The sequence below is a fragment of the Schistosoma haematobium genome, chromosome 2 (assembly GCF_000699445.3).
Source record: "Schistosoma haematobium chromosome 2, whole genome shotgun sequence".
Taxonomy (NCBI): domain Eukaryota; kingdom Metazoa; phylum Platyhelminthes; class Trematoda; order Strigeidida; family Schistosomatidae; genus Schistosoma; species Schistosoma haematobium.
Genome location: NC_067197.1, coordinates 44104707 through 44157034, shown reverse-complemented (window position 1 = coordinate 44157034; position 52328 = coordinate 44104707). Strand labels below are relative to the sequence as shown.

Below are 52328 nucleotides of genomic sequence, written 5' to 3'. Positions count from 1 at the left end.
TTCATAAAATTATTGTTTTTATGGTAAATTGTTACCTTTAGCGCAATCCACGTCTTATTTATATGTCCATGTATTTCCACGCCTATGCACCCTGTGTGTAGTTGTGTGAGTTGGTCTTTCACTCGTCATTTCATCCACTGTCTGTCTCTGTGATACATTACCTATCGTCTGTTTCGGGGTGTAACTAGTAGCATAAAAGTTGAGGTGCTGGCCATCTATGTTCTGCTTCTTCATTTCGTTGCTTCTTTTGCCTGTTTGGAGCAACAAGATCATGACATATACGTGACTAGGGTGTCTTCAAGACACAAATCCAGGATCATTTGCTTCGAAAGACCTGTGTTTTGTAAAGCGCCTCCTCGTTTCTTTGAGTCACGTTAAAGTTATTTTCAGTACGTCTATCGAATTTTGAATCTTAAGAGACTTTGTAGGACAGCACATTTTATACTGCTACCATGCCTGTGAATTGAGACACTGTTTAAGGGCATTCGGACTCAGTCCAGTGCAGGTTTTATTATGTTCTTTACCACAATCACTATATAAGGTGTCATAGGTGGCAAAACACTAATAACTAACAAAAACACATGCAGGAATACTGAAACCTTCTTCTGAAGACGACCATACAGGAAGACGCTTATGCAAAATCAGAGAAAAACACAAATGAGAAAACCCTTTCTAAAAACACCAAAAAGCAAACAGATGTCGACCGAAAAGCTTTCAATTGAAATATGGTGAATAGCTTTTGGTGAGCGAAACGGAATTAAAGCAATGTGTACAAAGTTTTCTACTTAAAGGGACGCGCGCAGTCCGAACCTCGCAACAAACAACCGGAAAGGCCTAAACCAGTTGGTACTTTGCACGCAATTAATTTCCGCTAGGTCTTTCGAAAAGTTTCGTGGTGTAGTTCCAAGTTCAAACAGTGAGCACTATCCGTTCGCACATTGGTATTTTTCCTCGCTGAGTAAATTTGTTTGTTTTGATCGTTTATTACGTATCAAGACTACTGTTTTCACTGTAATTGAATTTATTTCAGTTAAAGTATTCGACTAAAGTATCGTTTTTACTGTTCTGTCGTTGGTACTCTTGAGTACCTCTTTTTCAACTGTATCTGTTAGTACTTTTGGTCCTAGCAATCTACAGCTCTTCACTTTTGGTCACTGATAAATTTTTTTGTTTCTGAGTGTCATCACAGTTTAAAAAAGAACCCCTCCTAAATGACCGGACAGTGTAAAAAAAGCAGTTGTCAACGTCCGGGTTGTCGTTATCCTGTTGAAAGCGGCATGCAGTGCGACGAGTGCAAAGGCTGGTACCACGAAGTTTGCACGAACTTAACGCCTGCTGCTTTCAAACGGTTCAGTAAGAAGGGTTGTGTGTGGCTTTGTCAACAGTGCTGCTCGGATGCAAACAGCTTGCTAACCGAGGCCATCTCACTGGTTGATGCTGCAAAGAAGTATTTTAGCAAGCATAGTCGGAACGCGTCAAACAGCACTCGATCTGTCGACACGCAAATCAACGTGAAGGAAACTAAGGTTAGTCCGGTGATAGATGACTCACGCCCATCAAAGAAAGAAAAGCAGTCTCCAAAGAGGCCTGCCTTAAACAAAAGCTCAAGAAAAGTAGGGTCTTCTGTTCCCCGTCTTCCAGATGGGATCCAACAGGAAACACCTAGAAGCCGCAATCGCAAGGCTCGATCGGTTTCGAACGGTAAACATAACACGACCTCTCAGGTCGTCGACAACCCCCAAAACCCAACACTAGGTTTGACGCAACTATTATTGCTTCTACCAGCACCGTTGACGAATGGGTAAAGGTTGTAAGGAAGAAAAGTATTGATATAAAAGGAAACCTGCCCCCGTAAAAGTGGTTGAAAAACCGAAAGCTGATTATAGCGACAGATCAGCTATTTTTCATAGAATTAAGGAGAGCGATAGCTCTGAACCTAAAGCTCGTTTTGAGCATGACATTGTACTGATTAGGCAGCTGCTTAATCAACTCATGCCTCAAAATATGACCGGGGTCACCTTGCTAAAGGTGTACAGACTAGGGAGTCTAACGGACTCGAAACCAAATCATTCCAGACTGCTTAAAGTAGTATTCGGCTCTTCGAACGAACGTGACCTAATTTTACAAAATGGACACAAATTAAAGGGTTCAGGAGTCTTTATCCGAAAGGACCAACCGTTGGCAGACCGTGTTAAAAGACGGGAAGCCGAGAAAGAACTACAACATAGGTTAGACGCTGGCGAAAAGGACCTGAAAATTGTAAATTTTCGGGTTGTAAGACTTCGACAGAGAATGATGCCGAAGCCACTCTGGGTGAAGCACGAAGGCACTTAAAGAGGCTTTGGATCTGTTACACCAATGCACGAAGCTTACTTAATAAGCGATCGGAACTAGGTGTACAGATTGAATCTACAAAGCCAGATATAATTGCAGTAACAGAAACCTGGCTGACACAGGCTATAGATAGTATAGAACTTGATTTCGAGGGCTTTACGTTAGTAAGGGCCGACAGAACACAAAAACGCAAAGGAGGGGGAGTAGCTCTATTCATTAGGAATGCTATCCCATTTACCATTATCGATAGTGTATCCCATGAGAGTGGGACGTGTGAATTAGTTAGTCTTCGCTTAAAATGCAAGGGACAAGAGCTGCTGATTGGTTTGGTCTATCGCAGTCCAAGCTGTGAGGCAAATGAGATCCTGTTAAGCAGTCTCAATACTTGGCCACAAAGTGGTCGATGTCTAATCCTAGGGGACTTTAATGCACCTATGGTAGACTGGGAAAATCTGCGAACTAAATCGTCGGAGAATTCTCTCGAGCAGGAACTAGTTGATGGGGTTATCACATGTGCTCTAGTGCAACATGTGAAAGAAGCGACAAGGTACGATTCGGACACTGAATCATCCTTATTAGATCTTATACTGACTCACTATGAGGATGATGTTGCGAACCTCCATCATATGCCACCCTTAGGTAAAAGTGACCACGCAGTTTTAACTTTCGACTTCCATATAACTGCCAGTCATGAGGACGCGTCAGTCCAGTCCAGACCCAACGTCTGGAAAGCAAACATACCAGACATCATGCACTCAGCATCGTTAATAGATTGGACAATAGACCCAGAGTCCTCCATTGAAACGGCCTGGGACGCATTTCGAAATTCATACTTAAAAGTTACCACACCTCACATCCCTTGGACTATACCAAAGGGGCCGAAAAACTCACCACCATGGTTCAGTAGGGAGATCCGTATCCTTCTCCGTAAGAAAAGGAAAACGTGGGATATATTTAGGATACTGGGGACTGATGAGTCAAAATCTCAGTATCGAAAGGCTCGGAACACTTGTGCCTCGACCCTCCGTATGTCTAGAAAATTGTACGAAGAAAAACTTGTTAAGGAATCCATAGAATGTCCTAAACGCTTGTATTCCTATATAAACCAAAGGACAAGGAGAAAAGGAAATATTCCTGCTCTATGGGGAGACAGTACTGCTTCATCATCAGTGGAGGACGACTTTGGTAAGGCTCAAGCGTTCTCAAACTACTTTAGCAACGTGTATACCATAGAAGCGCCCTTCTCGTCAGCGTATACAGATCCCCCATACATACACTGGATAGCGTGACCATTAAAGAACTCGATGTCTTTGGTCTGCTAAATAAGCTTGACATAGGTAAATCCACGGGGCCCGATGAATTACATCCTAGGCTACTGAAGGAATTATCTAACTTCGTTGCAAGCCCTTTAAGTACATGCTTTAACCTATCCGTTACGCAGGGTCGCTTACCGAAAGATTGGAAAAACGCCATAGTAAGTCCTGTCTTCAAAACAGGCACGAAACACAAACCTGAGAACTACCGCCCCGTTAGCCTAACTAGTGTGGTTGTTAAAATCTTAGAAAAGATTATTCGGAAGGAGCTGTTTAAGTATCTCGATAAAAACCGGATCCTCTCGGAGAAGCAGCACGGCTTCAGAATAGGTTATTCTTGTCTCACTAACTTATTAGTGGCTCGTGAAAGCTGGTGCGCTCTTAAGGACCAAAAGCTACCTGTAGACGTCGCCTTCATTGATTTCAGTAAAGCTTTTGATAAAGTTCCGCACAACCGGCTGTTATATAAGCTAAGAAAAGTCGGGATTGCAGGCAATTTATTGATGTGGGTAAAAGACTTCTTAGTTGGGCGTCAACAAAGAGTAAGGGTGAACTCACAGTTATCTAGCTGGGAAACTGTGCTTAGTGGAGTGCCCCAGGGTACAGTTTTGGGGCCAGTGCTATTCCTCTTGTATGTAAATGACCTTCCTTGTCTCCTATCATCATCGGTCTTGCTATATGCTGACGATGTCAAGATATGGAAAACGATACGATGTAAGAGTGATAGCTTAGAACTTCAAAATGACCTGAAGAGATTATCTGAATGGTCTGAAGCCTGGCAGTTACCGATAAATACTTCCAAGTGTGTTGTGATGCATATCGGTCATCAAGGTACAGATGCATACACGATGAATAACACTGAGCTACCTGTCGTCCAGACATATAATGACTTAGGAGTTATCGTTAGTCAAGACTTAAAGACTACTGAACACTGCCGTGCAATAGCCGCCAAAAGTTTTAGAACGTTATGGTCAATACGTAGAGCTTTTAGTCATGTCGACGCTAAGACGTTTTTGACTTTGTATACAGTGTTCGTTCGTCCTAAACTTGAGTACTGCATACAAGCGGCTAGCCCCTGCTTAAAAAAAGAAAGTGAGCTTCTGGAAAAGGTTTAGAGAATGGCCACTAAGCTGGTTCCCGGAATAGCGAAGCTTCCGTATGAATCTCGACTGGCCAAGCTGAACCTTTTCCCGTTGTCATATCGCAGAACTAGAGGCGACTTGATTACAGTCTACAAATTGCTTAGTGATAAATTTGCACCTAACATGCCCTCATTTTTCTTGTCTTCCAAAACAGAGAATTTACGAGGACACTCCAAAAAAGTTCACAAGCCGAGAACAAATTACTTGTCAGCTGACTATCGACTTTCCCATCGAATCATCAACGAGTGGAATTCACTACCTCAGCACGTGGTTGAGGCTCCATCCGTCGACTCTTTCAAAAGAAAGTTGGATCAACTGAGAGACCACCATTGCCAGGACTAACATAGGCCATCGAGCCTCCTGTCCTTCCCAAACTGAAACTGAAACTTAAATTTCAAACGAAACGCAAGTCCGAAAATATCTTCCGGGCCAAAAAATAATCTACATATAGCAAGCACAAAGAAATCAATCGGTTTATGCAAGATCTTGACCAAAATATTGGATATCGGGTCACAAGGCTAACGAATTCGGAATTATATGTATATATCTTCATCCTGAATACTCAGTAAACATTGATTGTTTTCTAATGGCTCAAGAAAAAGAGTCTCTTGTGGAGTCTCATTGGTCTGATTTTCAACCTCCATCAAGCTCAGCGATGATCTACAGACGGGAAGTTATTCCTCGTCAACGAGCGTTATCTGCGTTACTAATTGGCTTGGGAATTATTGTAACATTGATACTTTTACTGGTTTTATCCTACTTCATGCACATTTACTCAAGTGATCATTCACATATTAACAGTAAGTTTGGAACTAGATTCATTTTCTTGTTATTCCACTTTGATTTTTCTCTAAAATGCCGATTTGACATGATATTCTCAAGACATTCAAAAGTCAACATCCATTTATTCGGGCTTGGATTTCCTATACTGAGTTGTAAAAGGTTGAGATAACTTGCCGAAACACTATACCAAGTACTTAGAGCCATAATACTTAAGGGGAAATTCAATCTCAACACTGCTGAATATTCAAATGGTTGATAAAGACTGTTTTTTCATTCGTATTATTAAGGGTTGTGTGTAAACCCACTAAATATATAATCATGCTAAATATCGTCTGTTAAGTATTTCGTTTGTTTTAATTCTAACTTGACATTAATATCCATGTATATGTAAGTTCGATTCATATTTATAATATTATTGTTATGCATTTGACTTTCTCATAAGCTAAAGCAACAGGCGTCTTAAGTCGATGTAACAAACCTACGTTTGCTTGCTTCGTCTTGGTCTAGTAGTTCCTATCATTTTTCAATAGACTTCTATACCAACGAGCATGTTCATTTCCTAACTATTTCAGTCCGTGGAAGGTCTTTTATATTCAATAGTTTAATTACATGGGAGTAAGACATATAAATAAATACCTGTGGCTTATTTCTGTTTATTTTGTGTTTCGTTGTTAATGACGGAGTTGCGAGTGAATAACAAGCTACTGTATGATCTCTGTCAATAGTCTGAATTCATCGAAGTATTTTGTCAGTTGTTTTTATCACCTAACCTAGTAGTGGAACTACAATATATATGTCAGTAATGATTGTACCAACTGACAAATAATAGCATTTGGGAATAATTGCCGACTATTAATGTTTCCTTGATATTCCATTTTGGAATTTGCTACTGATGTATCTTACGTAGGCTTTTAATAAAAATATTTTAACAGCTTCATAATCGCGGCGTCCTAAACAGTCCTTGATAATCGCTACTTGGAAGTAAGCGTTTTTGTTAACAAAAGATATCAACTTCACTACTAAGAAAGAAAAAAACCCACTAAATATGGTATTCTGTAAAGTTTAATACTTATGGAAATACTTTACTGCCCTAAATCATTCCTGTAGTTCTGTTAATTTATAACAACTAGGTGATTTTGGGTCACAGTATTTTTCCTAAATACCCTTAGAAGTTTGCACTAAACTGGATTTGATTCTTGGTTGCTTATAATTACGTTGAAACATAAACTTGATACAACGGGGCGCATATTTACAACATGTGGTGTCAAGAAATAAAATCAAAAGCTGAAAATAATCTCAAAGAACATACCAAAGTCTCCTACAGTGAAAAGTTGAATTAGAAACTAGGATGTCTTTTCTCGCCCGACCGTTGTTGCTACCTTGACGTGGTGGTCGGGCTTGCCTATCGTGATGAAGCAACCGAGCTATACTGGCTGGAACAACCGTTCCTCAAGGTCCTACCATGTCAGACAGGTCGGTTGAAGAGCGGTAAGACTAAAAGCAACAAACCCAAGGTCCGAAGGCGAAGTCGTACTGCTGACTGTACAGAGGTGTGACAGCAGTAAGGTGTTTCCTTCAGACAACCAGCATGACAGCGATGCTGCCTTCCCACAAGGAGGGGTGGGGTTAGAAAAGGTCGACCCTAAAAATGCACACCTCACCTTACCTCACGGATTTCCGTCTCCGGGGGTAAGGCCCTTTGAAGAACGGAGCTAACACGTCAAAAACCTCTCACGAAAAGGCCGTGCGCGACCGGCCTCAGGCAGTTGTCCGCTGGGCTCTGCGGTCACGCTCTCAGGTCACTGAGACCGCCTCTAATCCAATTTCCTTTTCAGGTACCTCCAGAAGAACCCTTCCACGGTGTGGGCAACCGGGAAGTGATAACCGCCCTCATACCTCTAACAGCACCCAAGACCACTGTATTCATAATCAACCTTCCTCTTCAATTCCTATTATTCCTCCTACATCGACTTTCAACCCTAAACTTCCTCCTTCGGCTTCCTCCTCAAGTGTCACCATAGCCAACTATTCTAGTGCTCAAAACTCTGTCCCAGGTCTACTGAAACCTCGCTCCAAACTACACATTGGAGCTTTCAACGTATGCACTCTATGTCAAATCGGTCAGCAGGCTTCCTTGGCTAGAACCCTAGAGTCTCTTTCCATTGATGTATGCTGTGTCTCCGAAACACGCATACAGGATTCCAGTGTGCTCATTCACTTGACCTCACCTCGGCAAAACGGAGAGCCAACGAGATACACCCTACGTGTATCTGGTGACCCGATGGCCAGTTCTCGTGGACTGGCAGGTGTAGGCATAGCACTAAGCATGAGGGTGGAACAAGCACTGCTAGAATGGATCCCCGTCAACAGTCGTCTATGTGCTGTTCGGCTAAACGGCTCCGTAAAAACTCGGAAGGATAGGGACACACGTCGTTGCCTTTTCGTCGTTTCTGCCTACGCTCCCACTGACTGCAGCTCAGACGATGTGAAAGATGAATTTTACAGAAAGCTTTCTGAACTTCTTCAGAAAGCTAAACGCTCAGACATAGTACTCATAGGGGGTGACTTTAATGCTCAGATAGGTAGCTTAAACCAAACAGAAAGGCATTTAGGTGGATATTTTAGCATTCCGGCACAGCGAACAGATAATGGTGACCGTCTGCTGCAACTGTGCTCAGACAATCGCTTATTTTTAGCAAACACAAATTTTAAGCATAAGGAGAGACATCGTCTAACATGGCGACCCCCTACACCAAACCAACGATGGACTCAAATAGACCATATTGCCATCAGTCATCGTTGGAGAGGGTCGGTAGGAGATTGTCGCTCATCCTGGAGTACCTGCTTGGACTCCGACCACGCCCTAATACGGGCACGCATCTGCTTGCTCCTCACTGGACGCAAAAAAGCCACAGTAAAAAGACCCATTAGAACCGAACTGAGTAGCGAGGAAACCAAAAGTAGGTTCCAGGAACAACTGAGGTCACGATTAGGTAGTTCTGAAGACGAGGCTGACCCAGATGTTGCTTGGAAAGACATACAAGCAGCAGTGACATCTATTAGCGACTTAAACCACAGAGTTTCAAAGAACCAGTGGATTTCTTCAAAGTCTATCACACTGATGGATTCTCGCAAACTCGTCCCATCAGGTTCCGAACATGATAAAGAGCGACAACAAATCAGATCTAGGTTAAGAAAAAGTCTAAGAAACGACCGTGAGCAGTGGTGGGCAATGAAAGCAAAAGAGATGGAAAAGGCGGCGACTATAGGGAACACAAGACAGCTTTACAGACTAATAAAAGAAACTGGAATTAATAAGTCAAGCGTGAGATTATATCGGAAAAAGACGATACTCTCATCTGCTCCCAGTCCAGGCGTTTAGAACGATGGGCGGAACATTTCAGAGAACAGTTCAGCTGGCCTTCAGCTACTCTACAACTACCCTCCATTCCCAGACAGTGTGAATGGAACATTGAAGTAGGTCCCCCAACTCTTGCTGAAGTTCAAAAGGCTATAGTTAATCTGAAACGAGGAGGGGCAGCTGGTCCAGATGGATTGGCTCCAGAGGTCTTTAAGGATGGTGGTCCAATTTTAGCGATTAGGTTGACTAATATTTTAGCTAAAATCTGGGAGTTAGACGTTATTCCATCTAACTGGTCACAATCACTTATCGTCCCAATATATAAGAAAGGGTCAAAATCATCCTGTGACAACCACAGAGGGATTAGTTTAACTAATATAATATCTAAAATACTAGCCTCGATAATTATCAGACACCTAACTATGACTCGTGAACTGCAAACACGAGAGACTCAAGCTGGCTTTAGACCTGGTCGTGGCTGCATCGACCACATATTCACCATTCGTCAGATTCTAGAACACAGGCATACTTATCGGCGTCCGACAATGGTGGTCTTTCTCGACTTAAAAGCAGCATTTGACTCGGTAGACCGCGAGATTCTGTGGCAGTGTCTGTCATTGAAAGGCGTACCCCAGAAGTACATAAACCTTGTAAAGGCTCTTTACTCGAACACTACTAGTCGAGTGAGAGCTTATGGCGAACTGTCATCTACTTTTGCAACCTCAAGTGGTGTCCGTCAAGGCTGTCCACTTTCCCCACTTTTGTTTAACTTCATCATAGATCTACTGATGGAAATAACTTTCTCGTCGACTGAGTTCTCGGGCATTGATCTCCTACCAGGAGGTCCACTTATTGACTTAGAATACGCAGATGACATAGTCCTGTTTGGTGAAGACGCTGACAAAATGTGGAGTCTTCTGGTAGCACTAAGCAACAATGCCAGAATGTTTGGAATGCGCTTCTCTCCCTCTAAATGCAAGTTGTTGCTTCAGGACTGGTCTGCGTTAACACCTGAACTAAGGATAGGGAGTGAAGTAGTCGAACGCGTTGACAACTTCACTTATCTTGGAAGTCTGATCAGCCTTAATGGGTTGGTATCGGACGAAATCTCAGCAAGGATTCGAAAAGCTCGATTGGCTTTTGCCAACTTGCGTCACGTATGGCGAAGGCGAGATATCCGTCTATCAATAAAAGGACGAGTATACTGCGCGGTAGTCCGTTCTGTTTTAATTTACGGCAGCGAAACATGGCCATTAAGAGTAGAAGACACTCGTAAGCTATTAGTATTTGACCACAGATGCCTTAGAAATATTGCTGGTGTCTGCTGGGATCACCGGGTAAGTAATAGTGAGGTTAGACGCAGGGTATTAGGGAATGATGGTAAATCAGTTGATGAGGTTATGAATCTTCATCGACTGAGATGGTTGGGCCACGTGTTACGTATGCCTGAACACCGATTACCACGACGTGCAATGCTATCCGGTATTGGAAATGGTTGGAAAAAAGTTAGGGGCGGCCAAACCAAAACGTGGCATCAGTGCTTGAAGTCACTAACTTCTAGTCTGAGCCATGTTGGTAGATGCAGACTACTTGGTTGCGGTCCGCGTGACTATCGTAACCAATGGTTGGAGACTCTTGGTGACATGGCTCAGAATCGATCACAATGGCGTCGGTGTATACACTCCCTGTCTTCCCTTAAACTAAGAGATTAAAATCGCTTCATATCTTTCTTTCTACGAACCAATTCTTCCTTCTTGTACTATATCTCTATATGCAATCCTTCTCTTATATATTACTACCTTTGACCTAACCACTGCTATGAATCCGGTGTTCATCTTGTTGTGCTGATGCGGTATGACAACCTGGACCGATGCACATATGTGCCTGGTCCTACGTTGTAGCTGACTGACTGACTGATGTCTTTCCTCGAGTTGCGAGAACGTTGATTAAGTTACCCGTCATGTTGTCGATTTCAAAAGTATTCAGAAAATTGCATAAGTAGTCGAAAATCTTAATTTTTGTATTTCATGTAATCATTTTGCAGTGGCCCCCAAATGCCCTGGTATGGCCGAGAGTGGGATGGGCCCTCCCTCCCTCTCTCTCGAAATGCTCTCACATGGCCACGTGTATACAGCCTCTGTCAGGGAAGTCCTACTCACTGCCTTCTCGTGGCAGGGGTGTTGTTTACAAAAGTGAGAGGATGAAAAGCGAATGTCCCAAACCAATGATGTACACGGGCTCCAGTATCCTGAGTGAACAAATGGCTCATGAATCAATCGGCTACCATGAGACTGCATCTCCTTACGTTGCTCCACTGCCTTGTGGATCAGACCTTTAGGTCAAAGGCTCAGAGTGTGGCCCCCTAAGAAAACCACGTGCTTCGGTCTGGACACCCGGGCAGTATCACAGCCCTCACACAAATATGATGAACTGTCGATATTTATGGAAAATACTTGTCTTGCTTCGATTAACAATCGAACGATTCACATTATTATTATTATTATTATTATTATTATTATTATTATTATTATTTACTTCATTTATTCATTCTTTTTTATTCCCACTCTGTCTATCCTTATTTTTCGACTTATACATCAGCTCGCCTATGGTGGAAACTCGGTTCTATCTAAACGTTCTCGAGTCACTGCCTTGTTGAGAATTGTATGTTACCACCAAATACGAATACTGAAGCAGGTTTTCTGAAACCACTTGCACCATCCAAACTGGCTACCTTCAACGTTCGCACACTTATGCAGGTCGGACAACAGATAGGGCTGGCTATGTCTTTGGAAAGTCTTAATATCGACGTTTGTTGTCTATCCGATACCCGTATTCAAGGCTCTGGTGAAGTACTACAAATTCGCTCTCCATCTGTCACTTCGAAAAGCTTGTTTTACGTGCGTTTATCCGGGGACCCTGTGGCATCTTCGTCTGGTCCTGCTGGCGTTAGTATCGTACTAAACGCTAGAGCTAAGGCAGCACTAATCGATTGGATCCCCATTAACAGTCGGTTATGTGCTGTTAGATTAGAAAGTTCCACCAAAGTGAGAAGGAATCGGCGTGAGAAACGATGTCTTTTCGTCATCTCCGCCTATGCCCCGACAGATTGCAACCCGGATGCAATCAAGGATGAATTCTACCACCAGTTAACCGTTCTTCTCCAGAAAGTGCGTTCGACAGAAATTGTAGTACTAGCCAGCGACTTGAGTGCTCAGGTCGGGCGTCTAGGCACAGAAGAGAGTCGTTTAGGAGGCCGATGGAGACTTGTTGGTCGCAGGACAGATAACGGGGACCGTCTACTGCAACTATGCACGAACCGCAACCTGATTCTGGCTAGCACTAACTTTCGGCACAGTCATCGCCGATGTGCCACCTGGCGTCCTCCCTCTGCATCTCAAGCCTGGACTCAGATTGATCACATCGCGATCGGCTACCGCTGGCGTGGTTGTGTACAAGACTGCCGCTCCTTTTGGAGTACCTATCTGTACTCGGATCATGCCCTGGTCCGCGCCAATCTTACCTTACTTTTCAGTGGACAACGAAGTGACCGCCACCAAAGAATTGATGTCAGCAACTTGGTTGCAACTTCTGTTGCAAGTAAGTATCGAACCGAGCTAGCTTCTAGGCTAGCTACCATTCCACCGAAAAGTATAGATGAACTTTGGTTGCAATTGCATGACGCCATGAAAATGGTGGGTATAGTCAGTTGTGGGTTTGCGAAACGTCCCGCTTTTAAGCATTGGGTTTCTTCAGGCTCCTTACAACTCATTGAAGGCCGTCAGTCTACTCCGGGTGACCGTGAGTTTGACCACAAACGAAGGATGTTACGCAATGAAATTAAGCAAAGCTTGCGTAGGGACCGAGAAGCTTGGTGGCCGGAGTGTGCTAATGAGCTGAAAGCAGCAGCTGCATCTGGTAACTACCGAAAGCTCTTCCAACTCATCCGAGCCACTGGCAGCAAGAAGTCTGGTGTGAGCGAAACAATCTGTGAGGATGACGGGATGCCAATCACTAACATCCATCGACGTCTTGGATGATGGGTAGAATTTTTCAAAGGGCAGTTCGACTGGCCTGCTGCTCCGGCAACATCGGTCAGACTGTACTGCCCTCCATGGCCGGTGACGACTGACCCACCAAATGAGGCGGAAGTTCGCAAGTAACTCCAACTCTCAAAGCGCTACAAATCACCGGTCCCAGATGACTTACCTCCGGCCCTTTTGTCAACTTTGCTATCGACGACATTCTGGAAACAGCTCTGATGGCTGTAAGTAATGGTGGTGTGGTTCTGTTGCCTGGAGAAAGACTTCTCGACCTTGAGTATGCGGACGATATTGTCTTACTGTGCGATAATGCCCAAGGCATTCAATCCGCACTTAATCAGTTGGCAATCAGTGTCTGTTAGTATGGTATGTGCTTTGCACCTTCGAAGTGCAAAGTACTTCTACAAGACTGACAGGATTCCAATCCTGTACTCACCCTGGATGGTGAGCAGATAAAAGTAGTCGAGAAGTTCGTGTATCTGGGTAGCTGCCTAAGTGCTGATGGAGGCGTGAGTGATGAGATCAATGCACGTATAGTGAATGCCAGAGCGGCTTATGCCAATCTGGGCCACCTTTGGCGCCTTTGTGATGTTAGTCTGGCTGTAAAAGGTCGGATCTACAACGCGTCGGTGAGAGCAGTTCTGCTCTATGCTTGTGAAACCTGGTCTCTGCGAGTTGAGGACATTAGACAACCCTCTGTGTTCGATCATCGCTGTCGCCGAAGGATTGCTGACATCCAGTGGCAACACCATGTTAGTAATGCAGAGGTTCGGCATCGTGTGCTCGGGCACAGAGACGATAATGCAATTGGTGTCACCACCTTGAAACACCGACTTCGGTGGCTTGGACATGTTCTACGAGTTTCGTCCCAGAGGATTCCACGTCGTGCATTATTTGCCAACTCTAGGACTGGTTGGAAAAAGCGGAGAGGTGTTCAGTGTATAACATGGTGTCGTGTTATGAAAGAAAACTGCAAAGGGCTGACTTCTGTTGGACCTTCACGACTCCCTGGTTGGGGTCCTAGAGATGGTGCAACACAGTGGCTAGAGACGTTATCAGACATGGCTCAGAATAGAAGCCAGTGGCGATCCTGCTGTAACTTTCTTTTACTTCATAAAAAGTGAACGTAAATTCTTTGACTGGAAGAATTCTTTCTGATTGTATTTTTGTTAACTGTTTCTCCCATTATTACTATTCACTGTCGTACACTAATTTATGTTCATTGTTGCTCTTCGTTTATTATACCCTTCACTCTGTATCTCTTCACAACCTCACCGTTATTATGTGGAGCTTATGTATTTCGTACCCCCTCGTACCAATATTTGGGTGTCCAAATAAATAAAATTACGCTACACTACTCCCTGTAGACATTATCATTTGTTTCTTCTGATTGTACCTTTCCGTTCCCCCCATTATTACTATTATTATTATTACTACAGTACCTTGCGCTGATCTGTTCGTTATTGTTCTTTTTTTTACGCTCCTTACCTTCTTTTTTTTTTCTCTTCGAATTCTCATTGTTTTGTGTAGGGCATATATATTTGGTGCCCTGTTGTACCAATATTTATGTGTTCAAATAAATAAAATTTTCGCAATGGCTATGATACTCACATGCTTTCCACGTTGAACCATCTTCCAAGCTATTCACTGTTTCGCATCTCTAACAAAGTGGAACTTTGTCAGAAATACGATTTTCTTGACAAAAAATTGGCAGGACCGTTCAATACACCATCCATTCCCTTCGAATCCTAGAGCTCGCATGTAATATTATTTTATCTCGAGACTCTAGTCACTACCCTAATGTTGAGTTCAAGCTTGCCTGTCATGAAGAACTAGTCAAGCTGGATTTGTTGGAACATTTCGTGTTCTATCATGTCAGTCAGTTTAATAAGATAGTAGTCTGACCAAAAGCAATTAGTCTGAAGATTGTGGGCAAAGTCGGACAACTGAATTCTTGGGTATGTATCTGATAAATAGCTAGCACGCCCATATCCCAAACTACATGCTAGAGCATTTAGTATCCGAACCATATTTCGAATCGAGCAACAGGATTTATCAGCTAAAACTGATCTTGTGCCATAATGTATACTTTGTCTATCAAACTGAGATACAATATCTTGCAGTGGTCATTCATCAAACCCCATCCAACTAATGTGGAGATTGAGTATATCTAAAGACTTGACATCAAATTTCGTGATCGTGCTGATGTAAGTATACCCATAGATTCAAAAGACAAATAAGCTCTTTCTGAACGGAGTTCTATCCATAATAGCGTGAGCTCAGCCTCATCAAATGGTGAAGTAAAAAAAGGATATACACTTCCCCCTTTTTTGTTTCTTGCTATCTCCTCACTCACTGCACCTCTTATGGGGTAAAAGTTAGGTTTCCTGGATTTTAGAAGATCAGGTGTTCATATGTAATTGTAGCCTAAGTCTGTAGGCTAAACCAACCTATATCTTCACCACTCAACCCAAGGAACAGATAACAGCCATCATCTGTTGTATATGTATTCAGAAAACCGTTTATTCATATTAAGTACCAACTTTAAGGTCTGATAGAAGCTTGGTACTTTATGGAGAATATGTTTGAACACATGATCTAGTAAGAAGAGGAATTTTACTTTATATCAGAAATTCACAACGGGAATTCCTTGGAGAGCTCACTTCGAAAAAGCAAAGGTCAAGTATGGATATCCCGTTGACTTGATTGTTAGGAATATTCGAATATGAATTTCATCTATTTAAATGTTAGAAGTGTTGTGGTTTTCCCTAATTCACAATGTTCTGTAATTTTAATTAAAAGGTTTATGGGTTTAATACAAGGTAGTTTACGAAATCGTGAAGATCAACAAGCCACTAAACTGAAATTTCGTCTGATTCCTAACCATCCTTTTTTTAAAAACAGCTTTGTCAGTCTGTTGCATAAGTCTATAACAGTAAGAAAGGAAAGCCTGACAATCAAATACTTCTATTCCTTTTCGTGTCTATCTTGATTTCCATTCCCTAATTATTATTTCCTCATTATCTCTTCACATTTATTTAGTGCACGATTCACTAAATCCAATTTGTTTATTACCAAGATTAACTGGTAAATGTCGTTCAAAACTTCATCGTTGGGGTTGGAATCCACAAAAAACAATCTGTGAAGAATTCATCTATGGTGGTTGTGGTGCAAATGAAAATAACTTTTTAACCAAAGAAGAATGTGAAGCAGTATGTAAGATTACAGTTTACATATAAGTCATTATACCAATACATAAGCGATTATTTTATCGAAGTATTATTTCTCTATCCCTCTCTCCGTAAAATATCACTTATTGTATGATATCATATTTTATTATGTCATTTCATCTAGTTTTTGTCATTAAAATGATTGAGATCATCAAAGCTTTTCAACTATTATAATCTTCATTCATTTCAATATTATACTCATAAGTATATTTATATTGAGGCAAGTTAGGTAAATGGTATATCACTATGGTAGTTGTTCAAGGACATTGATATTCTACTAAAACGATGATATTCTCACTTGGAAACTACATATCTAATAGATTTAAATAACTTTGTGATATAATGTTTTAGTTTTTGTTACTTTTTGAATTGTCTCTTTTATCATTGTATTCTTATAATCTTGTATTTTATTCTCGTTCCTTTTTTTGTTAAACAAATAATAATGTAAAAGCCTAATTTCAGAGAAAAACTTCTTCTTATGAGAGTGAATACATTTGTGCCATGTCATCGGACAGTCAATCACTAGTTCCGATCATCGTATGGATCCTGACTGATTGATCTGCACCTTACATTAACTTATTTCAGCTGTCAATGACTCCATGGATTAATGGCACGTTCTGATTTGGGTTATTCTAGTTTTCTGATAGCCTACTCATCCACCATATATCATCGCCTCCTGAGGTATACAGTGGTTAGGCACATGTAATGCATGAAGATGATGCTGTTTCGTAAATTGATAAAATAGGAAAGTGTGGACCTGACCCAGTAGTTCGTCGCATTTTCTTCTTGACCTGAAAGGTTTAGTATGGTAGGTAGCTGGAAAGGTATGCTCCACACAAATTAAATGACAATATTATGAACAGGAAGGGAGAGAGATTGTACAATCTATAAATGAATGAAAAAGAACTGTATTTAATAACATGAAATTCAGCGAGAAATAATCAATAAAAGGGTTTTTTCGGTTGGGTTTCTCATGTCCTTATGAAAAATACGTAAGAAAATTGTAGCAGAATTACTATTGGCTTATGTTTTGAACCACATCTGATAGCGCTTCAAGTCAGAGCTGCGCGACCTCTAGGACTTTAAACAAAGAGTCCTGAAGAGATGACAGATACTAGCCTCACGCGACTTTCACATCATGACCCCTTTTGGTAGCCACTCACCTCTCCGGTTCCCACATCAAGTCCCAACGTCTTGAATGTCGTCGGCGTGCACTGATATGGTGCTCCAATGTAAGAGGTCTTCGCTCTCGGTTTTCCAGTTCCTGTTGGTTTGTGATAACATTTATTTGAGCTCAACATATTGTTTGGTAGTGTTGTTTATTATAGGGCTGCAACGGCACTCTGGGTCTCTAAAAAGAGGATTTTTTTGAGCAGTGTTGTTTATTTATCCGCACTTATTAGTATCACACGAAACCATGAAATGTCTTATTTTGTGGACAGAGCATTATGAAATGATAGTTCAGAAGTAAAGAGCATTACGTCCAGTCTTTTATATTATATACTTCACTTTTGCTACAAATTTCGTTATTTTCAACAACAAAATCATCCTATAGAATGTAATTCGAAATTACCAGTTTATGGTACTTATAAGTGCCTTCTCTTAATGGAGGAATTAATTTTCCGAATTTATTCATTAGTATCAAATAATCCACACCATACTGTCTATTTCTAAATGTTGACCAAAACACTATCAACTTAGTTTTTAAGTCAATTTTGAAATCAGTGTTTACTGTCATGACGACTGAATGATGTTGATTGACATATCTATTCGATTTAAAAAAACAATGCCCTTTTATTTTGACTAACTTTTATCGATCGCTTTATTAACGCGTCACAGTTGATAGTCATAATGTCCAAGTGCTTAACATCATTCTGGTTTTTGGTGTAATCAAATAATAGTCAGGTGCTTCCTGCTGTTACGAAGGTCAATGAACAGCTTTCAGTGGGTCTATTATAACAAACCTGAGAAAACGAATGCATTTCGACGAGTAGTCGAATGATTGGTTATGCAAATATATTTAGTAAAGATTACTTTCAGCACTGTAGATCACCATTCCATAAATAGAACTAGAGTATTCTATTTGTATAAGATTAGTGTCTACATGGATACGGATGCTTGAAGTGTTAATGGGTACTCTCAATACTGGTTTATTGACTGAAACCTCAGAATGAACTGATATCAAAAGTAAAGCCACTAGCCAGAGAAATAGATTTTTTTAAATAATATAACGTATTTATATGCAAAATCATAACATAAAAGTATTTGAAAACTTGGATAACCAAAATCGATAAGTGAGTGAATGTTGATTAAGAAGTTGTGGATAAATGCAAGACATTCATTTATAATAAGGAATAGTCCCATGAATACTTGCTGAGACAGACCTAGAGTATTCGATTTATGATAGAATTAATCAGTTTTTAATTCAAAGCTATCTTATATATTGTAGCACTGATGAGTCATAGCTAAATAATATTTAACTTGTCAATTTTCGTTTATATGAATCATTGTACTACTTTTTTCACATAACTGTTTGGAATAAAATCGACTAGGGAGAGCTCCTTAAGATTTTCCAACTAACTGCATACGACGAAAATTCATGCGAGTATGAAACCTTAAATGATTTCCACTAAACATAAATATTCCAGGTATTGCGTAATCTTCATTCTGTTTAAATCTAATATTTGACAAACAATATTAACAATGATTCTCACTAATACCATAGAAACTTACCTTTAAAAGTGAATACTGTCAGTTATTATTATTTTAGACCACATAGCAAGAGTCAAGCATGCGGATTCTAATGGCTCGAACTACTTACTTATCAGCTAACTAATAAATAACAATCTACGTAATCTAATGCAATTCTTAATGAGCAAACTACGAGAAAATCAATGCGTATACTATATTGTTGCCCCCGAATGCCCTGGTACAGCCGAGAGTAGGGAAAGTCCTCTCTCCTTCTCGAAATGCTCTCCCATGGCCGCGCGTATATAGCCTCTGCTAGGGAAGTCCTACTCACTGCCTTCTCGTGGCAGGGGTGTTGCTTACGGACTTGAGAGGACGAAGAGTGAATGTCCGGCGCTTTGACTAAGCTCGTGGATATGGAGAGTCCACCTAGGGGAGTTGGAAAACCCTGGTTCCAAATCAATGGTGCACGTGGGCTCCAGTATCCTGAGGAAACAAAGGGCGTATGAACCAATCGTTGGTCACCGGCTACCATGGGATTGCATCTCCTCACGATGCTCCATTGCCTTGTGGATCAGACCTTTAGGTTGAAGGCTCCGGGTGTGGCCCCCTAAGAAAACCACTTGCTTCGGTTTGGGCACCCGAGCAGTATCACAGCCCTCACACATATCGAATGAGATTTGTGTGGCACATATGTATTCGGTGCCCCTTTGTACCAATATCTGTGTCAGAATAAATACAGAGTAGACTTGATTAACTACTTGGAAAGTTTTAAGTAGTATAATTCGGAAATAAGATACTCAGCTTTGGTATATATTATCAGAAACCAAAATCTAGTTTCGAAGTACTAACTTTATTTTGCCATTACATTTAACGACCAGAGATCATTTTTGATGTTGAAAGTATCATTGAAGATTTATAAGTTTGTACAACCAATATGGGAGGCTTCATAAAGGCTAAACTAAAATAATCTAATGCCACAAACAAAATTTCAAAGATCTAAATGAACTAAATCATAGGATACTGATTAGTTTGAAAATATAATTCACCATAGTGGCTATCAGGACTCAGTAGCTAAGTGGATAACGCGATGACGTTTGAAGCGAACGGTATTGAGTTCGAGCCTTAGAGTGAACATCAATTCTGAGGTGCAGGTACATCTAGCTGACAAGTCCCAAACAGGGCGAAACACGCGTCCTGGATTCCGCTGCTAGCCATTATCCATCTTCGCATATCACCATAGTATCCGTTTACTCAATTTAGAAATCACATTGTGATCAAACGGCCACCCATTACTTCCAGGTTTTCCATGGTGACCTAGCTTCAATTGACTCATGATCTCAAGTATTAAAATTACCATAATATCCACAAAACCCCTTCTGATACATTAGAACTAAACCAAGATGGCGCTAAGATAACTTTATCCACCAGTGGCAATCAACAAACAGACATCAAAACCACCCCTATTAAGACGCATATTTTATATGTCCGATTTATACTAACAGACTTTGGCGATTTTTGTTTCATGATCCCACATTATTAGTAAAAGCAAACTGAAGGCCCACAGGTCATGAAACTCAGTGACACAAGTAGTCTCTAGACTACTCAGAATACAAGCGACTTGGATGTAGTTTCCTACTGTATTCTTTATAAACAGTATTATGAGATCTGTCTTGTCTGTGGTATTACTCAGTTTTCATAGCTTCACATATCGTACCCGTTTTTATAAATGTAATGACGAGTCATACACTTTTTCCTCATCCAAATGATCACAATGATGTCATTTTTTGTGTAACCCATTCCTTGGTGTTTTATTGTTTAAAATCTTCCGCATGAAAATAATAACATGACAAATTTAAATATATACAGTATAATTTCCTTTTTAAGGACATGATAATAACTGCACATGACAGTTTCATTTCACTCTGTTATATGTTCAAGAATACCTTGACGAATTAAAGCCTCACAATCGGTTCGATGCATTAAATGATGACTACCTTTTGTTAAATGTAAAATACTGCCATCCTCTGTTTCGAATTCGCCAAAATCTTGAAGACAACGGACTTCTAGAAATAATGATTTTGGTGGTGTACGATATTGTGTTAAATCTAGCATTCCACCGCCTCCACGTTCCGATCCATCAGCCTGCATGAAGTTTGCCAAACAACTACAATAGTGTTTAAACCATGCTTGTTCCGCTTCCGATAAATTATCACGGATATCTAAGTTTAAAAGATGTATTGTACATATTGATGAAGGAAATCAAGGATAATGTTTATATGTAAAGGATTTTGATTGTCCAGATCAAATGTCCACTATTCAAAACTTAGAGGTGAATAAATAGAATTATGACAAACCTACCTTGAGACTAACATGAATATTGGACGGGTCTCTTAGATAAAGTGGAAGTCCAATATTCCTAAAATGCGTCTCAACTAACCACTGTCTCGAGCAACGTAGTGTTATAGCTAGAATTAGAGTTGACTGGAGTTTGAGCCATTTCGAAAATGCAATGAGAAGACAAAGGTTATGAGGATTATGTGATATATTTGCACAATATATTTCGAACAATCTGATCACACATACTTGCTAAGACATTCTTATATGAAAACTATAAGGTCAACTAGACAGATTAATGATAAGCCGTAACAAAGAAAAATAAAGTACACAAAAACGATGTGATAACCACGCTGGATAATAAATCAGTATTACTAGGGTAGGTTAAGGGTAAGAACAAATTGTTTTTTTGGAAGACATGAAGGGGATTTCAGTTTCCGTATAGTCAAGGTTTCAATAAACCTTGGTATACGTCCTTGAAGGCTTTTGTACAAACGGTTCATATTTATCCCCTATGATTATGATGTCATCAACGTACCTTTTATACAGACACACCTTTTGAATTGAGTCTTCAGCTAGATTTTCAACACATCTCATAAATACATCAGCCAGAAACCACCTCAAAGGGCTACCCATAGCTACGCCATCGATTTGTCGAAAGTGCTCACCCTCAAAAGTGAATTTCACATTATCAGTTCACAATAATTGTGAATGTTTAAGAGTTCACAGGAAATGGCAATGGAAGGTTATTCAATGAGATATAGTCACACAAAATATCAATAGTTTTTCTAAGAGGTACATTTGTAAATAAAATGTTCACATTAAAGGAGCTCATTGTCTTTGTTTTTACATCCATATCCATTAAGTACTTAATTAATCCACATTAGTCAATCAAATAATACTTACGAAATTGATTTCGGATAGCGTTTAATACTTCTATAAACCATTTTGTAAGGTTGTGCGTACGTGACCGACATATTGATGGGACTAGATGTTAAATTGTCAAACATGAATTCTATTAATAAAGATGAGTTTAATTTATTAAGACCTATAAGTTTGGTGTACCCCAGTTTATATGGATAACTAAAAATTCATAGGTCTAATACCCACTTACGTCCAATCCTATCAATGTGCCTTCAAGGACGTATACTAAGGTTCATTGAAGCCTTTGCTATACGGAAACTGAAATCCCCTTCATGTCTTCCAAAAAAACAATTTGTTCTTACCCTTAACCTACCCTAGTAATACTGATTTATTATCCAGCGTGGTTATCACATCGTTTTTGTGTACTTTATTTTTCTTTGTTACGGCTTATCATTAATCTGTCTAGTTGACCTTATAGTTTTCATATAAGAATGTCTTAGCAAGTATGTGTGATCAGATTGTTCGAAATGTATTGTGCAAATATATCACATAATCCTCATAACCTTCGTTTTCTCTTTGCCTTCTCGAAACTTATCAAATGAACTAATTGTTTTAAATTTCTGAAAAGAAAACTCTCTGTACAAGTTGAGCTGTTATTAATCAACCGTACAACATCTTAATGTACATGACTAATCAATATTTTGTCAGCTCACTTCATGTATTTTGACTGAGAATGATGAGTTTAAAATATTTCTTGCTTTGAGGAAAAAGTGCATTATCCAGACCGGTAGTTTATTAAATAGAAAACTGCAGTCATTCAAACGACTTTATTTACATATTACTGATGCGTTGTTACTGAATCTCACATCAATGTAAATAGAACTGGACAGGAACTTTTTTTCGTTGGTGGGATAGAGGTTTCTTTCCGGTAGGGAATTGTTGATTTCAAATATAACTTACGTTCCGTCAAATTCCAATGGTTTAAATACTCAGATATTGTTGCGATTTTAACTCAATGATTAAACTGCTAGTATAATACATCCTAACAAATTTCAGGTTTTAAATGTCTCACGTAGATTTGGGAAGTCAGGAAGTATGTATGCTTTCCAGTCTCACAAATTGTAATCCAAAAGCGAGTACATAGATTCGTACTTCGTTACAGAGTTCCAGTGTATACTAAGCATGACGATGGACCAGGAATTGTTTACTACATGAACCCTGATAATACTGACTAGCTTTGGGACTGCAGAAAATACACTAACGGAATCCGTACACACATCCGGTTCCAGCAGTTATATTATCAATTATCCAAATTAAATCATAACGTTATAGTAGCTTTAGGTCTAAAGGGATACTTCTGTTGTTTCATTTCTGTATTAGAAAGAGTTATGTGCAGAGGTACTAACAAGTATGAACTTATGACATTTTGTGTACAAAAAACTACTTCAAAGTGATAAGTTACAAAAATTACAGCGTAGTATAACGAAATCACTATTACCTTTAGGTAAAATGATACCATATTCCCACCGTAGTTCTTTGATCCGCATTAATCTAGCATGGTGATAGGCAAGAAGACAACGTTTATTACGTTCCAAGATAGCATGTCTGACTAAAACAGATTGAATTTTATTACTATGATCATCTGTTTCATATAATGATGATGATGGCCCAGACGACGAGTTAGATACAAGGGCTACATCACGATGATTTGCATCATATAGTACTCGCATTTCTTCCAAACAAATTCGGATTTTATCTTCACCATAAGGAGGTAATTTGCTTTGTTGGGAGCGTTTTAATTCTTTTACTAGTTGGAGGCTGGTTTGAGCTAGCATCAGTAGTCGACAAAGGGTAAGATGTTAACAGTCACACAAAGTGCTTCAGGCTGAAAGCGAGGTAAAACTTGGTGTTAGGAAGGCGCTAAGTATACTAGCGAGGGCGTACCTAAGTTGTATTTCTTCAAGGAAAAATAAGTGTAGTGAATTTATATTATAATATATACATAAGGGCTTCAGATACATGTACTGAAGCAAACTGCATGTTAGATGTAGCTTACTGATAAGTCTATTGTAGCGTTATGTTGGGGATAATGTCTATTCAAATTCCTCCGTACATTGGGATCCAGGTATTAGATCTTAATACTAGACAGAATTTGGCGATCTACATAGTGAAAGCCAAAATCTAGATAAAAATAAAAACCTAAGTGGTAGAACAGATTCTTTTACAGAAAAAACACTAGTTTCCCTAGTATCTTAAACATATAATTTCTAGGCGGTTCAGGAAGAGTAAAATACCATTGGATACTATACTTCAGACACCGAGATGTTGAAACTTTAAACTCCCTAATAGCCTATCAACATATAGATCGTCGAAAGAACGACGCTGAAAAAGTAACGGGAGATAAGTATCTTGATCACACGTAGCGTATGTATTTTCCAAGACCCACACCCAGTTTTCGCTACCTTAAAAATAATTAAATATCAGGTTGCGTGATGTTTTAGTTGAGTGTAACTCTGACAAAATGACAAACATACTCTTATTAGATGTTTCGAAAGGGGATTAGAATCACAAGGACATTCTGTATAATCTTATTTTTATTTGACATCATAATTACATCCTGATTTTGTTTTTCTGACCTATTTTAATAAATTTTACGTTTCAACAAAGGAATCCCCCAGAAGGCTATCAATGATGAGAATCCATACCAATATTCTAAGGCACACTCTATCAAAACCTAATTTCAATTACTACCCTGTATGGCTTCATGAGTGTCATCCCTAAATACTACAGAATATTCGGCTAAAGTATAATATAATAAAAACTCTAAGGAGTGATAGTCCTAACTCACAACACTGCCCCGACTCCTAATCTGCAAAACTTAAACTCCCTTTTACTAAAAAGTGATTGGGCATGTAAAGGTTGGTTAAGATCACAGAGATAACCTAAGTGTTATAATATTGCTTTTTGCTGCCAATTCTTTTGTAACTAAGCAGCGTTCTCTAAAAGACTGATAGGTTCCTCAGTCGTCAATATACCATATCTTAAACGGATAACCCTAGAAAGACTTTGAGTGAATGAATTTACCGGTTTAAGGGATTCATTGTTTCATTGCAATCACGACTGTGCTAGGAAAGCTCCTCGGTAAAAAGAAATCTGGAGTAAATTTATGCTAAAGATACGAATTTCGAGAAATTAGTTAAGGTGGAAATCTCGTTATTTATCCGAGAAAAAGGAATAGGATGAAAAAATTGTTGCATGTTGACAAAATTTTACATGAAATTTCACTAGAAGATATTGCCTTAAATCCTAGAAAATCGCCTTTATTTACATTAAGCTTGATCGGGATTAAACATAAGTGTTTCTTATGCGTATCCTGAGCTATTAGCTCGTTTATTCTCATATAATTCTATCCTTTAGATTTTCACAATCATGACGCATTGCAGACTTCCATAGAAAACAACGTACCTAACAAACGGATACAAAACCATAAAACCTTGACACTGTAGCGTTCTTCTCAAAAACTCAACGGGATAATTTACCACCCAAATTTGCCTTTAATTGACACACAATAATAAACACTTTCACACCTAAACTGTTGAACTTTTCATAATCTTTGCTCCTTTAGAGTATAACCTGGGTATTTCTGGAGCTGATCAAACAAGTTTTGTCCAGTCAGTATAAATCCAACTTGAGGATAGTTTTTCGTCTTTATTCATATTGTCATGACTTTATTCCATTTTTAGACCTTCTTTATTGGGTATGAGGTTCTGTTCAACTTTACACACAGGTTTTCTGCAAAGCGCAGTTGTATAACATGCTCCCTTTATTCTTGTAATCATTCAGAACCGTATATCAACGGCATACTTCCATCATCATTGCACTGTATTTCGTCCTGTGTTCTATTTCGCTCATTTTGTAGAACTGCTGAAGTTGTTGAAATCTATCATAGCATAAATACTTGATAAAGAGCATCTCTGTGACAGGCCTGTACTAACCGATTGATTTCTTTTCGCTCACTTGTTGTTCCTTTACGATTCTAGGTACTTGGTAATGTCGAGTTCGTGATAGTCTCGCCACTCAACCGAGATGATTATGGTCGATTTCGCAGTTATCATATCTTGTAATTTATGGGCGTTTGTCTCAGGGCAGTAGTGATCCTGGATACCGTCAACTTTCACATTACTAGACAGGAAGTTGTCTTGTTGTAAAGTAAACAATAGTGAAAAAATTTTCGGCTATCAAGAGAGAATGGTTGATTCAAGAAATTATCAACGAATGAGTTGAATAATCGGTAAGATGGACGGAGTAAAAAGGCCGAAATGTAAGAATGAAGGGAGAAACCGGATGATAAGAAACATGATAGAAAGTAGCTACTGATATTTGACAATGATATTAGCACATAGATATCAATGCCAATATTGGTCTTGATAGTTTCGAATAAATTGAGCGTTGCGCTGAAAGTTAATAAGAAATATGCCTTTTGTTACATCCCAAAGAGTATAACAAATGCACTTCTGACGTTTTATAGTTTAATGTAAGTCACTTATAGATAAGTAAATAAACGAATTATTATATTTCACTGTTAGCTCCTTCGTTATGTCATATAGTTGTCTCATTTCCTTCTCTCGCAGTTTCTTCCGCAGTCGTCGCTAACTCTTCTGCCTGTCAGCTCAAGCGCTCCTCTTCACTTGCTTGTTTGTTTTTGTGTATTCAGCTTGTGCCCTGACTTTCTCTGTTCTTGCTCGGTCGTTGTTGATTGCCGTCCTTTTGTTCCTCCTTTCTTGAAACTTGTCCAAGTTCTACATGGAGACCCATTCCTTATGGTAGTGCTTCTTGCGGCCTAGTGCGCCCTAGGACGTTGAACTTGGTGACTCTTCAATCATCTTCCATTGTCCTCCGTATTATTTTTTTCCTTCCAGAATATATTGTAAGCCTTGGAACCTGTGGTTGTGAGCGATCTCGAATTCGTTGAGTTTGTCAGTATGTCGTAGGAAGCTGTAATTAACCCTTACAATTCTGTTTTCCAGGTGGTGATATGAAGCTATTTTAGCTCCTCTCCTGGATCTCACGTCGTCCATGGATCTTCTTAATGTTTTGTTGATGTAAATGTGACCGCTGTGGTTCTGTGTAGTGTGATCCAGTAAGACCCATTTAACTTTGTGTATGTGTTTATGATGGAATATTGTACCGCCTACAACCATTTCGTTAAATACACATAAGGTTGCGAATCTTTTACTATCCTCGTTCCTTTTTCAAAGTCAGTCCATGTCGTTCCATGATACCTCCATACCCGGCGTTGCCCATTCCGGTTTTGGGCATTTAGATCTCCCGTTAGAATGATCAGGTCTTTTCCTTGGTTGGGCACTTCTCTGTGACTGATTGCAGCCTCTCAAAGAACTGATATTTGTTGTCGTCGTTGCTATCATTGGTGGGTGCATGACATTGGATAAAATTCATCATGATTTCCTCCTTTGTTTTGAAGGTTGCTTTGATGATCCTGGATCCGTGAGTACATTTCGTGCTTCTTTGGACAGCACCAAAGCAACTTCCTGAGTGTGTGGAGCATTTTCCTCTTCATGACCGGAATACAGCAGCATCTATCCCGTATCTAGCCTTTGCTGTCCAGCTTGGGTCCAATGGGTTTCGCTGATTTTGAGTACTGTCAATTTGTATCTTCTCATTTCCGTTGCTATTTCACTGGTCTTATCGGTCTCTCATGTTGTCCGGCTGTTTCATGTATCCACAGAAATTGTTGCTGTAGTAGTTCGAAGGGGCGTCAGCCTCGTGACTTTCAAACAATTTCGGCTTTCATCCTGAGGCGTCATAACTTTTGTTTCACTTCAGAAGACAGGGTTTTAATGGTTTTATTTATTTATTCTGGTTGGCGTTTTTTAGTAAGATTTATTCTGCTGGATGGGGATGCGTACCATATGTCCATCCCTCACTCTTTGTGTGAGCTTGGGACCGGCAGTAACTCTAGAAAATCCACAGGTAGAGTTTCTGTTCACCTCGATGCGAGACATTCTGTTTTCTTGGTAGTTTTGGAGCCAAGATAAACGTTGGTCGTTAAAATCCATGTTTAACACCTTTTCCATGAGAAGTACATGTAGTCTTACGTCAAAGGCTTTAGCGAAATCGTGGAATATTAGATGAGCTGTTAGCTGTGATTGTCATAGAAAGTTCGTCCACTTTGTCGAAAGTTTGTTTTCATCATGATCCGATGAATGATGGCTACAGCAGTGAAAATATCTGATAGAATATTGTCATCGTTTGCTTCTTCGTATTTCAGCTTTGTTACTGGGTTTGGTTTAGTTCTTGGGAGCCGTAAGTACTATGAACAAACGTTTTAATGGCCATTATTTTGTTTATTCACATATCATGATATTACGTCGTACGAAATGGCTGGCATTTTGCGAGTGAGCGATGATGGTAACAGAGATGCCACTCACTTCGGATGACAGGCTTCTAAAAGAACTTACGCTATTCTCTTTAATATTTTCCAGATTCATCCTTTTATTTGGACAGTGACAGTTATCAAATAACTTGTGAGATGGTGTATCGGCTTCATTTATTTAACTGTTCAAATTGTTTTAACGGTTACGGTCAAGCAAACAAGACGGGCAAAACCATCAAAATGTAGTAGGCCGTATGGGCTGGGAGTCATCCATTATCTCAAAATAGTTCTAGTAATTTATATATGGCAGGACAGTGTTATGAATAGATACATATGTCTTGATCTGTCAATTTTAAGCCAATTGTATTGCTCTCTGAAGAATCAGCAACTCTTCGGCACTAATTCTTTGTAAGACACTTATATGTATGTTCTAATTCGAGGTCGGTGCTCTAGGAATCTCTAAACACAATTAGTTTACTATGGATGAAGTTATATCTCGTTGAACTACTGCTAGTAATTTCAGATCACCTTCATACTATCTACTTTTAAACTAGCTTCAGGTAAATTAGCTTACAAGATCAAGTTTGTAACAGTAACACAAGGCGGTAATTAACAGAAGCTCAAGATCTTAGAATATTCCCAACTTTAAGATGGTGCAATAGCAAGTATCTAAGGGTAATTCGGATTACAAAGCGGTCATGAATGAAGTTATATGAGGATTTTACACCATGTTAATATTCTTTTGCATACATCTTAGAACACTGGACTCCGGATAATATGCATCAGGTGATTAGCAATAACTTCATTATGTTGTTACCAACGTTGACAAACGGATTGTAAGGTTCATATTTAATGTAATGAAAGTGAAATTAGGCAAGCCAAATAATGTTGTTTGAAAGTGGTAATATCTGTTCACAGGGGACCAGCAAAATGCTAGCACACAATCACATATTGACTTTTTTCGAGTCGATCTATTTAAAGATGAATTGCGATATACACTAACGGTAAACCTTGTTTTTGATATTTATACGGAACAGAAAGAGCGATAGCATGCTGAGAAATCGTTTAATTCTTTTTGGTTTAATATTGATTCAACATACCGCAATTTCAACACCTAATGCGATGTATTGAAATAGGTTACTGTCAAATAATGACACTTCCCAAGAAGGAATTAGATAATTCTGGTGGGCACTTTTTGTCTGCGTGAAGTTTTTAAGAGAATTTATTATAAGGGGAGGTGCTTGCACCTGTAGGGTGTTTGAATAAGATGAATACCCTGAGACAGATGGGATTTATGCATATGAAAACCACCGAATTCACTTGTCTGTTCACAGAACACAATACGCGCAGTTACATTTTACAGTATTAGTCCGTACAGCTGGTGGAGTTGGAGTATTGCTTGTGAATATATGTGTAATATCCAAAATCACTAGTTTGCCCCACATCCACACCAATCAAATGTTACTATGCACGTACTACTATAATTATATGCAACAACGACTCATAGCAATTAATTCCTCAGAACATTTCTGTTTACACTAACGCGCTGGAATGTGCCCCGAAGATTTGAGTAGGATCATTATCATAACAATCGTACAGTATTGGGTACTTACTGTCCTGGACATTTTGACTACTTCACATAAGTCATTTTAGTGACGTTATCCCTTCGGTTCTTTTATTCCCTTGTTGCAATAGTTTGGCTATGCTGTTCACAAGTGATACAATTCCACCAGGTCATGTCCATCTACATAGTGTTGTTTCATTACATATATTCATTCTATACTTCACTTTTTATGTCATCAGATAGCACTATTCTTGTTTCACATTTATTAACTTCTAACAAAAAAACTTAACATGAACTCAATGTGTTTTGCATAAACTAAGATGTGAATTCAGTGAGTTGTCAAGTGCAGATGTAGTAAAAAGAATACACTGAAAAACTCTTCAAAGTGTTTTATTAGACATTGTTGCCATTTCTTTACTACTTAGTTTTATTTTCTGCATTAAATTTTACTCAAGACTCTTCCAAGCATTTTTCATGTCCCCAAGTCTTCGCTTTGTCTTTTTTATTTGAATTTGGATAAGTTTCACATTTTTGTCTCATTTTGTTGTTATAAGTCACGAGGTCATTGGCAATAAGGTTATGTTTGGCTAAACTCAGAGTTACTGCTTGGGTCGGTCGATGATTGTTTCTTTTTTACTGTCTATATCGGCAGATACATGACCCATACCATCTGAAATATTCGTATTGATTACCAGGAATCAAACACTCAATACGATATTTTGTGATACTGCAACACTTTAATACAAAATATAGGCTGCGCTGTTTGGGTTGTTTTGTAATTTTGGCGTAATTGTTTTTCGCTCTTAAACTAGAACCGATTAGTTTAGGCGCATAGTTTGTGTTTTAATGTAACTTATTACGAGAAACTCAAGAAGGTTTTGTACTTTATCCAGAAAAGAGTGATTCGGTCTGATGGAACGAACTTCATTGCCTTAGTTCTCCATTGAGGCCAACTATTGTAGTTTTCGTTGTTATATCGGGTGGGCAATTTTCCACTTACTTTAGATATACCTCAATAGATAACGCAAGCAAACGTAGGTCCTTTTAATTAAATAGTTACGCAGATCCATCTTCAGTGACAAGTTAAGTAGACCAGTCGAAGTGTTTTCAACATTACTGTGAAACTTATTTGGTGAAGTTTGTAGTACCTGTTTGGTTAGAACTTCCCACTAGTTTAACACATGATGAGGAAAGGGAAATCCAATTTTGATGTAAGATATCTTTGTTATGAGCCAGTGGAAACCAGTATATATATCCGCTCTCGCATCTTGATATTAAGATAAACTTGGTATTTGCACATTTCAGTGTGAGTAGTCTAGTCATTTTCCGCCAGCAGTCGCTCGTCGCAACGCGGATTTTATTAGGCGCGCGGACTCATATACTGAACATTCGAGTCAACCAACATTCATATTCAAATATGAGGAAGTTTGTTCCTCTGTTTCTATGAACAGTGTTTCTTATCACATGTCAACCACACTGAATATCTTAAAACGATAACCCCCATAGCATTTGTAACTATTTGATCTTGCCTGTAAACTGGAATACCTCGTGCAACACATTGTTATTTGATAATGTATCATTATTGTCTATGATCGCTTATGTAGGTAATCTATTCAGATAGTCGGTCAGTCACGTTAGAGAAGAGTGGGGTGGCTTAGCTACCACCAGAGTCAGACGTCACAGTGAACTCTCAATCTGGTTTGTCCCATCATGACAATCAGGTGATCCGGCTACCCTGGTGGGTGGGAATAATAAATAATCTAACTTGAATAAGACTGTAGCACATCACTTACAACAACTAGCTAGCCAAGACTGACATGCTGCTCGACATACGTTTACATATAGCAATATTATTTCCGTGTTCTCAAACGTTTATCACATTTATGTGTTTTATTCTTAATATGTTGGAAAAATCTTCAAGCGGCATAATATGAGTTTCAGATCTCTGTTATTCTCACTCATCTCCTTTACATTCACCATGGTCCCAGACGCTCTTTTGCCCCCTAGAGAAGCCCGTTACGAATACATCCTGTATTTAGACCAAGAGAATCAGATAACCACAGTATATAACCAGCAGTTTTACACACCATATCCAAACTACAGGACCACTTGTATATTCGAAAGCGCTCCGACCGACTTAAACCTGCCGGAAGCGACCACAGTCAAGCAATTACGCATGCTCAACAGACTGGTGAGTTTGCATCCACGGACTGTACCGATTTGGGCGTCTCTCATGAGACCTTCGGTAGATCAACTTCATGAAAATGCGAAGATAATCAATTTGGACGAAAACGCGAGCATTCTCCGCAGTTGAGGTAAGTATCAAACTCCGTGTTAGTTACCTCTGACCCTGAACAGACTTGATAAACCGTTTCGTGTTAAATGATTTGTCATGTAGTATAAAAAATGTTGAGGATGACAGATGGTTTAGTTAAAGCTCAATAACTTATCAGAATTCTCTATATGCTGATGAAGCGAAGCCACAGACAAAAATCATTGACAGGGTGAGTGATTGACTTTCTAGGAGGTTTTGAATCGATTTTAATGCTGGGAAGATTTTTTAAAAACCCAGTTCCTAATTAATGGTGTGTGTAAATTGGCTATTGATCAGGCGACCTAGTAATGTGTTGACTAGTTCAAATGTGTCGTACCGTGGCTTTTGAGAATATCAGTTAAGTTTGTCTGTCCAAATTCTTTTTGTTTATGTGCATGTGACAATGTCTGGAAAAGTTGATGAAGTTGCTGTGGACAATGTTACGGAGGATGTCAACAAAGATGCAGTATCTAGTCAAGGGAAAAAGAAAGATAAGAAGAAAACTGGGAAAGACGTAAAACAGACTAAAGATGATATTAAGGAGAAAAAGATATCAAAACATGTCGCGAAGATAAAAGAAGACTTAGCCAGGCGGCGAGAGGAAGAGGAAAGACTTAGGCGAGAGCAAGAAGAAGAGTTGCAACGCCTCGAGAACGAGCGTTTAAGAGAAGAAGCTATTCTTGCGAGAGAAAAAGAGCTCAAACTGAAGAAAAAGCTGAAAGAAAAGGAACGCAAACAACGTCTTAAGGAGGAGGGGAAGTTGCTGACCGATAAGCAAAAGGAGGACCGACGCAAAGTTATGGAGCTATTGCAAGCACGCGGTATCGAGATCCCAGATGATAAATCTGAACTTAAGAAAAGACCACAGTATGGTAAGCTTAAAAAGAAAACTGTGCAAATGAAAAAGGAAGACGAAACTGTGGATACACAAGAAGAAATTAAAACTGAGAACCTAGAGAATTCGACCGAGGAGCTTAGTTGCTGGGAGATGTTGGCTGATACTCATTTAAAATCTCCAAGTGAAGAAAGTTCTGAAGAAACAGAAGATTATCTAATCATTGATCAGCAACCCAGTCATTCTGACCATGTGGAGACGTCCGTCGCTAACGACGATGACCTACCTGAAGAAGAAAAAGCTAGGTTGATAGAGTTGGCTAAGCTTCGCATAAAGGTATTTGTTACATTTCATTTTATCTGTGAATTTAGGAACGTCATGAAGCGTACGAAGCTGAGCGTAGTGAGCTCAATTTGCGGGCAGGAGTTATTTGCGTTTTGGGTCATGTCGATACAGGAAAGACTAAAATCTTGGACAAACTCAGGAATACACACGTCCAGGATAGGGAGGCTGGTGGAATTACTCAACAGATTGGTGCAACTAATGTACCACTTGAAAACATAATAACAGCTACACGTATGTGCCCATACTTGAATCCTTCGGAATTACGTATACCTGGTTTGCTTATTATTGATACTCCTGGTCACGAGTCTTTCAGGTAAATACTCGTGAGTAACCATTATCACTTAATTTTAGCAATCTCCGTGTTCGTGGGTCATCTCTCTGTGATATAGCTATCTTGGTGGTTGACTTAATGCATGGGCTAGAAGAACAGACAAAGGAGTCAATCAAAATTTTGCGATCACGCAAAACTCCCTTCATAGTAGCTCTCAATAAAGTCGATCGGTTGTATGGATGGAAACCTGATCCGGAAACTTGTATCGAAGAAGTAGTAAAATCACAAAATTCTATCACTCAAAACGACTTGGCAGACCATTTAAAGAAGGTAAGCTTAATTTGACTAAACCGCAACCACTACTAAAGTTTAAGTCGTATGGTGTACCCAGAAATTTTGTTTCTAACCAGCTTGTATTTTGACCTGCAACTATCAATAGTCAGTAAGTGTGACGCATATATATATCTGGTGCCCCCTTGCACCAAAGTTTATCTTTTCAAATAAATAATAAATAGTCACTAAGTTGGTTTGTGCACATAGTCATGTAATTGTATGACATTTTTAATGTTCTAGTGACATGCACATGGACGCTACATATCCGTACTCATATTTTACTATCGATAATGTTAATTAGAATTCTGTGTGTTCTATAAATTTTCCATAAGGCTGGGCTTAACTAACTTGTTAATGGGGCGTAAAGAATTCCTGGTCCTTTTGGGAGACAAAACGCAATTTGGGATGAATGACTGAAAATACTAGAAATAAGATTTAGGATAAGGATGTGAAGTTGGGTTTCTCATTACTAACTGACGTCAGCTATGATACATAGCACTATAAAACGTCCGTATGTCGTAAGTTATGTCAGTTCTTGAAGAAGACGCTAGTTTCTAACCCTATTTAAATTCAATAAATTGTCAAAATTTTGAGAGATAAATTAGAATCCCTCCAGATCGTCTACCGATTGTGGTCTCAATGTCGAGAAGTTTTTTTTATATTTGAAATACTCATAATACTATCAGGATCTCTTACCTCCCCATCCGCATGCAACACTGTCTCGAAATATGCTCTGTGACTTTCACATGTTTTGGATGTCTATTATTAGTTATCCCTTTTAGTTTGGTGCGTTTGAGGGCTTAATTAGTTTTCATATTCAAATTATCGTCTTTTCAATGGATCTAATTATGTACTTGTCTCACAATGCGAGCATAAAGTACACTCATATTGTTTCTATTTCTCCTAAAGCAGGCTATACTCTTGGAGACGCACGTAGTTTACATTTTTTGTTTGACGGTTTCTTAAAAGGCCCAACCCAGAATTCCTACAAAGTACAATGTGTGCCTCATAGTAGTTATTCATATGACATCAGAATTATACGTAACATAGCTGACACTTTACTGTTCTCTATAAACTATTACATATTGTAGTGTTTGGTTAGTTAAGTTACTTAACTAGTAGGTTGCGCACTCTAACTCTGTCATATATACTTTGGTCTAGATAGATATATACTAATCTTCACACAAAAGTGTAGTTTAAAGCCACATAAGTTCATCTGTTTCTAGTTTTTGGATTTGCATTATTATTGTTTACCATTTGATTCCCAATTACTGTTAAAGAGATAAAAAACACCTATTCCTCTGTCATTTGTTGAAGTTGTTGGTATAAGTGATCTTACCTGAAGTATACATTAAGTGTACATTCTTTCCACTATATTTCCTGATACTCAAATATGCATCGCAATACTGAATTCGTTTGATCTAATTCCTACCCAGGCAACTTAAGTTTCTGAGCTGTGTTATTGAGGAGCGAATATTTAGAGCAGTTTAAGCCATTGGGGTCGTAAATTGTATTTATCCACGGAGTTGTTTAACTTACGTCAATAACTGCCCAGTACGTTCAGATTTGATTGTTGACCAGTTAACAAAATGATATATAACTCAGTTTTTTTTGGATATCGTTTTTAATCAGTGGTTCGTCTGTATTAAACCTATTCTTAGTTCATAATAAAATCTTCCTTTACAGCCGTACTTTCTTGGATCGGGCCTTATCAGTCCTTGTTTAGTTGTCTGCAGTTATAACAAGTATCCATATGAGTGTTATGTCCCGTTACAACACTAGGGATAAATGTTGCATACTGACGGTGTCGGGTATCACTTCTCTCTTAACTTGCTTTCAGAAGTTGATGTATCTGACAGTCTAATTGAGATGCGGTTTGTCACGCAATAAAAATTGTGAACTATTTAGTTTCCGTCCATGAAATGTAAAAAGCACTGTAGGGCTAGTCTATTTAGAGTACAGTTATTAGGTACATTAATGTCTTCACCATCGTGGAACTTCGAATAAACATTTACACCTTATGACTGAGTCATGTTGGTAGGTGTAGACTACCTGGTTGGGGACCGCGAGATGATAGCAACCAATGGTTAGAGACCCTGAATGACATGGCTCATAATCGTTTGCAATGGCGCAGGTGCATCCACTCTTTGTGTTCTCCCAAATTCTAATCTTCTGAATTCTTTATGTCCCTTTTTTTCCTCTTTCGAAATTTATTTCAGTAGATTATACTCCTTGAATAACATCTTCAAACCCTAATTTTTCTGATTACAGCTTACAATTTTACTACATCTAGAACTACGGGATTTGAATCGACCACTGCATCTCTGTGCTATTGTGGTGTGGCAACTCGAACTGATGTACGTACGAAGTTCTACGTTGTTATTGACTGACTGTCTGACTTGCACCTTATGAAATTGTAACATCAGTACCAGAAAATTGACCTACCAAATACCAAATATAATGCGATATATGCATGATTGTTATTCGTTCAACGTAAATATGTTAATTGCTTTTGGCTTTCAGAAATTTTACTACAGACATCTTTAGAGTTTTCTTAAATTGTGGTGGGACCACTGATTGGATGGTTTTGCGTTTGAACACAGGGTTTCAAACGTAGCGCTAAAGTCAGTCAACAAAGTTGTTAGTCTAGGTCTTATGAAACGACTGCAACATAGGATGTGTGTCTACACTTCAACCTCAATCAGAATTTTATGTATATTATCCCATATGTGTTCAACACATCGATTTAACAAGAATTCATTTCTGCATTTTATTCAACTTGATTGTTCCTATTGTAGTTTTGAAATGCCTGGGGTGAACACGATTGTGCAAGTTTTGGGTCTGTCCTTGTTTCTTTTTCTGTAATGTGAGGCAATGTGTGGTAAATGAGACTGATACACATTCGTGCGAGTTCCTATTTAAATGATGATTAGTTGACTGACTAGATTAACAATTCATTTTCCTATATTTCAAACCATAATATTTTGTAATTTTTAGCGTATAAAATCATTACACACTGTTTCTTTTCTAGGTGGTTCAAGATTTTGCGATGATGGAACTAAATGTTGAGTTGTTTTACAAAAATACTAAACCTGAAGAATATATTAGCATGGTACCGACATCTGCTCATACCGGTGACGGAATGGGTGATCTTCTTTCATGTTTATGTTTACGCTTGCAAAACAAGTATAGTAAGCGGTTGGCATACACAGAAGAGTTGAGTGCTTCAGTTATGGAGGTCAGTTTTAAAATCATAGCTTTGAGTAGTGTTATTCCATATAACTTTCGTGCAATTGTTTTTGATTCAGGATTACTCATGATTGAAAACAGGACAACAATCTAGGGACGTACTTTGATATTGGTGATGTATTTAGTGACTAGAATGTCTATGTTATGATGTTCTGGGCCTAAACATTTGTTTACCTTTTTGCCTTTTTAAAACGCAGTAATCTGTTGTTTGTAGCATAAACGACCAAAAATGCCTGATATTTCTTAATTTCGGTAATGTATATCGTTATTATTACTGGTTTTGTGTTAAATACTCATGAACTGTAATACACTAGTCTGGAAACATTCTTAGTTAGTCGCAAGGCTTCTTGTTATCGGTGTCTGTTCACGGAAATAAAGTATTCTTTGAAGTCTGATTGTTGCAATGTTACGTCTTTTTGTACCCTGCTATGTATGATACAAGCGGTAAGTGATCGACTACTTCCATACTGCATGATAGAAAGTTCTAGTCAATTTATTCGTCTTTCATAAGAAAACAGTCACTACCTAATGTCTTAGGTTAGCATCAGTATTTCTTTTGCTTTAATTCTGTACGTTATTCCCGTAGTTGAAGAAGTATTTGGTTTTAAGACTACAGACAGTAAATCTAACTTAGATTCAATACGTTAAAAAGCGGTTATATTGCCAGCAGTCAATGTAATTGACGAATCTAGTTTCTTACCCAGTACAATCTAAACCTTCCGTCCCGTCATAAACTAGTTGGCCTTGTTTTTTTTAAAACTCACTTGTAGTACTTTAAGTGATGTTTAATATGGAAATCGCTTGAATGTGGGATGTCAGTCGTCTGAACCTCCGGGGTGTGGCCCCGTAAGAAAACCACCTGCTTCGGTCAGGGCACCCGGGCAGTATCACAGCCCACACACACACAAATATGGTGGAGCGCATATATATTTGGTGCCCTCTTGTACCAATATTTGTGTTGAAAGAAGACCTCCGAAAACAGTTTCAAGATGGCATTGTGTATGTCGAATTTAGAACCTTGAGGTTGTGCGGTGAGCACGATACCATTTAGCTAGTTATTCAATATCTGAGGGTTTATATTTTACGATGATGGAGACAAACAATCGGTATAACAAATCACTCACGAGTCCCATATACTGGCTTCTCAAATTTTTCAACAACCTTGTGTACATTTTAAGGTGGGGACGTCCATACATCATAAAACCATTAGGCATTATGTGAAAAATAGTGTCACCATATCAATTATGTGACTTTTTGCAACTAAATTTGCCTACGTTAACCTTACAGTTGTCTTCGATGTGGTAGTAAAACACATTGAGAAGTGATTGATATGATTATCGTAATATAGTGACAAAATGACTAGTTCGAATAGAAGTAAAAAGTTAAGTTAGTGTTCAGAGGGTAAAAATTCAAACTGCCGTTACAGTTGCTTTTACTATAGCTGTGAAAGAAATATCTTAACAACATCTATTTGGTATAGTCGTCTCAGATATATTTTTCTCTAAAGTATAGCCATGAAAGTCATTGCAGGTCATTAAGTTGTCATCAACTTGTATTGAAAGCTCGGGCTTAGTCCCAAGTTCGGATGCTGCTCCAGCTACTTTGGTTTGGGCCACTGGTTAGTATCAATAGCCCTCACATTTAGTGTCTCATACCCAAGCTTTCAATTTATTTCATCGAGTACACTTTATATTATCGTCCTTATCTTAATTATCTTTTATGTTCAGTGATTAGTCAGTTTAGATTGACAATCCTCAGACCTTCGTTCCATTCAGCTTTGCCAAAAAAATTTACATAGTTTTCTGCTTGATTTACTTTCTCACTACTTAATTTGTCTACATTTTGATTTCAATTTTGGTAATTACTACTGTTACAGGTTAAAGAAATTCACGGTTTAGGGACTACGATCGATGTAATTGTTGTTAATGGTCGACTTCATGAAGGAGATACTATCGTCTTGGCTGGCCAGGAGGGTCCTATATGTACTCAAATTCGTGGTGTTCTTCAACCTGCTCCTATGTCCGAGCTTCGCGTTAAAGGAACTTACAGTCACCTAAAAGAAGTTATGGGAGCTCAAGGTGTGAAGCTTATCGCTAAAGATTTAGAGAAAGCACTAGCAGGTCTTCCACTGTTTGTGGCAAATGGGTTGCCGGAGGAATTGTATTACAAGGTTAGTAAATAGTAAAAATTGGTATGCTTTTATTGTGTTTGAGACTACAAATTCGTTTCACTGTGAAAGTAACATGTCTTTCTTCTCGACTTGGTATGATACCTTTCTTACAATATTGGACGTTGAGTGCAGATAACCGTTGTTCCTCTCCTTTTGATCACGACCTTGTATACTGGGAAGCGCAGCTTAGTGAGGTAATCTTATTATGTCGTATAGTGGTCTCTAGAAATCCAGTTTTTTGTGTATGTAGGCTTTATGGAGAATCTTTTTTGATTCATTCGGCGATATAAATAAAACAGCTTTATTTAGTCCGGTTCAACTTCCCTACTAAGTCCGTCTACTTTGGTTCAGACAGTTGCGTGCTATTGTCCATATGATCCATACAATGTGTAGCTTATATTTTGTTGTAGCATTGTTGCTCAGCAGTTCGTTCGGTCCTACTTTATGCGTGTGAAATATGACCGTTAAAAATAGAGGATATTCTTATGTTACCAGGATTTGATCATAGGTACCTTCGGCGAATTAGTCGTGTATTTTGCGACCACCGAGTAAGTAATGTCTGGGTTAGGAATAGGGTACTAGATCAGAGTGGTAAATTGACTGGCGAGGTAGTAAATCTACACCAACTGAGGTAGTTGGAACATGAGTAACGTATGCCAAACCACCGCTAACTTTGACGGGCAATGTTGCCTCCTGGTGTAGGAGTGGGGTGGAAGAAAACTAGGGGCGGCCTAACCAAAACATTGCATCAGTCCATAAATTCACTGACAGTTGGACTGAGCCATTTTAATAGGTGTAGACTACCTAGTTGGTGTCCGCATGATTATCGTAACTAGTGGTTAGAGATTTTGAATGATATGGCCCAAAGTCGTCTTCAATAACTCAGGTGCACCCATTCTTTGTTTCCACCTGAATTCTTCATAGTTTTTCTACTTCACTAATTTTATCTTCTTGTATCATATCTTCTATCCTTGATCTTTCCAATCATCGTTGATACTGTTCATAACTCTTCTATTATGGGCTTTGGTGTAACAATTTTATTTCTGTGCTAATGGGGTATAGCAAATTGAACCGATTTATATACAAACCAGGTTCTACGTTTTGATTGATCTGTATTGCTATAAATTCAATTAAGGCAGTGTTTTGTATAAACTGTCTGCCCGGACTTCAGTTTATTTATTTACAAGAAGCTCTTATTTGAATTATATTGATAAAATGTTCACTGAACTGGTCTGGTTGATATTGAGTACGTATCTTATTAAGTTAAATATTTTCTTCTCATTTTTAAGCTTTATACTTACCGTTCGTTACCGAATGCTGCTTCATCACCCTTGTAGGCCAACATAACTACAATGAATCACATGTTATTTGGAAGTTATTTTACATGATTTAATAATATACTGGTATGTATGTACTACAGTGTTATGTATGAACGCATCCTCGGTTTTGAGTTTCCAGTACGAAGCACAAGCAGTCATCACAGTGACGGACATAACATGTACGAAATTAGTTTCTATCTCATTTGGCATGAGTACATTCAACAGTACTGTTGTCTTCTTAAATTCTTGCAGAAGTCTAAGAAACTAACTGTGTCTTCAGGATTGACAACCATCTTTTGTATACAAGAGCTAAGAGTGTGATTTGATTTCTGGAACAAAATCAGTTGGAGCGGAATTACAGCTTGTAGATCAAGTTAAAAAGTCAAATGACTAAGCAATTACCTGATTACCATCTTAATTCTAGAAGACTGTGAAACGGTAGCTCAGTGATCAGAACGTTCAAATTTCAGTCCTTGGTTTGAATTGTGCACCACCTTTTTTGTTTTAAGCAATTGGGCAATACCAGTAGCCTTCATACCAGGAGTGGCTTAAAGCCAAGTACACTAATCTGCACTTTGTGAATTAGTTGAATAAACAAATGTTACTGGGATACTTTATTCAAAGTGCAGTACTGTTTCCATTATCCATCATCTCAGTAAGAAATTTAATTCTCAATTTAAAAAAATATCTGGTTAATAATGATAGTAATTCGATTGAGGTGGTTTGGACATGTCTTATTACTGTGACTATGACTTACTAGGACTATTATTATTGTTATTATTATTATCCACCTTGATTGTTTTATCACATTTTACTGATACACTGTGACAACTTGAACCGAAGCACATTTTTACTTCGGTTCTGCAGTACTTATTGTTGACGGATCATCTGTTTCCTAATAATCTTATTGTCCATGTAAAATATATCTCTAACTTATTATTATTATTTATTATTTTAGCACATAGATATTGGTACAAGGAGGCACCAAATACATATGCGCCACACAAATCTCAATCGATATGTGTGAGGGCTGTGATACCGCCCGGGTGCCCAAACCGAAGCTGGTGGTTTTCTTAGGGTGCCACTCCCCGAGCCTTCGACCTGAAGGTCTGATCCAAAAGGCAATGGAGCATTGTAAGGAGATGCAGTCCCATGGAAGCTGGTGACCAACTATTTGTTCATATGCCATTTGTTCCTTCAGGATACTGGAGCCCATGTGCACCACTGGTTTGGTTTGGGATCCAGTTAAAGCGCCGGACATTCGCTTTTCGTCCTCTCATTTTCGTAAACAACACCCCCGCTACGAGAGGGCAGTGAGTAGGACTTCTTTTGCAGAGGCTATATACGCGCGGCCATGTGAGAGCATTTGGAGAGGGAGAGCGAACTCTCCCCACTCTCGGCCGTACCAGGGCATTTGAGGGTTATCTCTAACTTGCAATGCTACATAAATTATTCTTGAAATTGTATAACCATACCGTGTTTGTACTGTTTAGATTTTGACTGTATATAATACAAATACATTTTTATATCATCTATAGTCAAAAAAAAACAGAGAAATCATCAATAAAATTTAGCACTAATTTCTTGATATTTATTTGTAATATTCAATTATTTCGCTGTTTTTTCTCTCTCCAATAATTTCTCTTTCCTAGGAGGAAGTATGTCATGGTTTAAAGCATGCCTTAAAAGCTATTTCTGTCAGTCCCTTAGGTGTATATGTTGTTGCCAGTACACTTGGATCATTAGAATCTTTATTGGTTTATTTGAAATCTGTTGATATACCGGTAAGTACTAATCATTAGTAGATAGTATATGTATGTGACCACATGTATTCGATCTTTATTCATACACCACTAGCTCTTTGTGATAGTTAATGAGTACCGGTTTTAAGGCATAGTCGGAATGATACTGTTGCGTATTAAGTAAATTAGTAGTTTGTTCCTGAAATACATTAGTTTTAGTGAAGTTACTTGTAAGTTATTTCAATATAAACTTTTGGGTAGTATATGTATATTTAACGATCCAAACAGTATGATAAGAAATCATATCTTATCACAGTGATCTTGAGTGCTATTAGAAGTATATGAGGGCAGTTATCACTTCTCGGTTGCCCACACCGTGGAAGGGTTCTTCTAGAGGTACCTGAAAAGGAAATTGGGTTAGAGGTGGTCTTAGTGACCTGAGAGCGTGACCGCAGTGCCCAAGGGACAACTGCTTGAAGTCGATCACATACAATCTTTTTGTGAGTAATTTTTGTGTTAGCTCCGTACTTGTTGAGACCTTACCGCTGGAGACGGATATCTGTGGGATAAAGCGAAGTGTGCATTTCTAGGGTCGACATTTTCTAACCTCAATCCTCCTTGTGGGAAGGCAGTGTCGCTGTTATGCTAGTTGTTTGAAGGGGACACCTTACTGCTGTCACACCTCTGTACAGTCGGCTGTAAGACTTCGCCTTCGGACATTGAGTTTGCTGCTTTTAGCTTTACCGCTCTTGAACCGACCTGTCTGGCATGGTAGAACCTTGAGGAACTATTGTTCCAGTCAGTATAGCTCGATTGGTTGGGCAAGCCCGACCACCAAGTGAAGGTAGCAGAATATATGTGCTTCATCCTACGTTGTAGCTGACTGACTGACTGATGTCTTATCACAAGTAAATTTTTTAGGTTGAACAACACGTGTGTATTATGCTTTGAACTACACTCACTCTGTGCTGAGTAGAAATTTTACAGATTCACACAAACAGAATTACATAGTGAAACATTTAAATATTCTACTCAACAATTGCAGATATCATGCAGGAATGCTAATTTAACGCAACTCCATGTGTTATATGGATTCAGAATAGATATGGTACAACCTTTTATTTATTTAACTACAAACCCACTAGGTTTGTTGAAATGGTATCCACTTTCAGCTACTTGGATTTCTTCGATCTTTGGTTACTTCTTGAATCATACCAGTCTTAAAACAACATTCCGCCTCTACAGAAAGTCGTTATTTTTGAGCGTCGTCATTTAATAGAGTGATATCACTTGCATGCTCCACTTTGATGAAATGTTCTCTTAGTTAAAGACTATAGATTACATAACTAGACGTTTGGATACAGTGACGACAGTTCAATCAGTATCACTGCTTAGAAACACCGGCTTGGATGGCTAGGACATATGTTATAAATATTATCGTAGCGACTATCAAATCATGCTTTATTCGACAACTCTGGGATTATTTGGAAAAACTAACAGGTTGTCAGTTTATGATCTGACGCTGAGGTATGAAACAGTCTGTACAGGATTAGCATTTGTCTGTCCACCATGGCTCTCCTGGTTAGGGTCTGAGAGATGATGCAGCTCAGTGGCTTAAGATGAGAGGAATTTCTTTAACTGAAAGGATCCTTTCTGATTGTATTGATCCTAACTGAACTGCTTCCCCCATTATTACTTACTCATTTACTCATTCACATGTTTCCATTCATTTTTGTTGTCTTTATTATATTCACTTTCTCTCTATCTCCTAATCCCATGTTTATTTTGTGGTGCATGAGTATTTTGGATCCCCTTTATACCAATGTTCATGTGTTTGAATCAATACATCGATAGTGTTTTAATGGTAAACAAATATAGACTGTCAAATGGGTGGCTCAGTGATTAAAGAGCTTGATTTCCAGCCACTAAATTGTGGATTTGAAGCCCGTTTCACCCTACGTTGGTTTAGGCGACCGGTGTACTATCGCTAGCCCGCATACTTAAGAGTGGCTGTTAGCCACTGGTGCTTATACTCCTACTACCTCTACCACTATGGGATTTGAATCGACAACTACATCTCTGTGCTAATGTGGTATGGCAACTCGAACTGATGTACGTACGTACGAAGTTCTACGTTGTTACTCACTGACTGGCTGGTAGCCAAGTACACTAATTGTTTATTATTTATTTATTTATTTATTTGAACACATAAATATTGGTACAAGAGAGCGCCAATATATATGCGCCACACAAAACAATGAGAATTCGAAGAGAAATAGAGAAAAAAAAGAAGAGAACAATGACGAAGAGATTGGTGTAAGGTAGCGTGGTAGTAATGAGGGAACGCAAAGGTACAATCGGAAGAAATCTTTCAGGTAAGGGAGACACAACCACTTTTTATGAAGAAAGTAAAAGAAGATTACAGCAGGATCGCCACTGGCTTCTATTCTGAGCCATATCTGATAACGTCTCTAGCCACTGTGTTGCACCATCTCTCAGACCCCAACCAGGGAGTCGTGAAGGACCAACACAAGCCAGTCCTTTGCAGCTTTCTTTCATGCCACGACACCATGTCATGCACTGACCACCTCCCCCCTTCTTCCAACCAGTCCCAGAGTCGGCAAATAATGCACGACGTGGAATTCTCTGGGACTACATTCGTAGAACATGTCCAAGCCACCGAAGTCGGTGTTTCAAGATGGTGACACCAATTGAATTATCATCTCTGTGCCCGAACACACGATGCCGAACCTCTGCATTACTGACATGGTGTTGCCACTGAATGTCAGCAATCCTTCGGATTGCTGTATCTGGTATGTGAATTAGTAATGATAATAATAATAATGATAGATTGTAATTTGATGATATGAAATAACTATCACTTATTTATTATCCTCCACTTTATCACCAGTATTCAGGTATTAATATTGGTACAGTGCATAAAAAAGATGTTATGAAAGCATCAGTTATGTGTGAACGTGAACCAAAATGGGCAGTAATATTAGCATTCGATGTACGTATTGATAAAGATGCACAAAAATTAGCTACACAATTGAATGTAAAAATTTTCACTTCAGAAATTATTTATCGTCTTCAAACTCAAATGGAAAAATATATGTAAGTTATTTTATAAATTTTCTTGTTTATATTAGTAGTTCATTTACTTTCTTGACTTAGAACAAAAACGGAATTCTATACAGAGTCATCTGTGAGTTTATCAGTATATAGGGGTTGTGAATATTATTAAGCTTTTGATTGAGATCATGAACCGATTGATGTTAGACCACCATTAAAAACCTGGAAGCACTGGACAGCCGTTTCATCCTATTATGGGACTTCTCAGCAGTGTGCATCCACTATCCCGCTCACGGGATGCCGGCTCAGCGGTCCAGTGGGTTAAGCGTTCGCGTGCGAGACCGAAGGCCCTGTGTTCGAATCCCGCGAGCAGGATCGTGGACGCGCACTGCTGTGAGTTTATCGTTAGATTGTTAGATTCTCTAGTCCATTGCTTGCAATTTGTAACATCTCAAAATTAAAGTGCAAAGACCGACTGACGTTATTATACTATCATCTCTATGCTGTTGACTCATTTCAGGAGGCAACTCTGAAATTCTCGTAGGAAGTCAGATCATTGTAATTCAAACGTACTGAGTGTGAGAAAATTATTCACCAAGGACAAAAGGAGTTGGTTATGCAATAGTGTGGATTGATTGAAATTAGACGTTTATCACTGGCTTATGGTTCATCTGTCTAGAGGGAAACGCCATCTGTGAAATTCGAAGGTCCTGGGTCTAATCCCTAGTGTGGTCATGGATGCACAGTGTTTAGGACTCTCATCCCAAGATGAAACATCCATCCACTGCTTCTTGGTTTCTAACTGATGTCTAACTGACGTCGGTTCGTCATGTCAATAATATAGTATTACTCTATTTTTCATATTGTAATGTTTCTGTTTTTAAGCAGCTAATCAGTCAGAATCTAACGAAATAAGATCTGATCACTTTATCTACTACTTAATCCTTTATTCTTATGTACTTTGGAATTTAGAAGTTTACCTTCTTCTACATATATATTCTCTTTTTTTTCTTGTAATGATCATGTGAATTAGATAGAAATCATGTCAATCTACTTTATATACTGGACAATTACTATAGGTTTCGAAGTAACTTGATAAGCACAATAACCTAGTTTCACATTATTCAAAGTGATATGATAGGCTTATGTTAACATACTTGACTTTCAACTAGCAAGTTGCAAGTGTAGAATCATGCTCCGTCTAATTTAGTTTGGGCAACTAGTTCTCATTTAAATGGTGTTAATCAAAGCCAAAACCCCACTGATGAATATACAATAGGAAATTACAGAATATGCTGTACAAAGTTTAATGAAGCAAATTCAAAATGACTAGAGTTTTTAAATGACATTCCTGGAAAAAAAAATCCTGTTTTACATCAGATAAACAAAATAACTAATATATTGCACTGTGACCCCACATTGACTAACAATAAATACCACTGTATAATTCCTTGTTTTAACTATGGATTTTGTCGACTATACAAGTTAAGGTACACACCAAACGTATAATCTGTATGTAATTTACGCAGCTTTATATGATTCATACTCACTGTTTTCTCGCGGCATTACGGTTTTCTACGAAATTGAGAGGACGAAAAGCGAATGTCCAGCGCTTTAACCGGGTTGGTGGACACGGAAAATCCACCTAGGGGAGTTGGAAAACCCTGGTTACAAACCAACGGTGCACATGGGCTTTAGGATCCTGAAGGAACAAGTGGAATATGAACCTATTGTTGGTCACCGGCTACCATGTGACTGACTACATCTGACGTTATTCCACTGCCTTGTGGATCAGACCTTTAAGTCGAAGGCTCCGGGTGTGACCCCCTAAGAAAACCATCTGTTTCGGTTTGAGCACCGGAGCAGTGTTGCAACACTTACACAAATCGAATGATTTATGTGGTGTTTATCTATTTGGTGCCTCCCTGTACCATTGTTTATGTGTTTGCATACATATATTTCTCATCTTAAAATAATTTTTAAACATTAAGAGTTTATATTCAACTACATATTAAGTAATACAAATCAGTAGATATTAAGTTTAAACAATCACTCCATTGCATTTAGAAAATAGCATGATCAGCATTGGAGAATGCTGGTCAGCGGCCTATGCTCCACTGAGAGTAACAGGCGTAAGTAAGTAATGACTTCAATGATTAAAATTAACTTAATGATCATTTTTGTGCTTGAGTACATCATGCTTCTATTTGTATTTTACATATAAAAACTTGTAACATTATTCTACTAAACTGCTAACTGTAGTAGATAAAGAGGATCTAAATCTACGACAAAGTGACTGAAAGTTGAATAAAATCATAAAATCAATAATAGTTTTAACTCTTAACTTCATTTTTATATCAGAATATAACCGATCTCTTTTGTACCATCTTCGTCTATTTCAAAAAGTAGCTTCATACTCAAGTTCATTCAGTTATATACTGATTGTATTTACTGTTTATTAGTTTTAAAGTCAGTCAGTCAGTCAGCTACAACGTAGAACCAGGCACATATGTGCGTCGGTCTATGTTGCCACACTTCATTATCACAACAACATGAACACCAAATTCATATAAGGAGTTACTTCAATAGAAGTAATATATAGAAGAAAGATTGTGTATAAGTGCATAGTTGAGGAAGAAAGAATTAGTTCGTAGAAAGAAAGATATGAAGCGATTTTAATCTCATAGTTTAAACGAAGACAAAGAGTGTACACACTTACGCCATTGTGATCAATTCTGAGCCATGTCACCAAGAATCTCTAACCATTGGTTACGACAGTCACGCAGACAGACCCCAACCAAGTAGTCTGCATCTAGTTTTAAAGACAAACGTATCAGGCTAGATGATTCTTACTTCAACTAAAAAATGACATGAAATTAACCAATTTTTCAAGTATGTGATATTTGAAAATCAGTTTAACTCAATATATAGATATAGTACCAGTTACTATATTGAACCCACATAACTTATTCTAACTTCTAGACAGGTCAATTTATCCATTCTTCTTAAGTCACATCTTTGACCTTGTTAATTATTCACTTATCAACCCTGACTGTTTTTATGTCAGCGTATACGAACGTGTGTGTGTGTGTACATCTGTAGCTGATTTTTGTGTGACCATAAATATTGATTAACACTTGATTAAATGGATTTGGCTCATACGACTTCTCCACCGCACCGCATCATTACGTTTCGCTTCGTTCTTTTGATTGTTTGCCTGGATTAATGATTGTACAAAATATACGTATTCCAAATCTTTTCTCATATTTGACTTATTTTAATTCCGTTATTCACTAACGCGGATCAGTTCGATCATATTATACGAGGATTGACGATATGTTTATTTCAATATCAATCATTTGTACGATCCGATTGGAGTTAGATACCAAGTCACCAAAATGGTGAATCCGTCGATAACATCGTCTGATCTATTTGACGTCAAAATGATTGGTCCCTTTAAATAGATTTAAGAATTACTATTTTCATAATACTGTTTTAATTGAATCTTAAGCATCTCTAACACAAAATTTTGTAACCAGGTATACTCAGTATTAAGCTCAATCTTTGGTTTATGTATATATAAGCTACTAGTACTGTCCCACTACTTAAATCAAAGTAACTAAATGAGTGCACAAATAATCTTTAAACCAATTTTCTATTCTATTCACCACTATTAACCATAGATCAAATGTGAATCAAACTCATTTTATTTACAATTGCTCATTGAATATGTTTAGTGTTAACATACTTCATTTACTGTGTTTAGATATATTTTCTATGTTAATAAATATAGATTATACAGTGAAGTTTCACTCCATCATTCCAGGTTAATGGTCATTAAAATAGGTTGGTTGGTTGTTTAACATAATTTACACCGGATAAGTAATAATGGAGTTAGATGCGCAGGGTATTAGGTAATGATGGTAAATTGGTTGATGAGGTCACGTGTTACGTATGACTGAACATCGATTACCACGACGCGCAATACTGACTAGTGTTGGAGATGGTTGGAAGAAAGTTAACGGAGGCCAAACCAAAACATAGGATCAGTCCTTGAAGTTACCAGTTTGAGCCATGTTGGGAGATGCAGACTACTTGGTTGGGGTTTGCGTGACTATCGTAACCAATGGTTGGAGACTGTGAATGACATGGTTCAAAATCGATGAGGATGGTGTAGGTGTGTACACTATTTTCAGAATGGGTTTTGTGGAGAGTTTTAGAAATTCCACAGGTTGAAATCATGAGCCAGTTGAAGCTAGACCACCATTGAAAACCTGGAAGCACTGGACGGCCATTTCATCCTGGTATGGGACTCCTCAGCAGTGCGCATCCACGATCCCGCACCACGCGGGGCTCGAACCCAGGACCTACTGGCTTCGCGCGCGAGCACTTAGCCACTAGATCACTGGGCCGGCATCCAACGGTGTTAATGTCTAACTTCAACCAATCCACGAAGTTGCGCCACCGTACACCATTGTCTTCAGTGAGTTGTTATCTCACAACAGACCGGTTGAACTCCACTGGTAACGGCTTCTCACTAGAACTCCAGGAGTTTTTCCTGAAGTCAGTCACTAGTGAGCAGTTGATTATTATCAGAATGGGTTTTGTGGTGTGGGATCGTGGATGCGCACTGCTGAGGAGTCCCATACCAGGACGAAACGGCCGTCCAGTGCTTCCAGGTTTTCAATGGTGGTCTAGCTTCAACTGGCTCATGATTTCAACCTGTGTACACTATTTGTCATCCCTTATACCGTGAGAGTGAAATTACTTTATACTTTTCTTCCTGTATTATATACTAATATACAATCTTTCTTTAATATATTACCACTATTGAAGTAACTCCTATGGATTTGGTGTTCATCTTGTTCTGATAATGAGGTATAGCAACATGGACCGATGTATATATGTGCCTGGTGCTACGTTGTAACTGATTGATTGACTGATAGTTTACCGCTGTTGTGTTTACTTATCAAATTATATTAATCTGTTTATCCAATTCTTTTACTTTTAAAAGCTTATCATTGATGTTGTTATTATTTGTTATAGGGATGACTTAAAAACAGGAAACCAACGTAAACATCGTGATTTGGCTGTTTTCCCTTGTAAATTACGTATACTACCTGAAATGATATTTAATAAACGTGCTCCAATTGTTGTTGGTGTTCGTGTTGAAGCTGGTATAGTACGTGTTGGTACTCCTATTTGTGTACCTAGTCGTGAATGTGTTCATTTAGGACGTATATTCTCAATTGAAAGTAATCATAAACCTGTAGAAGAAGCACGTACCGGAATGGAAGTTTGTATACGTATTGATCCAACTGATGGTGAAACTCCTAAATTATATGGACGACATTTTGATCTAAATGATTTATTAGTTTCAAAGGTATGTATCCTTTTTTTTTCTTCTTCTTAAGAATTCCTTTATTATAAGTTTAAATGTATCATATCTCATATCAATTTCTATTTGTCTCCTATTTTTTTTATTATTATAGATAAGTCGAGAAAGTATCGATGTAATGAAGGAATACTTCCGTTCCGATCTAAAAAAAGAAGATTGGAAATTAATGATTGAATTGAAAGAGTCTTTAGATATTTCCTAGTATTTAAGGGCTTTACCATCACTTGGAAAAAAAAAATGGTTTAAGACTGCCATTTTGTTGTGTTTCTCACTTACTCAGTTCTAATTGGTATGACTGTCGTTTTGGATACTTTTGACAGTTCATTTCGTTGTCTTCAATTCTATTTATCTGAAATTACAATTGCTCATTCCTTTCCTTTCTATTCTTTGAAATTTCCATGGAACTAGCCACTTACTTATTATTATTATTATTCACAGTAATGTGTACAATATCATCTGTTAACTTGAAAATTGTTTATACAGACTGTTCTGAATATCGGTTATTGCTCATAGAACGGATTTTCCTTGTGTATAGATACGTATATATATATAATTATTGTATAAATATGTTAGTTATATATGTTGTTATGTAAAATAAATCAATGACCTACACTTGAAATATACAAGTTAATGTTGATATTGTTCATGTATGGCTTTTTGGGAGAAAAATATTTGCTCATTGAAAGTTTGCTTAGAGATCTCCTTAAGATAAACCGTAACCAAATTGTAACTAGTTTGATGAAATAAGGTGAATAGTTTATGATTCCAACTCCGCCTGGAGTCCCTCCGGGGGCTACAGCCGGTCCCAAGTTCGGATGAAGGAGAAGGGTTGGTCATGGGGTTAGCGACACCATCCCGTAGAAAACTAACTCGCTAAAAAAAACGCTAGCCAGTAAAGTTTATGACTCCATATCTACAATCAATACGTAGGTTGCATTCAAAAAAATGAAAAAGACAGCTTAAACAAAACGTAGTACTATATTCTCAGATCCTATGGTATAGCCGAGAGGGTAGGAAAGTCAGCACTTCCTCTCAGAATGCTCTCATATGGTCACGTGTATACAACCACTGCCTTCTCTTGACATTGCTGTTGTTTACGAAATTAAGATGATGAAAAGTAAATGTTCGGCGCTTTAACCGGGTTGGTGGATATGCAGGCACTATATAGAGTTGGTAAACCCTGATTCCAAACTAATGGTGCACACGAACTCCACGATCCTGAATGAA

At 38.5% G+C, this 52328-nt stretch overlaps 3 protein-coding genes across 5 annotated transcripts; 2 read left to right on the top strand and 1 right to left on the bottom strand.

Moving 5' to 3' along the window:
* The first annotated feature begins 776 nt into the window (after positions 1–776).
* Positions 777–16418, top strand: MS3_00007052 (KappaPI-actitoxin-Avd3d). Its single transcript, XM_051215308.1, has 3 exons — positions 777–916; positions 4944–5589; positions 16016–16418. The coding sequence occupies exons 2-3, from the start codon at positions 5376–5378 to the stop codon at positions 16210–16212; spliced, it is 411 nt and encodes a 136-aa protein (XP_051068517.1). The 5' UTR covers positions 777–916; positions 4944–5375; the 3' UTR covers positions 16213–16418.
* A 241-nt stretch (positions 16419–16659) lies between these two features.
* Positions 16660–25677, bottom strand: GINS1_1 (DNA replication complex GINS protein PSF1). 3 transcript variants are annotated; one of them, XM_051215307.1, is made up of 4 exons: positions 25558–25677; positions 23591–23977; positions 20889–21113; positions 16660–17088 (listed from the first exon to the last, which is right to left on the bottom strand). In XM_051215307.1, exons 2-4 carry the CDS (start codon positions 23925–23927, stop codon positions 17057–17059), a joined length of 594 nt encoding a protein of 197 aa, XP_051068516.1. In that variant the 5' UTR covers positions 23928–23977; positions 25558–25677; the 3' UTR covers positions 16660–17056. The 3 variants fall into 3 exon arrangements, with proteins under 3 accessions (XP_051068516.1, XP_051068515.1, XP_012801060.1); XM_051215306.1 differs by having other exon boundaries at positions 20889–23977; XM_012945606.3 differs by lacking the exon at positions 16660–17088 and having other exon boundaries at positions 20746–21113.
* Positions 25678–32684: 7007 nt separating this feature from the next.
* EIF5B (Translation Initiation Factor 5B) lies at positions 32685–51303 on the top strand (the record flags this gene model as incomplete). Its single annotated transcript, XM_012945605.3, has 9 exons — positions 32685–33535; positions 33571–33857; positions 33896–34145; positions 37180–37386; positions 39274–39567; positions 42539–42670; positions 45540–45745; positions 50750–51086; positions 51196–51303. The coding sequence occupies exons 1-9, from the start codon at positions 32768–32770 to the stop codon at positions 51301–51303; spliced, it is 2589 nt and encodes an 862-aa protein (XP_012801059.1). The 5' UTR covers positions 32685–32767.
* Between the last annotated feature and the right edge of the window lie 1025 nt (positions 51304–52328).

Excerpts from the sequence above, each read along its gene's own strand:
- MS3_00007052 (XM_051215308.1), top strand. The coding sequence starts at position 5,376 with ATGGCTCAAGAAAAAGAGTCTCTTGTGGAGTCTCATTGGTCTGATTTT. Across the intron at positions 5,590-16,015 it reads TGATCATTCACATATTAACA|TGCACGATTCACTAAATCCA; the intron begins GTAAGTTTGGAA and ends ACATTTATTTAG.
- GINS1_1 (XM_012945606.3), bottom strand. The coding sequence starts at position 23,927 with ATGCTAGCTCAAACCAGCCTCCAACTAGTAAAAGAATTAAAACGCTCC. Across the intron at positions 21,114-23,590 it reads TGGTATCATTTTACCTAAAG|ATATCCGTGATAATTTATCG; the intron begins GTAATAGTGATT and ends TTTTAAACTTAG.